Below are 72089 nucleotides of genomic sequence, written 5' to 3'. Positions count from 1 at the left end.
AAAAAAAAAAAAAAAAAAAAAAAAAGCACAAAGGCTGTTGGTTTTTGGCTCCAAAGTAGTGGAATGAGCTCCTTCTCTCTCAGAACTGCTGAAATCCTCTCAACATTCAAGAAGTACCTCAAAACACATATCTTTCAGACCGGCTTCTCTCTTGATTTATCTGTTCTACTGTATAAACTCACAGTACATTACCTGTCAAAAAACCCTTTTGTATTTCCCATAAGTTATACATGTAGAAACTGGTGTTCGCATGTCAGCGAAAATGGTGCTACTGGAAAAATTTACTTAAGTTTGCAAATTGTGTGTCTGCATCTGTCTCTATCTGTTGGTGAGACGCCTTTCTGTTTATTCTGAGATGTACGTTACTATCAAGTGCAGGATCTGCAAAATGAATAAATGTAAATGTATAGCTTTAGAAAAATTTTCCTGCCAGTTTTCCAGGCTAAATCCACATGTTTTTTTTTAATCTGCATGTTCTTCTAGTTGAACATTTAATTTCTGGAAAAACTACTTTAAAAAAATAGAACAAAACAAAAGCACTTTAAGGATAGCATCTATATGCCAGAATTCTTTCAACTGAAATGGAACGGTACGTAATCTTTATCAGTTCATTTAAGAACATGTCACAGCTGCCCTAAACAATAAATGGAAGCTTCCACTTTATTTTCAGAAGTCTATGTAAGAACATAAAAGAGCTGTCCTGGAATATAAATGAGAATTGCTTTAGTGACAGCTGCACCACACCTTCTAAATAATGTTCATACAGCAGCTTTTTTGTATAAAAACACTTGCATACAAATATCAATGTCTTGGTATAAAAATGAGAAGTGTCCCTCTTTAGAAAAGACAGAATGTGTAAGTAAGAAGAGTCTGATAATGTCAAATGAGGCCATAATCAACTCCAGAAGAAACATTTCATTCTGTCCTAAAATGTATTATCAGCAGTGATTAAATGTAAAAATATCCTGAGATATTCAGGCTTGTATACCAGGCCAGAAGTACAATCATCCATTTAGTCCTTCAGAGAATAGAATTACCCAGATAATGGAAAAGGGGAGCTTTTGTAATTAGATAAAGGTTAAAAACTGTTTTGTTGGTGTTCAGATATTGATCACAGAGGAACAAGCTGTCAGAAAAAACAGGGTTGCAGTGGGAAACAGCAATGATTGGTCTTACTTTCACAGTGTTCACAGTAACATCAGCGTATCATCAGACATCAGAGATACTACGTGTATTAAACGATGGGTGCAATGCAAATCAGCAAAGTTAATTTCTCAAGTGTTATGTTATATATTCACATTAAATACACACATACACACAGAGCCAGCCCAATAGGCCAAACCCAAATTCCTGCAAACAGGTTTCAGGGGATTGTAAAATTAATTTTAGTTATGATTGTAACATGCAAATTTAGCTGATAATGAGCTTCAGATTTCTGACTACATGTTGAACATGAGCAGTAAGGGGGTCAAGGCCTTTCCCGAGATGCACTCCATAAACAATTTCAGCACAATGTTCAGCAGATGTTACTTCTGGTCAGTTTGAAGATTCTAAATTGATCAGACTGGGAAAAGACACTAATGGAATACTGTCTTTGACCTACACCTTCCCATCATTGCCACTGGAAAATGTGTGACCCACATGACCAACCTAAAAAAAGCTTCCAGTTTTTGCACCTGTAGTCCCAGTTGCTAAGAGACCTAGGAAGAGAGCTTCACGGAAGGTGCATAGAGATTGCCAGCCTGTGATCATTTGATAATGCCTCCTGTGCTGCAGATGGGGTAGTTCAGCATCCCAGTTGAAATAAAGAAGCGTAGGACCATAATATTGCTCTCATTGGTGCCGAAGGAGAAATTTAAAAAAAAAAAAAAAATCATTACAATGAAACTGAACTAGATACAAAAGGAAAATGTAAAATCATCACTGTAATGCTCTACGTGCTTAAATTATACAATAAACCATGCCTGGATCTGAAAAACAATGTGGCTAAATAAAACACCTCTCTATAGCTTCGTGGGAATTATTAAACACAGAATGAAACATATCACAATTTGTTCTTTAAGTTCTGCAGTGAATGCAAGGCTGTGATAACATTTTATTATTTTTACAGTATATTTATTAGTTCATTGCCAAATCTTCTTCTCTAGGCTGGCAGCCTCTGTGAATGTGCACAAGAGTATTAAACAGAAATGCCACCTTTCAAACTGTGCATTTTTATGCTTACATTATTAGTTTTGTGGAATTTCTTTGATAAATAAGAAATAAAATTGAAGGTACCTGCACCGTACTGGTAGGGGGGCACGGTGGTGCAGTGGGTTAGATCAGGTCCTGCTCTCCAGTGGGTCTGGGGTTTGAGTCCCGCTTGGGGTGCCTTGCAATGGACTGGCGTCCCGTCCTGGGTGTGTCCCCTCCCCCCGAGCCTTTTGCACTGTGTTGCCAGGTTAGGGTCCAGCTCCCTGCGACCCTGTATGGGACCAGTGGTTCAGTGTGCACTGCACTGCACTGTATTGTACTACTGTTTTTACTGTGCAGAACCGCCATTTATTTTAAATGCATTTAACTGGCATTCAACCTTTCCCCAGCTATACCCTCCTCATTCCTGTACCTCAGGGTTTGCTCTAGTCTCTGAAGTCCTTGGAGACACAAGAAAATATTCCTTGAGTTAATGTCCCACACAATTTAGGATGCAATTTCATCTGAACAGTGGGGAAAGAGGAATTTGAGTGGTCCGAAAAGTTGCTGTTAACCGAAAGTAACTTTTAAAAAAATTTACGGAGCATCTTGTCAGTGATGTACACTGCGTGCTGCACAAACATGTGCTGTGTGTGAAAAGGGTCCTCTGCATGACTTTGCATAACTAATTATGTTTTATATTGATTGTAGTATTGACAGTATTATCATACTATGCAGTACAAATTGCTCAGAAGAGAAGTAAAAACCCAGAATACAACGGATCTTACGAAAGAATTACACAGAGAATTACAAAAAGCTATCAGAAGAGGCAAAGATCTTTAACAACATTTGCAAAGAGACTGGAGCTGGATGAGAAGGGGTGCGGTGGCGCAGTGGGTTGGACCACAGTCCTGCTCTCCAGTAGGTCTGGGGTTCGAGTCCCGCTTGGGGTGCCTTGCGACGGACTGGCGTCCCGTCCTGGGTGTGTCCCCTCCCCCTCCGGCCTTACGCCCTGAGTTGCTGGGTTAGGCTCCGGTTCCCCGTGACCCCGTATGGGACAAGCGGTTCTGAAAATGTGTGTGTGTGTGTGTGTGTGTGTGTGTGTGGAGATGGACGAATGAGGGGTGTCTTCCTGAAAATTTAAGAAATCAACAAGTAGGTCCAGCTGCTACTTTAAATGCTCAAAGATGAAAGCAGAGATAGAAAAGTGGTAAAAAGAGATGCAAAGAATGTACTGAAGATCTATCTATACAGCACAGATATCAACATCTTAGACACATTAGAAGGCGTTTCTTAAATAGAACCCTTAATAAGGGAATGCAATAAGATCAGCACTGAAGCCATTGCCAAGTAGAAAAGTCACAAGGTGCTTACAAATCTATGGATATTAGATCAAATCAGGCCCCGACTCTGATTAGAAGCACAAATCTCAGACCGAGAACATCTTATACTGGACAGATGATGCGCAGATCAAATTCTCTCAAAGACTCTAATGCCTGCGAAAGCTGAAGGAAAAAGAAGAAGAGGACAAACAGCAAGACAAACAACAACCAGCTGATGGACTCAATCACAGTGACAATGGACATATCCCATTCAACACCAGGGACACAAGCGGAGGGCAGAAGTTTCTGGAGGCACTGCATTTCTGTGGTCGCCAAGAGTCGATAACAATTGCGTTTATACTGTTTTTATTTTCAGGGATCACGTTAGACTGATGAGCTAGTATTCTCAGTATAGATTCAAATGAACTTGTCTGAGGGCTGCTATTATTTTTCTTATTATTATTACTGATTTGTTAATATTTTTATTATTTATTTATCGAACTGGGTGCTCTATGTAATTTTTGTGAAATACTCTCCAAAAGGGTACTACAGCAAGCCACTTCCTGGATTTAACACGGTCACTGTTACAGTATAGACAAGGCAAAACAGTAGAAGACACTTTTGCGGAAAAATACTGAAGATATTTTGGGCCAGTTTTCCCCCCTCCTAGCCGGAAGGGGAGTGATGCCAATTATCTTCCATTTATGCTTCAGCTCTACCCATCACTCAATCACCCACTATGGAGTAAGGCGTGGGACGTGAAAATGACTTTACCGTTTGAGCCACCGAGCCACTCTGCAGTCCTGTTTGGTGTTTGAACATGCGATATGGCACAAAAGTGATTCATTAGGGGAAGTGGAGGTTGTAGACCTGCAGCTGCGAGCTCTTGACACAATGGCCTGCATGATGCTGTCCTTGACACTCCTTAAATTAGCAAGGTCCTGAAGTAGAGGTATATGAACAGGGGCTACTATGTGAAGCCACCAAAGGGATTATAGCAGTCAAAGGAAAACACTGTTTTATCGCCAATTCTTTGTTGACACTTGAACAAATTCACTGAAAATAAGTGTGTATGTATGTGTACTGTACGCATATATATAATTTATTTTCAAATCAGCACATCTTGGGTTTTTTCAATCGCTTAAAACAGTAAATATTCAAATGTGACCCGCAGTGACAGAATTTTACAGCAAGACCCAACAGTACATGCCTGTCCTCAGTGATTCCTCACTCACTCATTTTCGCGAAATGATTGTTCTGGTCAGTGTCACCATGGTAGAGACTGTTCCAGAACCACTGAATATAAGGCTGGGGGTGCACCTTGGATGACAGGCTAGTTCATTGCAGGGTAGCCAACCACACCCATGCTCACTACAGGCAATTTATCACTGCTAGGTCATCTGGACTACATGCCTTTGGACTGTGGGAAGAAACCAGAGCTTCTGGAGGAAACCCACACAGATATAGGGAGAACATGGAAACTCCACACAGACTGAGGTGTAATTAAACCTACTCTCAGATAGCCCAGGCAATGTGAGGCAGCAGCACTACCTGCTGCACTACTGTGCTGCCCTTCCACATTTCATCTTAAAATAATCCTTAAAGTCACTCTGTAATGAAACAAATGTACTATGAATTCACTGTATTTTAAGGTAGAAACACAAATATCTTATTATAGCATTGATATTTTTCTGCAAGATGTACATCGCTTTGGAGAAAAGCGTCTACTAAATGAATAAATGTAAATGTAAATGTTATAGCAGACATTAGTTCATACAGATTTGTTGTAAATCAGTTTGTTACTTTTAATGTTTTTTTCTTTTTTTAATTTTGGATTTCAGTTGTTTCAATAAAAATTTTCTCCAAACATTTTAAGATTAACTGTTTCTATTTTGTGGAGGTGGGGTGGTGCAGTGGGTTGGACCGGGTCCTGCTCTCCGGTGGGTCTGGGGTTTGAGTCCCGCTTGGGGTGCCTTGTGACTGACGGGTGTCCTGTCCTGGGTGTGTCCCCTCCCCTCCAGCTTTATGCCCTGTGTTGCTGGGTTAGGCTCCAGCTCCCTGTGACCCCAAATGGGACAAGTGGTTCAGACTGTGTGTGTGTATTTATTTTATAACAACACTATTTTCAATAAGTGATTAAATTTATGCATTTAGACTGGTTGAATATAAAATCTAATGATTTTTGGAACTATGAAAAAAATTAATTCATTTGAAGTACAAGGTCATGATATCAGTTATTCCTACAACCCTATAATTTGCTGTATTGAATAATGCAGTATAGATTAAATATGCAAGAAGTCAAAGCGGCTATAATGAAGAACCATACAGGTAGTCTAAATGTCACAAATGTCACGTCATACTGCAGCCCATACTTACTTCCATAACTGTATCAAAAATTGCAGGTCCATCGTGCCTGTAAATTGCATTAGATGACATCAGGTAAATAAAGGATAACTTGCCCATAGCTTTTGAAATCAGTAACATCACCCATATAAACTTCAATATAGTTTAAATGCATATATATGTATGTATTGATATGCACAAAATATGTTTGTGCAATTTAACGTTCCTTCAATATTGCAGTTGATCCATCAAATATCGGTGAAAGCCAGCTCTGTTTGCATAGTCAAACAGGAATACACATCACAAATGGGTGAAACAAGCACTAGTAATGATCAGCTCAAAGGTGACTCAGTAACAGGGTTCTACTGCTGTCTGGTGTTGCTGTACTGTACTCACAGCTCTGCTCCCAGTCTTCTGACTGAAACAAATGTACTTATATCTAAAGACCAGGCTCAGCTATTTCCATCAATCACCTCCACAAAGGGATCGAGAGGCAGCTGAACCGTGCCTGACAAAATCCAGATTAAATTTAAAGAAATTGCCCTTCGAAACACAAAGAGTGCGATTTTTCAAAACTGCATTTGAAGGTGACATGTCGTAGTTAATCCTCGTCTGTTATTCTGCTCACAGAGTGCACATACATTTTGTTACCCAGCCAACAGCAACGACGACGAAATACGAAATATCAGAGGAAGAGGTCAGAGTTGTGTGAATTTCAGTGAAATGAAAGCAGCTTCACGGTGACGCGGTAGGATGCTTGGGGCGGCAGTAATACGACCGCAGCAGTGGCCTTGTTGAAAAGCCGTCTGTGGGTGTGGTACCACGGTGAGTACTCTCAGGGCCACGGGTACCCAGCTGCAGAGCTCACAGCACAGAACTGCAAACATCGCTGTCACCGAGCTCAGCTCCTGCCCCACTTTCTGCTTCACGCTGAAACCTCCTTCTGTCAAAGTTCTCCGTCCGTCTCCTTCTCTTTCAAAGGCCACGCTATTGTGTGAAATACAGTTTCCTCGCTTCACCCCGACTGCTGTTCTTCCAGTGAAGGTGTGTAACGTGCTTTAAGGGGATTGTCCAGAGCTGCAGCTATTGAAGCACAGAAGGATCCCTGTGGCATATTGCTGTACACATGCATCCCCCTGGGATTTCACACCGGATACCTTGTGTTCACTGTGTCAGCTGTGATCCTGATTCACTCCTGAGCTACCGGCACCAGAAATAATTCCCATGCCACTCCAGCCCCCCTCAATGTTCTCTAATCAGGGAAGGATGCATCATCCTTTAGACAGCTGCACATCATTATCCTAAATCTGCTACTTTTCTGATATTAAAATATCCATCAGTTAAAATAATGTGATTACCAGTCGGGAAAATGATTCCTCAGGAAACAGCCGAAGGATAATCCAAACAGTATTATGAACAGACGTTCATGGTGGTTTCTTTACAGTACCAAGACAAAGCTACTTTACAGGATTAATTTTAAACCCAGATACTTCAGAATACCAGCAGATGATTGAGTTGTATAACTTATTTCTTAAATGTTCCAGGAGTGCCAACAAGTCAACAGACGCTGTGCTAAGCAGCTGGAAGCAGCACATCATGTATTTCATTATACTTTGCCACCATCACTAGTAAAAAATATGACCGAAAGAAAAGGGACGTTAACGTTTCGCCATAGAAATGTAAGGTCCACCAATAAACTAGTCGATGGTGAATCTTTCACTGGTGCAGTAAAGTCAAATGGGCTGATTAAACATCTCAGCAATATTCCTTCTTCATTTAGCAGGTGCTTTTCTCCAATTTCTGCCACTCATGGGTAATTTTTATCTGGAACAATTAAGGTAAGATATATTTACCAAGGACAGAACTGCAGCAGACGGGATATGAACCCAGGACTTTCTGGTTGTAAGGCATAAAGCTCAAACCACTACATCACTTGTTGGTCTGTAATACAAACATAAAGTACAGCCTGAAGCCTTTGCTTCCAGGTTTCTGAAACATTCAGTGTCTAAAGCATTTATGTGACAAGATTTCCTAGGGCTCCATGGGAAGGCTTTCAATTCTTCAAATGTGTTTTGGTATTTAGTATAAACAGATTAACTGAATGACATATCCTTTCAGGCTATTTTTGCCCCATTCTCCAGAATTCACTTAAAGCCCTGATTCGGCTCATGAAAATAAATTCCCTGACAAAATCTGCTGTGCGCAGACGACCATTGATACTAATAGATTCCATTTGAAATAGTGCCCTATCAGATCTTTTCAAAGTTCCGATAAAAACATTTATTTACCCTCTTCATGCTTTTCTGGTATTAAAAAACAGGAGGATCAGGTGGTATGAAAACATAAAATTTTAGAAATCAGTGTTGTTCACATATCTAAATACATATTATATGCATGTATATTTCACTGAGGCTAAATCTTACATTTAGATACATTACATTTACATTAATCTGTGTTAATATCTAAGTATAGCAGGTTTTTAAAATAAACGTTTTTCACTTGCGAAAGTAATCCTGTATGAAAGTATTAAATCATATTCAACTGTCTATCAAGTTCTTCTCTATGCAACTATTCTCAGTTAAGGAACATATCATAACTTAGGAAAGCATACATACTTTTTCACACATTTATGAGACAATGTATTACACATTTCACAATGTAACTTCAATGTAACATAAATGCAACACAATGAATTAAATTCCTATGCCATCAAACACCTTGCGACAAATAGATGATGTATTAAGCATTTTCCCCACTGACATATGTATTAATAATCTAATTTTTTTCTGCACCATTTCATTTTCCCATGTTCCCATTTTTATGGAGACTATGATATTACAGGTTTTTACCACACATACATTTAGTTCTCATTAAAAACTCAAGTAGTATCAAGCTTGTAGTTCAGAATGAAGTAATTCAGAAAAAGAATTAGGAAATTTTCTCTTATAAGCTATGATTAATTAATTTTTAGCAGACTTTACTGATTATATGAATTAGCAACAAATTCACTTGTGTTTTGCGGAAATTCAGAAATGTCAAGACAGACTAATGAGTTTCTCATTACTTTAAAAAACACCAAGCAAATAGCAATTAAAGTTATAGCATTATCCTGTTTTGATAAAAGGTTAACATTTTACTGATTTACAAGATCACTGGGAGAAATTCCATAAAGTTCTTGAAGTTTTTTTCTGTTAAAGGAAAGCAGACTGGCTATTACAGCACTACACCTGCTACACTGCAGCTTGGAAGTATGTGAACCCAAATGAGATGGTCATTATTCACACACAAAGCATTAAAATAAACATATAAAATCTAAACGTTAAGTCTTAAAATTAACTAACGAAATGTACAAATGATTATGATTTACACCCCTGATTCCACTTACTTCTACACTACTTGATCGATGAACCTCGGTGCAGCAAGTGGTAGGTAACAAATTAGGTTTGCTTGAGACTTTCATGTCTGCAGCTATGTCTCCTTCTCTTAATGTAATGCAAAAATTGTACTTTTGCTGAGATGTACGTTGCTTTGGACAAAAGCATCTCCTAAATGAATAAATGTAAATGTACATTGGTTTACTTGGGATTCACTTATTTTTCACTTCCATTTTTCTACTACGCTCATAATTTCCTGTAAAGCAACATCTGGAATTGGTCATTACACACCTATCATGTCAGACAAGAAACACTAGTTCTCGTTAAATAACCATTTTGTGGTAAAACTAAGGGATGCAAGGATTTAGATAGTGTTTGGATTTGGCTTATATGTGGAAAAGTGCTGTTGCACTAATGAAGTATTTATTTTCTACTGTACCAATGAGGTATAGTATTTATTTTCTTAGTTAAAATTAATTTAGGCTGTTAAAGCTAACTTGTGAAAAAGCAATAAATAATAGTTATGGTAGCAAGAAAGGTCTCTGAGTGAATATTTATACCAAAAATATTACGGCTTTTAGCCTTTCGGGGCACATTCTTCTGAAACATGATGTGTAACATTTATGCTTCCACTCCAAGCTTCCCCTAAAGCTAAAGGTCTCTGTTTTCAAAACCAAACCTGATAACACAGCCTCCTGATGGTACTCTGGCATGATATACATTCTCTTTGGGCATCTGAGATCTATGCCCTAGGCTGAGGTGAGGACACAGTCTGGCCCGTGAAGCTGTGTAAAGCGGTTAAAGAACTTGTCCATTAAACTGAAAAAGGGCTGTGTGTGATTTACTGTGCACAGCCTGTCAGCAGTAATGCCCCCCTGGGGTGTAAGTGCCATGACTAAGAATAAGATTGCTTTAAAACGATGCTTTTGGCCTCCACATATCCCCATAATAGAGTTTTAATTGTATTCTATAGCTCTAGCCAGAAGACCAATTCATCTTCAAAAGAAATTACACAAACAGCAATGCCCCTTTGTTGTGCTGTGCTCTGCTGATCTAGCATACATAACAATGGGAAAATTATAATATAAAGTCAATACAGACCTAAAAACATAGCTTAATTGTCACTCCAAAGGCGAAATGCAGAAACTCTTGCTTTAGGAAGAAATTGAAGAAACACAAAAACAAACCATTATTTGAGTAACAGGCTGTGTCTATATTTAGTGTAGCCAATTGTTGTCTTTTTTCCCAGAGAAGCCTGGCTGGAGGAGACATCTGTGAAAGGACGGCAAAAAAGGCTTTCAGCAATTCTCACTTTCTTCACTGTCTTACAGGTACACTATGGTGGTGAGGCTCGGGGATCAGGTCCTCCAGTCAGGGTACCTTGGGGAGAGGTCTGCAGGTTGGCTTTATGAAAACCATGTCTGTTGGAAGATGACACTCCGGGGCTGAGAGATAACACTGGCATCATTCCTGCCAGCTGACAGGGTTCAGTGAAATAAAGCCAGTTTTTTAAAATGACGTCAGCTGAAAAAAAAGAACTGAACAACAGGCTGCTCCAATGGGAGCTGGGCCACTCGTTTTTCTCTGCACAAAGTATACATGGCACAAGCTCAATGCAAATTCAGTTTGAATGGGTTTAATTAAATGAATTTCATCTGTAATCAAATTAAATGGATTTCTGATAGTCCAAGTGTTTTTCCCCCAAAAACATTCAGTTTGTATGTGGGAAAATTTTAATAAATAAAAGGCTTAACCACAGTGACAAGAAACAGCACACTGGGTATCAATGCAGGCAAAATCCATTTAAATTATTTTGCTCAAAGGACATGACAGCGCCGTAATTTAAAATTAACTTATTTAATTCCCTGTCAAGCTCTTTTAGCGTCTCACCCTCCAATAGGCTTCATTTCTAGAGGGAATAATTCCAGAACTCCCTCAAAATAATATTGTGCAACATAACGGTTTTGCAACAAGACATCTCAGCTCTCTATATATCACCATTGTATTGTAGGGAGTAGATTGTGCATTTTTACCTTAGTTCTGATCAGGAAATATTCAGTTAAAGTATCACCTTTATGTCACTTCTTTGACACCTTTTGACCTTGTCTATCTTCTGTGACTTCTAACTGCTATGTATTTTCAGTTATACTGAAGAATATACCTGTTAGATATACATGCGTTTGCATTTTAAAAACATTCTTAAAAACTATCAAAGGACATTTTAGCAAAACCGTAAAATAACGGAACTGGTAACAACAGTATGTTCATTCACACTATTTAACAGTTATTATTTACAATACACATATTCAGTGACATGGAAAAGCCCCCTTTTCACTTATCTCTGATTTGCAGGTTTTTTTTTTTTACGTTAAAGTTCATTAGATCTTTTTATCAGTTCATTATAGAAATATGCCCATTTATTGCCTAATGGGGTTAATTTGTTCCATAAAATCAACTCGTTCTGTGAATTACCATCTTCGTTTTCTTTATTGTTCGCTATATGGTATTCATCATTATGTTTTTTATTGTATTACCCCCTTTATATATTACTTTTATACTTTGCCTTTTCTTTGGTGCATATATAGTATCTGCCTGTGATAAAGTCTGATGTAGAGAGTTCTTAAACACAAAGCTTATCTCTCACTTGGTAATCTTCCAAAGATCTATTGATAGGCGGTTAAAAGGATTTGACTAGCTTTTCTTTTAAAATGTGCTGATAAGCAAGCAATTTTCAGCTACTTAAATCCTTACCAGCAAAAGCTGCCAAACAGAGATTCATAGAGGAACATCATGACAAGCTTAAAGGAAATTTCCGAAGACCACCAGAGAAAAGTTCATGAAACGTATTAGTCTGGACATTTCTAAAAATCTGAGCTTCAGTCAAATCAGCCAGACCTTACCAGCAAAAGACAAGTTTGCAAAACACAAGCTTAAAGAGCTGAAAGGAAATTTATGAAGACCTATAGAGAAAGCTCCGAACCTTAATCAAACTATAGCCAGAGCCATACTCATTAAATTGCTTGGAAGACCGGAAAATCTACTCAGGAATGGCTGTTTTGCCAAAATCTGTCTACGAGTAAGGTATAATATTGTTAATGGTGTCAAAAAGAACCCCAGAACAACACCCAAGGAACTGCAGGTCTCTCCTTCCTCATCTGAAGTCAATCCTTATGACTCCAAAATAAGATTGGATACACAAGATAGTGGCAAGGCCGAAACCACTGTTTACTATAAAGAACATAAAAACTCATTTAGAATCTGCAAAAAAGTACCTGGATGTCTTGCAAGACTCCTGCAACAATGTTCCATGGAATGATCAATAAGAAGTAGAACATTTTAGATAGTCACAAAACAAAAACTTGACAAAAACCTAATACAACAGCTCATTCTACCAGCAGTGAAGCATGGTAGCGGCCATGAGATGGTCTGGGGATGTTTTGCTGCCACAGGACCTGTGTTTCTTGCCATCACTAAACGAACCATAAATTCTCCTTTGTTTCAGAAGAGTCTAAATGAAAATATCAGAATATGAATCTGTGAGTTGAAGTTGAACAGCTGGGTGTCACGACCACACTTGCACCTGAATCAGAAACACCTGGCCATAATCAGAGTGGCCAGGTATAAAAAGCCTTACTCCACCACTTTCCAGTTGCGGAATCTCACTTGCTTCGCTTCTCCCATGTCCTGTTCCTCATCGTCTCCTAGTCGTGATCCACATCTCCTTGGTTATGACCATTTGCCGCGTCCCTTGACCACGACATCAGATCTTTGTCTCCGATCCTTGTCATCAGATTCTTGTCACCGATCGACCGACCATTCACCCATCCCCAACCACAAGAACCAGCCTAGTCCTTCAGTTTTGAATAAACAATCCAGCAATTGGATCCATCCTCCTCCGTGTCCTTTGTTTGCTCTGACACTGAGTTATGCAACAAAAAATGATCACAAACATAAAAGCAAGTCAGCATCAGATGCTGGGGAAAAAAGCAAACTCATCAAATGATCTAGTTAAAGTCCTGACTTGAATCCAGTTGAGATGTTATGGCAAGACCTGAAAAGGCGTTTTCAGGCTCAAAAACCTGGATATGTTGCCGAGCTAATGCAGTTCTGAAGTTCCTGGTCAGCAGCTACAGGAAATATTTAGTTGCAGTCATTGTAACTAAAGTTAACATAACTAATTTTTGACTGAAGGGGTGCTTATGATTGTACCTTTCACACCAAGGAAATTACATAAAAACAACAATAGTGCCACTTTTTCCCACCATACATATAGTACTATAATAGATGAAAAAGCACTGTAGCATGCTTGAATGCCTCAGTTATGTTTTGTCCCAGTATTTCACCATATATTCGGGGGAAGTGTAGTCATTACATCTGTCACCTTCCAATAAAAGGACCTGGATTTGAATCCCCACTCCTGTTATAATACCCATTGGCAAAGTATTTAATGTGAATTGAAATGCTTTATAAAACCCCTACTTTGCATTAAATCACACAGGAAAAAAATCCTTTTCTAAAATTGCCAAATAAGACAGCAAAATAACCTAATAAATAAAACCTTGATGTAAGTTCAAATAGTATGCTAAGTGAAGTAATGGAGTAACCTTAGTTGTTTTCTGGTCTCTGTTTTCACGCAGTCCAAGTACAAATGAAAAAGCCACATTTACGTACAGAAGATTTTCAGAATGCTCGAGAATGTGGCGGATCACTGCGTGGTCTTGTAATTGTTAGTGTTTTCTTGTGAGGACTCTTCTATCTGACATTACGTGTAACACCTTTCACAAAGTGTCATGACCAAATCATGACATTTCTTGGCAGCTCCATGCCATCTAGTACAGGAAGTCATTGTTTCATAAGACCTGGCAGCCGTCAGTGTGACTGCAGGCATATATTATTCACTAAGCATTTTAGGCTCTGTGAAGGCATCATGAAATGAAATGAGAGATGCACTTGAAAGGCTTGAAACCATAATCCTCAATGCACAGCTATCACAAGCAACTGGCAAGGATAATAGGTATAGAATGAAACACGGACATGGGATAAGAGAAGAAAGCAAATAAGATCATCTCTTCTTATTTGATCTGATTGAAATTTCAATAAATACTGTATTCTCCATTTTCCATTAATGAATGAAATGGTACACCAGCTGATACAAAAACAGGAACCACTGATGATTGAATGTAAGAAGGAAATAGGTATTTTTTTAAGTTACATTCTGGAGTTGATAAACTCACAAGAAAACACTCAGTTTTACTTTTAGATTTTAACGCTTACTCCATAAATCATTTTTAGCAGTCATGATATAGGTCAGCAGCACATCTTTACATCAGGGAGAAAAATGCATTTAAAATACACTGCACAAAATAACCCTCATATATCACAATGATAACATTGATTCTTTTATGATTAGGTCTCTATATATTATTCAGGTACAATATATGTGATGGAAAATCCATGAAGTTTTAATAAACCAACAGAGGGCAATATAGATAGCCAAAGGAAAAATGGAATAAATGCACAGAGACTAAACTCTCCATACCTTTATGAGTCCACACCTTCCTTTCACACAATGAGATGATCTATGATATTTGTTTCCAAATCACTTTAATACCAAGGAAATTAACTATGCAGGGATGTACCAATAAAAGGAACTATGACCAGACAAGGTTACAGCTCTCAATTACAAGCAGCTTTGGTTACTTTTGCACATCATCACATACATTTAGGAATAAAGGAGCAATTCAGCTATAGCTAAAAACTAATTTTAGATAATGTGTATCTATATCGGAGGGGGTGTGGTGGCACAGTGGGTTGACCACAGTCCTGCTCCCCAGTGGGTCTGGGGTTCGAGTCCCGCTTGGGGTGCCTTGCGACGGACTGGCATCCCGTCCTGGGTGTGTCCCCTCCCCCTCTGGCCTTGCGCCCTGTGTTGCCAGGTAGGCTCCGGTTCCCCGCAACCCCGTATGGGACAAGCGGTTCTGAAAATGTGTGTGTGTGTATCTATATCAGTATCAGCACAACAGTAAATTATTAAAACCAAGAACATTAGTATTATATGTATATACTATGACCTATTTTTATTCAGTATATATAGAGAGAGAGGAGGGGTGCGGTGGCGCAGTGGGTTGGACCAAGTCCTGCTCTCCGGTGGGTCTGGGGTTTGAGTCCAGCTTGAGGTGCCTTGTGACAGCCTGGTGTCCCATCCTGGGTGTGTGCCTTCCCCTCCAGCCTTACGTCCTGTGTTGCTGGGTTAGGCTCCAGCTCCCCGCGACCCCGTATGGGACGAGCGGTTTCAGATGGTGTGTGTATGTTTAGAGAGAAAGTGTCTGGTGTATTCTTTTTGCTTAGATGGACACACTGGGATTCTTTATTTGGAATTGCAGTTTTTTCCTTTGCCTTTCATAAGGAGATAAAAGGGCTTTATCCAATTTAAGCAGCCAAAAATTCTGCAAAATGATTATTAGGGAAACCTGGTAGTCATTCTGATTTATTTATTTATTTATTTATTGTTCTTGTCATCAGATACTGTTAAGCTTAATGGTGTGGGCTGTCTTGTTTGACCAAATTGTTCAAATAATTGAAGGCAAAGTGCTGTACGCTGCCCCACTTAAGTCACTTTCATTTTCAAGCATTCAAAAAAATGAAAGCCTACTGATTATAAGATGATGTAATGGCTAAATGGCTTAAATGCAGTACAGGTTACATCTTAAAAAACGGAAAAGTTAGTCATTAAAAAAGCCAGAACCATGACAAAATGAACTGCTAAACCTCTTGCACTGTGACATTTGAGTGTGTGCTGTGTTTTGTTGAGTCTATACACTTAATTAATCCAAAATCAGATTTGCTGAAATTTTTTGGTATTTATGGTTCTATTTCATAGAAGGTCACCTGAAGAGCAAACATCTCCTACTCCTCCCCACAGAAAAATATGTGAAATTAAAGTCGAAATGGAGCAATCATAGGTAAAATATTTTCTTAATTATTTTCAAAGAGACGATATATTATACATTTTTACCCCTCAACCAGCAACCTTCCCTCCAGGAATTTAACCATATCTCGTTCACTCACACTGCTTCCCTTTTCCAGATTATATTGCAATTCCTTGGTGTCAAAGTACAATGCCCACTGATATTCTACCCAGCAAGACACTAATTGATCCAAGACTGGTTCCCTTGAGCTATTTCTCTGAAATTAATCTCCTCCATTAATCCATGCAACACTATCTGAATGTACACATTTAGCAGCAATTCCTGTGTCAGCAATTCTAAATCCTTATTGTACCCATTGGAAAGAGCTTACAATGAAATTATCCTTTAGAAGACTATCTAAAAATGAATATGCACTTTTCATGCTTTGCAGCAACGCCAGAGTGACTTCTCTTGGAAGCCTGAAAGATGAATATAGAGGTCCTAGGCTACTCAGACATCAGACCTGTCATGCCCATGCCTGTGAGTACAACGACAACACCTGGTACCAACAAGCCCAGCCAGGTATAAAGAAAGTGCCATTCTGGTACCGGTTGCGAAATCTTGCAAACGCCTTCCTATGCGGCCTTGTGACATTCAGCATTCTTCTCCCTGTCCCAAGTTTCCTGTTTCGTGTTTTTGATTATCCTGGTTTCTGACGCCTGTTTGCTCTTCCGGTTACTGAGTTTTGCTTCGCCCTGGAAACGACGTCCGCGCTTCAAAGACCCATGCTTGTCCACGACCTTTGTTTTTGCCTGTTCCTACAAACGCACGCACACTTGGGTCCAATCCTTTACTTCTCCTGGCCCCAGTGCTGACAAAGACCCCCCTCTTGGCCTTTCTGGTGTGGTCCCAAGGAACGCAAAGCAGTACATTTGGACCAAAGATGGATGGGTTACCCTACTTTATAAGGGAATGATATGACAAGCCGTTCTCACCAGATGTGCTATCCACTGAACAGCCCATGCACCCTGCACTTTTTCATAAGTTGAAGTTTTCTTATCAATGGAGTCCTTTAAGTTTATATATTACATTTACATTTATTCATTTAGCAGATGCTTTCCTCCAAAGTAACATCCAAAGATTATTGTCACCAGATGAAACACATCTATGGACCTTGGGAGGCAGCCTGAGCCCCCAGAGCATTCAGACTTCCTGAGGATTAAGCCACATTTGCAACTCACATTTGAACCCACAACCCAGCCGGTGCAAGATACCAGTACTAGCTGCTGTACCACTGATCTACCATTTTTACTTGCTGTGTCACGCTATTTGACTGTGAAAAACAATTCTTGGCATGATCACATAGACCAGATTGCTCAGAGGGTACGTATACCATGGTGCTGTGATATTTTATTTTGCCTGTCAAGCGAGGAGCAGTATTCCGTAGACAGAGAGACTGAATTTCTTGCAGGCTGCCTGAGTTACCAAATTCAAGCACATTTCTTGTGTCTGGATCCCAGGGTCACTTTAGGTAAACAAAACCACAAACAACCACATTTTCGTCCTTGGGCATAAAAAGAGAAAACGGTTTCAAACTTAAAATCACAAATTTAACTGCTTAGAGGATGTCATTTTCCTTCCTATCATGAAGTGCTAATAACAGTAATAAATGGAACATTTGCCAAAAGCAACAAAAAAAAAAATCATAAACTGGAATTGCTTATAAATGAGATTTAGAATTTATTTTACTTGTGTTTTATATTTTAGAAGTGAATTTATAAAAGCAAAACATTAATAGTCATACTTGATTTGATCACAGTGTGTGTAGGAATATCTACAAAGCCACTGCCTGTAAAAATCATCATTCAAAACATTCAATGTATAAAATAACCTTCAAATCAGGCATACTCTACACCTTCTTCAGACATAGGGACATGCAGCATGACTTGGATGCAAGTGAGACCTCTAAATGTATGTTATAGTTATAGATTAATATAACTGGAATAAGTACACAGCATCAGTATTTATTTAATTTACAAAGAATCACAGTAATTCAGATAGTCTGAGTTCTTTAATGTATTCAGTTCTTTATATGTTTTATTTTCATGAGTTCCAGCATACCTTTCCTCTCTGGATTCATAAATAAATTTGTACTTTATGTCCATCCCAGAAGCAAATTTTCTGTTAAGTTTTTACTTCCATGCAAACAAAATATTCTTTGCTACCATTAAATAATCCTACCTAGCTGGCAGCTGTGTATACAATATATTAAATTAAATCTCTATAAAACACAACTGAAAGAGTATACATAATGCAGAATAATGAATGTAATGACAGTTCAAAGATTCATAATTACAACAAACCAATGAGTTAAAAACCGCCACACTTTTAAATTTGCATTCTAAATAAAACTCATGTACTGAATTATTATCATTGTTTCATATTCTGAAATCTATCAGTATTGTAATAGTTGCCTCTTTAGAATTGGCCTATTTATTATTTTCAATCAATTTATCAATAAATGCTTCCAACACAGGATTGCAGTCGTCCAGAGTCTATCTCAGTAGTATGGGGTGTGAAATAGGGCAACCCCTGAACAGGGTGGCAGTCACATGCACTCATTTACTCCGAAATACAGACACATCGAGCATTTTAAAGTTAAGAGTTCATCTGAACACCAGCTTGATCTGTGAAAGCAAGCCAAAGCTTGGGAAGGAAAAGCAAGGAAAACCTTGCGAACACAGGGAAAGACTATTCAAACTTTACACAGAATGGTCTGGATTTATTAGCCCAGCAGCCATGAGACGTCAGTGCAACCCACAAAACTATTATTTATTATACATTATATAGCTGACAGGGGTTCATGGGAGTGTGGTGGGTTGGGCCTGTGCCTGCTCTCTGGTGGGTCTGAGGTTCGAGTCCCGCTCGGGGTGCTTTGTGACGGACTGGCGTCCCGTCCTGGGTGTGTCCCCTCCCCCCCTCCAGCCTTGCGCCCTGTGTTGCCTGGTTAGGCTCCGGTTTGCCACGACCCTGCTTGGGACAAGCGTTTCAAACTGTGTGTGTGTCTATATAACTGACATCTTTCTCTAGGTTACATTGTTCAATGAACAATGATTTATCCATTTATGCAACATTCTTACTGCGTTTTATTGCTTTACTAACCCAACTCTCACAACCTATTTTAGAACAAGCCAAAATGTTATTACACAGGGAAAAACACATGCACAGCAGGCGAGTCCCTTCAATGATAGTTAAACATTAAACACAGAACGACAACAACAAACCATCCCTGAAATGGGATAATAAACAGGAGAGGACCACATCAGTGAGACAAATATTTTGAAGGGTTGTGCCTTGAGGTTGTGAAACTGCGTGGAATTACAGTGTGAAATTAGAGGGGATGAAACTACAGAGCACAGCAACCCACATATCCGTCTAGTTAGTGAACGGTGTGTGTGTGTGTGTGTGTGTGTGTGTGTGTGTGTGTGTGTGTGTGTGTGTGGCCAGCAGCTCTGAATAACAGACTTTTATCTGAAAAATCTATTTAGGAGCCTCATTCAGTACAGCCATGATGGCTTCATAGGCTTAACTAATTTTGGCAGGTGTAATGTCCAAGTTTTCTTTTCTATTTCTTAGGTGAGTTTTTTTATTCATTAAGTATCACATTCATACATATGTCTGGCTGATCAGGAACTGTTGATGTAATTTTGCCCATTTCATCCAATTTTCACTCAGCTTTTAGAAATCTCACTTTCTATTCTATTGCCCATCTCTGTATCTGAGAAAATCATGGTTGAATAGGTCTCCTCCAGCTGGAATCAGAATCATTTCTCCCATATGTCCTTCTTCTCCCTTTGTCCCAGGAGATGATTATTGCTCCAGGAGGGTGTGCTGAAATCCTTCGAAAAACAGCTGTCTTAAAATCATGGCCAAGTAGGACTTAGGAAGCCAAAGAGATTGGCAGTAGCAGTGAAGCAAGAGTCTTGCGGCTTTCATATTTGCACAGTGTGAAGATATTTACAGCATGTATATATCCATTTCCCATGTTTTCAAATGCTCTGTAAATAGCATAATTAAAAGGTTAACAACCATGGTTTTAAGTTTGGACCGGGGCCTTCTTTGTTGAGCATCCACATGGGCGTGCGTGCATGTGGGTGGACATCCTTGCTGGCAAAAACAAATGAAAAACAAAGAGCCTCTTCCTAGTACAGAGAGCATGGCATAATTAAAAGAGCTGGATGTGTTACTGTTAAAAACAACAACAGCGAGATGTCTGCCCGCTCTCTCTCTCTTTCTCCTCCATGTGTTTTCCCTCTCTGTCTCTGCCACATATTCTTGAAAGAAATAGAATGTGACCATGAAACACCTTTGTTTTTAATTAGCTTGCACCTTTTTAATATTCAAAACGTGTCTAATGTACATGATATTGGTTATATATAACATGAAACAAATTAAATTGGAAGTAATTATTAAGATATCATAACCTAGTACTTTGTTCCATGGTACAGTCACAATTTTTTGGGAACCGTGGAATTTTGAACACTGGTGATGCCTCTGAAGATGACTATATTGCCTGTGGTTAGATGTTGTATTTTATTTTCGTACCATGATCCATGAGATTTTTGTCATACTCTACATATCAGTGACAAATATTGAAGTGCTGATCAGTTCTTATTGTCAATGATCTTGTTTGCCTGTAATATCCAAGTTTTAATGCTTTACTATTCTCAAGTGGTGCTGAAGCAAACACACACATTTTTATTTTCCTTTTAAAGTTCTTCAACAGTTTACATAGTGTGAGAAAACACAGCAGAAAAAAAATCTGAAAAGGTAACACTGCTCACTGGTATTGCGTGGTGGAAATGGTTGGTGCGGGATATTACTTGATGGAGAGGCTTTGTGTTAAAAACTGTGAGAATTGATGATGTGTTTTTATTTGGAATGTGATTTTTCTGGTATGATATGAATGTGCTGCAAAAAGCAAGGATCTCAAATGCCTCTCTTTGAATTCTTGTTTTTGGTTTGAGCAGTGATCATTTATGCTGGGAGAAATGTCCACATTTAATTGGGCCCTTGACTTCAGAAAAAAAATTTTTGTGGCACTTCATTCAGCTTTGACAATGTTAAGATGGGAAACTGCCTGAATCATTCATGCAAATCAGCTCCAACGATTCAACTGCGGCAAAAAAAATTGAACACGTCAATATTCTCCTGACTTCATGTTCACAAAATGTTCAAAACCCAACACAAAGCTGAGCAAAGTGATCTGAGAAACTGATACAAGAAACCATATGGCTTCATCCTGACCTACTAGCACACCCACACACACAAAAACAATAAGAAGGCATCAAAAAGACACAAGAAAAACTAGTTTCCATAAACCCCGTTTCGAATCCTAGTCTATTCCTTTTTACTCAGAGGAGCGACTGGAGCATGTCAAGCTATGGCAGGTATCTTCAAGTGATCCACTACACTCATGTGTGACAATAATCCAGCTGAGACACAGAATAAACCACGGAGGCTCAGGGCCAATTCAAAAGACTTGAGATGATCCCTTAAATTCCATGCAGAATACCTTTCGTAATTTTTCACTTGTGTTTGCAGGCAAGCACAAGTGGAGTGCCTCTTTGGCAGCAGATGGATGGAAGGGAAAGGATAGAGAAACCCGGCTAAGACGTACTGTAAAGCTGAGGTTGCCTTGCCAGCAGTGTTAATCATGCAGCCAGATGGGCACCCCCGTAATTGTTCATTTCACTCTGATGTGCCCCTGGGCAGAGAGTGGCCTGTCAAAGACATTTGGCAGAGGGCCTTCAAGTATAGGCACAGCCACTGAGACACACAGTACAAAGAGGTAATCGGACAGCCTTGCCCTTCGTGGTCATAAATAGATTGCGTGCATTAATGTATCACCGATTTTTTTTTAGGACATAAAGTTCTTTTTGTCCGCTGTATTTTGAAATGTACACATTCTCTGTTGTTGTTACGTGACCTAACAGCTATAGACATTTAGAAACAGCTGCCATCCTTAGAGTTAGACAAACTATGATGCATTAAGTGAAAGAATCAGGAGGTTATTGACAATAATAGAGTGTGCCTTCATATTTCCATCAGCTGGCAGATAACCTGCCCTGGTGCAGCTCCTTGGAGAGAAGATAAGCTAAACGGTAGCTCTTTCAACTCACAAATCCCATTTCAAATCTCTGACACCTTATTTGGGGCACTCTTAGTGACATGGCTTGTGTCGACTACCTTCTGTTCCTTTGTTTATCCTATCAAAACACCGCCTCTTGCACCAGGGCAAATTCCCCACTCTACCAAAAAACAAATGCTGCCCACATTGCCACTGACTCCATCTGGCTTTGTACCAAGTGTCTGGTGGTCACTGCATCCTGTGTCACAGTGTAGCTCACAGCTTGGCCCACATGCAACTTGTCAGGGAAGTGCTGCATTTGTCAGACTGACTGTTCATGCGCAAAATTAATTTTTGGCCACTTCCGCATAAGTGCAGAATTACACTTTGCTGCAATGATTACAATTTCCCACACTCTGCTGCTGCATATAAAAAAAGTACAGTGTAATTCCTTTCTCTGTTTTATCCACTTTGCCAGTATTTGCAGATCACATAAATGTAAATGTAAGAAACAGTCATACTTAATCTGCATTTTGAAACTGAAGAAAACATTCAGAATATCATCACGCACTATCTAAATATCTGTCCAAAAAGTAACAAAATAGTCTCAGCATTCTCCCCCTGCTGTTTTCATGGTTGTGTTGTTGTGTTCTGGACTGAGATTATCAATAAATCACTTCCCTGGTGCCTCCGAGTGGGGAAAATGAGACGGGAAAGAGATAAATGGACAGTCATACATCTTAGAGACAGAAATGTTACCAGGGTGTAGCTTGCAAAAGCTTCTCAGGGAGCAGTGAGGACTACAGATTTGCAACACACCACTTCACTGGCGGAATGTAACTGAAGACGGGGAAAGAGACGCACATAATCAGTTCTTAGTGCAACGCTTGAATGAATGAATGAATGAATGAGGTCAGCTCCTCATATGACCAAGAATACTTTCCTTGCCATAGAAAAAGACATCAAACTTGCCAGATAGCTATCTTTAAAGATAGCCATCACATCCGCTAGATCACAGCAACACATCATAGCCATTACATGCGATGTGGCAAACATCCCCATTGTTGTGGCAGGGGGATTTGAAATTTATATTAAATTTATTCATTCAGCTGACCCTTTTCTCCAAAACGACTTACGGCGTTAAGCTACCTACAGTTATTTAGCCATTTCTACTGCTGAGTAATTTGTACTTTAGGCACAAGCATAGGTACTTTACTCAAGGGTACTACAGGCAAAGGTGGAATTTTAACCTGTGATCTTCAGGTCCAAAGGCAGCAACTCTAACAATAATTGACCTTGCTGCCCTCAAAACTAAGTTCTACTTTAACTTTTAGTCAAGTTACAATTATTTACGTGTTTTAACAGCTGAACAATTTTAAAATAAATGTTTGTTTCTGCATTGGATTTTTCAGCTCAGCAGGAGTCCCAGCAGCTGCATGTTGAAGGTAGCACATCTGTTGCCCGAATTCTGTATAATTGACTCTTTTTTCTTTCCATGGTTAGAGCGCACCAAGGGTAAAATTCATTCAACAGTGTGGATTGCATACTGCCATTCACATTTCTCAAGTTTCTGGTCAAAAGTGTTTTCTGAGTAAACAATCTGCAGACTTGAGTTTTGCAATACCACTGCTGTGGTATAAATTCAAGTAACTTGATGTCCTTTGGCACAAGTTAGAATAAGGAATATTTCTGTATGTGAAGAATCAAGTCAAAATGAACATTTGCTTCCAATAACTTTTAATAGATGTTTGTGTGGATTCCTATATTCAGCACAAAAGACTGTGTACACATTCATATTGTTTACATAATAATCACATTTTCAGTGTGATAATCTGTGCACAGATTTTCAGATATATGTTTCTCTGTAGTCTGAAAACTGAAAACAAAAGAAAATAATTGAAATTTAGAACAAATCCACTTTGAAAAAGGACATCTGTGCTTCCTAACTGGATAAGTGGAGCTATGGGTCAGAATGAATTCTCAAATACTCGATACTCTCAAATTTCATCATACAGGAAATGTATATAAATTGAATTCTGAACTAAATGTAATTTACTGTATTGGAAACACCTTTACTTTAGACTAGCGAAGCTCTCATTGCTCTTTCAGTCTTTTGTTGTTGACATTTTAAATCGATTAACAAAACTGAACAGGTTATTTCCTGAGGTACTACAATGCACTGGTATCTTGGGTGATATAAAGTCAGTTGAAAAAGTACGTTTTACCTTAAGGGGACATTATGTCACAGACACTTTTTAAAGAACAGTAATAAAATTGAGTTAATCCCTAGCCGCCACTTACACACAATCTTAATTGCTTATATTCTGTTTGTTGTGAAATCAGTATACAGGCTTCCTTTGGATAAAAAGACAAATCAGTTACAGAAAATTTACCGCAAACTCATGAAACAAGCTCTTAATTAAATTAAATTAATTTAAATTGAGAAAAAAAATAGTCTTCCTGAGCCACAAAAGTTTCACTCTTTTTTTTACAGCAAATATAAATGGTGGTTTGAAACTATGATAAAAAAGGCACAAGGTTTCTGAGAGGCTTGTGAGTCTGCAAATGACTGTAAGGCGATTGAGATGCGCATAAGTTGTCCACTATGAATCCGGGTGCTGCTCGTCTTGTGCAGTGCTCAGCATCTCCAGGGTCCTTAATTTTATTCTAAAATTTCTGTTCTCATACAGTGTTTTTGGTAAGGGTGCCTTTATGACTCATTACACAAATCTCAACATGCAAATTCCACGTGCTTGTAAGCACAAATTTTCATAACAATTGTACAAGTGAAGCCTGTATTTCTACAAATTCACCCATCCTAGTAAAAGAAATTACACACTTCTGTACTGTGAAGTGATTCGCTATTTTATTATGTATGGGAACCAGCATATTTCAGTAACATAAAATATTGCATGAATAAAATTTTGTCTTGATATCATCTCAGGGGTTTTAAAACAGAGGTCATTTACATTGTGCCATCACCTCTATTGAGGAATTAGTCCTGTGTAATCCGGTTCGGATACATGGACTCAAACTGTCCAATTTCACACCGAATGAGCAGCATTCAGTTTGGTGAGTCAAGCAGACACACACGAGACTGATGATTCCTCCTCATTGATCAGGATAGCTGAACTCCTGGTGTGTCCTTGGGTCTCCTTTACATCAAGGAGAGCAGACTGCCAGTGCCCTGCATGGAGGCACACATATTACTGCTCTTGTGTCTCCTATTTGGAGCAGTCACACTCTTACAATCACACTGGTTCAAAAAGTATTCTGCAACACCTGTTATTAATAACATGCACTAAATGTGACCCCATGAACTTGGAGTGAGGATTTCTGCCAGCTTTTTATTATCAATCAACCTGTCTTGCTGCACATCCTTCTTAAAACATAAATCCGAGAAGGAAGCTGTCATGAAGACGTGATTGATGTACGGCACATCATCGGCACCAGACGACAGAACTACCTCTTTAGGATGATGTAAATTTCCCTGAGGATGACAGCTGTGACTGGAAACAAAGGAATATAGAGTGGTCAAAGAGCCGTGCTAATGAGCGCTCACCAGAAAAGCTTTTACCATAGCTCAGAGAGGGGGTATGGAGCACTCTGCAGGACTTCCTGAAATGTCCGGCCTAACTGGGAGACAGGCGCACTCCTCCCTAAACCCAGCTGAGGAGAGTACTGGTGTGAATGCTTGGGTATGACTGTGAGGCAACAGGGCCTGCAGCAAGAACATTGTGGTCAAGGGCATAGCCTTACAACTTGAAGGCTGACACTTCAGAGTCCAGTACTGCTTTGTTCTTTAAAGTGGTACTTAATCTGAACAGCTGCAGTGAAATATTCTGTTCGAAAATTTTAAGATGCTTAGCACTGGCATCCAAAAGTAAGAAAAACATATATGCTGTACATTTTATGAAGACTGAATTCCTTCAGGGTCCCACCATCAGTCCCTTTTCAGGGACATAGCTGTTAGTAAACCGAAACTGAATGGTAAGTGGAGGAGCCTCTGTTTGCATCCATACACAATGTATAGTGATGCAGCAAACGGGGAAGTTTTACCATGCAAAGCACACATATCACACTGTAGCAATGAAAGCTGCACGCACCATGCCTCTAAAACACACCACTGACCTATGAACCCAGTTGAGCCATTTTTCAAACCAGCTATGATTTTCAGTGACTGCTTCTTTTGAACTTTGGCCAAACCAGAGATTTTGACCATTTCTTACTCGAGCAACTGCTGCCCTTCATTTCCAGGTGAAATGAACCAGGAACATTTCACTTAAGTACATAGATGAGAAAATCCCCTTGGGAGAAAAAGCAAGAGAGAGTTTAAACCAGTACATTGATTGTAAAAAAAAAAAAAAAAAAAAAAAAGACTTTTTCAAGGAATAGAAGTGGCTGTTTTGATTTAATACATTATTTAACGCTGTTTATTTACTGCGGCATTTGGAAATGTTCGAAGTGACCATTTAATGGGTAACTCATGTTCTAGCTTAAGTGAAACCGAGTCTTATTTCCAAATTTTACTTTTAAATTATACTGTGCAACACAGTAAGGTTCTATTACATGCCATTACATCACTCATGTAACTCAGAAGAATTCAGAGATCAATTTAATAAGTCGCTGAGTGGAGCTTTCACTGTGCATAGGTGACTTGCTGATCTCACACACATCGATGTAGCCTTCAATTACAAAATACCCCAAAACCCTAGAGAATCTGTCTTCCTAATACCCCCTACATGGGCAGATAAAGCATCCAGACTTACCACATACAGAACAGCACTGAACCATCTCGCTTCCCCTTTCCTTGTTTAAAAAGCTAGGCAAAATTCAAGCACTCGTGCAGTTTTTGTTAATGTTTTTAGTGCATCTAGGTCAAGATTCATTTACTATTTTTAAGTTAGATTGATTAAGTTGATATAGTAGGTGAACTGAACTGAATTTGTTCATTAAAAAAGGTTTTCTTATCTTTCCTTAGTGAACTGCACGATTTCAAATTGAAGGGCTTATTATCACTTTAAACACAAGGGACAGCTGGTAGCATAGTGGTTAGAGCTCCTCCCTTTGGACCCAAAGGTCACAGGTTCAATCGCCCCATGTGGCCGCAATACCCTTGAGTAAAGTATTTAATTGCTCCAGTAACGTTACCCAGCTCTATAAATGGGTAAATAATTGTAGGTAGACTAACAGTGTAAGTCACTTTAGGGAAAAGCGTCAGCTAAATGAATAAATGTAAAAAAAACAGTAGTATGACACTTCTATTGCAGGTGAAGAACATCAGAAAACCACCATGGATCAGTCAAAATGAAAAAAAGGATATTTCAAAGGCATAGAGTTTTTTTGACTCAGTATAATATTCAGAATAAATAGTTAAACTTTTCAGAAAAAGTGCATTCATTATGATGAAAGTAACCTCTTAACTTCTGAAGACTTATTCAGAACTTTGCTGAACACACAATTAAAACAGCTGAACAGTTTCCGCTACAGAAAGGAAGTTTCATGCTGTTGCATATAGCAATAAATTTACTTTTACCAGTGGCTTAAAAAAATTAATGGTTTCATTTGCATCAAATATCAAATAATCCTGCTCAGTTCATGTGATCCAGTAGTTTAGTTTTGCACTATAAAAAGTTGTATGAGGGGAGAATGTAATAATAAGCACATCCTATCAGCTGGCAATAGGATGTGAACCACATACTTAAACATGAATTTTGAGTTCAAAATGCAGCGCATTTGGCTATCTTGTTCCTGGCATCATATAAATAGATATACAATGGCCTGAAAATGAATATTGCGAAACATCAACAGAGCTGAATGCAACTCTATTTTCATACCATTGAGTGAAAACCTACTGGCTTTAAAACAAATATCAGTGTATTCCAACTCACTGTTTAAAGCATATCTTAGTCTATAATAGTTGGTATCAGAAATTAAAATCAGAAAGACAAATATCAGTATGGTGAGCAAACAAAATGAAGAATAAATAACAGGATAATTAATTAATAATAAAACTGAAATGCTTTTTTCATATATACTGAATAATGTATTTTTCTAGCAGGTGATTTATCCAAAACCTGATAAACAGATGACATCTGAGTGTATTTGCTTAAACGATTTAAACAAGCTGTCTACTGTGAGGATTCTGTTCAACTGCACTTCAGAACCAGCTGTTCCATAGAGGAAAGAACTGAAGATGAGGACTTGCATTAAATTACAAAACCATATAGTGTGGATACTTTTACCTTAAACACTGGTTTTGTAATATAAAAAAATAAGAATGCTATACTGGCATTCAGAAGAAGCAAAAATTACATATGTCTTTTAATGTACAAAATTTAATATTTTAATCACAAATAAATTGGAAGAAATGTTTATGATTAATTTCTACTCCTCTGAAAATATAGATTTTTTTTTAAGACCTGTACTCTGCACTTCATTTTTTAATTTAGTTTTACAGTACATATGCATAAAATATAACTGGACAGGTGTCAATTTCTTTCTGCAAGATTAGTTTGGATATATATTAAATAGATGCTGTGAGTGGATCTGAATGACTATTCCGCCTCTAACAAGTTGGATTTTCTTGGCAGTGCAGAGGTGTGGAGGCCTGTGCTCCACAGACAGGCTGGCAGAGATATTTCTCTAAAGTCTGCCGTGGTTTTAATCATGGGCCAAAATCCCTCCTGCCTTGTTAAATCACATCCCAGAATTACTTTCTGTTTTTTGTGATGTGACCTTAGTTTATTGTTCTTAATGAAAGGTTATAGTACTGTAGTAGAAGAAGTTAAAAATTGTTTAATTGGAAGCTTCATGTCCCATTAGAAGGCTTTGACTAATCACAAAATTATTACTATTATTAGTATTATTATTATTATTATTATTATTCATTAATACAGTCCTTTTGGCTTCTGCCTATTCTGTTTAAATGTCTGTATCTAAAGAGAAGGAGGCATAATAACCATTTTGAAAGTACATCTCTTGATGCTAAATGTTGAGGGCTGAGTTTCAAGAAATTGCAAAAAAGTTTCTAACTTTCCATTTCAAGTCACGCTCAGCTTTGCCTACACACACAGACACATGATTTCCAAATACAGTATCCAGCTGGCAGATTACCTAAACATGTGAAAAATAAATAAGGACCACAGCTCAATGGATAAGATGGCCTAGGGTTAGTTTGCTGCATATTGATTGTGGTTTCTGTAATAGTTTATTAGCAAGTTAATGTAATTAAATTGATTCTTGTGCAAAGACATGGCTCTATAATTTCTCAACCCACAGTACACTAAACGATGAATCTATTAGTGTCAAGCATGACTGGCCAAAGGTCAGATACTGCTGTTCAAAGAGAGGATGAATCAGCTGTTACAGGGTCATTAAAAATAAGAAATTGGATCTGAAGGAGAGGGAGTGCGGTGGCGCAGTGGGTTGGACCACAGTCCTGCTTTCCGGTGGGTCTGGGGTTCGAGTCCCGCTTGGGGTGCCTTGTGACGGACTGGCGTCCCGTCCTGGGTGTGTCCCCTCCCTCCCCGGCCTTACGCCCTGTGTCACCAGGTAGGCTCCGGTTCCCCGTGACCCTGTATGGGACAAGCGGTTCTGAAAATGTGTGTGTGTGTGTGTGGATCTGAAGGATTTCAAAAATGTCAGCTACATGAACAAAAACATATTTTTTTTCCATACTGAGCACTATGTCCAAATGGAGTATCATGGCTCTGTTGGTATATTTGATCATTTGATTATGACCAGAAATTTATGGTTGCTACATTAACAAAATGTACTGTAGTAGCAACCTCCTCCCAACTCTGCCCTTTTAAAATAACTCCTGAATTTCAAAATTAAGGGTACCATAGCATATCAACTACATCAGCCTGCCAAAGTAAATAAGGACCCCCTGATAAGATTTTAAAAAAGACAACTAATCTTCCAAAGTTGATAAAATAGTAATAATTAATTTTCACTGTTGTCCGCCAAGTTCCTCAGAATTTTCAAAACTTAATCAAAGCAACGGGACTGAATGCAGCTCCAAAACAATTTTATGTTATTTTGTTGCTTAGCAACCCAAACAAGTAGGTTTTGTCCAATTCAACATTTTCCATTTTTTCTTCATTTATTCTTTGGGGAGTTTTATAGAAGCAATTCATTTAAGTGCCTAGCTTGTGTGTAACTTGACAGTCTCTGGCAAGCCTATTTAGTTTGTCTTTTTTTTTTTAAGATATTCACTATGATGCCCCACAGTCTAAGATTGCATTATGTTAAGTAAGAAATGCAAGACATATCAAAGACGTTTAGCACAACAGTGAAGAGCGATGTTTATATTCAGCCAGCTGGATGAGGAATTGTCCATTCAAGAATACCAACACTTAGATGAATCTCAGGTTATAAATGAAAAATGAAGATAAGAAATAATGGATGACAACAATAAAAGTGACCCAGAAAGGAAGAAATCTGTGCATTGCTGGCGGGAGATGATCAAAACTTGTTCTGGTTTTAGAATCCAGAGCACGTGTAAACGCTCTGCGCTGGGAAGGGAATGAAGTCAAAAGGGTATTTTACACATATGAAGGGATAAAGTCTGTGCCTCCAATGGAATGACCTTATAGGGAAACAATTGTACTTTAGCCCTGTGAAGCATCTCAACAGCAGGAGCAATACTTGCCATAGAGACACCTCTGTAAATCCAATGCAAAAAGTGGCTGACAAAAAACACACAGAACAACTTCACAACCATGCACTACCAAACATTCCCAACTCAGGCTGCCAACATACAGTGCTACTATGTGAACCCTATAGAGATGGTCACTATTCTTAATGACAATATAAAGTACCAAAACTAATAAGATCTAAATCTTAAATCCTAAAATAAACTTATTAAATGAATAAATGGTTATGATTTACACACTGATTCTACTAACGAACTTGGGAACTCACTTATGTGTGCATCTGCACTACTTTTGTTTTTGTACTACACGCATGATTTCCTTTAAAATGGTTTCGTCAGATAAAAAACACAGCTTCTTCTTATATAATTTTGTAGTAAAATTAAGGGACACAAGGGGTTCACATACTTTCCAGCAGTACTGTACACCTGATCATTTTATGATTTACTGGTCCAAGACTAAGAGTAATTGGACTAAGTGTAATTCTTAAGAGCTAAATGTAGTTTGATTTTTTTAGTTAAATAATTATATCGTATATTCTACAAAAATTTTCAGGGACATTACTAGTTGTATGAATTAAGGTTTTGATTCTGGGCACCCATAACTGAAGAGCACCCAGAAAAATGCAAATAGTAATTATTTTATTTGGTGGGGAGCAATAGTCTTTCACGGAGCTCGGAATTCTGAGCTGCACCACAATATTCTGTCAACACGTTTGTTGAAAAAAACCAGGCAAATGTGTCCTCAGCTCCCTCTGCAGCAGTTTCCAGAGACACTTGTGGGTCACTGCATTTAAACTCTGCTCTCCAATTCACCCCAAACATGGATTGTCCGGGTGTACTCAAACTTTTGACGGGCACTGTACACAAAACAGTAAAACTTGAACTAATACAGTAGTTAAAATTACCGAAAAATTTGAACAACGGAACTAAAACTGTAGACTCGCGTTTGAGAAAGGCATAAATGAGAAAACAAATCTGTTGCGTTCTATAAATGGTGCAATAAGAAGTTAGTGGTACATTTAATCAGGAATAATCGGTATCATGATTTGGGCCTCAAGTTTAATGAAAGGCAAGAGAAAAAAATAAAATAAAATAAAATAAAAAAAGCCTGCGAGTGAGAACAGCTCATGCTAGTAGTTACATGGAAAAAAGAAAGGGGGAAAAAGAGGTTGCCACTGGAGCCATTGTCCCCCGTGTCGCTTTTTTCCCCACGTGCCCCGTCGCTGGCGGAGCCACAGCAGTTGCTGTCCCTCAGTCGGTGCTGAACGAGCGGCGGAGGGAGCACTGCGCCCGAGCGCGCGGGAGAGGCAGAGAGCGCGCGCGCCAGTGTCGCGCGAACCGAGTCCGCGTGCGCCCTAGCCGAGCCGAGACGAGCGCGGCTTCGCGCGGCGACCAACGGAAAACGGTTACGGAGGTGAAAATGCTGAGGAAAAAAAAAATAAATATGTTCAAGAGTTACTTCTTACGAGCTTGTTTTTAATTTGTTCATTCGCGCCTTCGACTAACCTGATGTCGACAAGGCGGTAAAAGAGCAAGTTGGGAACGGAGAACACGGACAACTTAGTTGGGGTTTAAAGCGACGACCTGGGGATTTAAACAAAGACAACTTGGAGGACATCACATTCGATTGTGTCTTATGGCCTGATGGTGAGTCCTTTGCTTTTTCCAATCTTTAACTAAATGCACGTATGTGAGGAATCGGAGTTAGTATTTACACCGACTAAAACGTTGCGTTTGTCATATGCGTTTGGATGTGTTTGTGAGTTTTTGCTCAGGTCTAAATAGGGTGTGAGTTCGGTGAAGCAGAACATTTAAAAAGAAAACTGAGTTTTGGAAATGGTGTTTCACTGTCCGGTGTGAATCAGACAGAAGTCAGCGTCCTGCAGCGGACTTACCATTCAGTCTCAAGGTTACCGGGTCGAGTCCCTCTCCTACTGTAGTACTCATGATCGAGGCTCTTACAAAGTGACCTGCTGGATCAGTGGATAAATCAGTGTAAAGTGTATTATCTAAACCCGGACAAAAGTGTCGCGTAAATAAAGAAGAATGAAGTGGGGGTGAGACGGAGCTTCTCACCTGCTCCCCGACGAAGAGGACCTGGGGGAAAGCAGTTCTTTCCCACCTTATTATACTACCGCCGCCGTGGCGCTCTTTTCCGTGCCTTACAGAGTTTCTGGGGCGCGTTTTATGTGACAACTTTATCAAAGTGAGACTTTAATCTGATTTAACATTTTAGGTGTAACTCGGTGGAAAAGTAAGTCTGCGCAGGGGTATTCTTTTCGAAATGTATCGTGTGTTGGGTAAGATTATATTATATATTATAAATAAAGAAATTTACTAAAGGTGAAGCCGTACTTTTTTTACCCAAATCAGTTTGATGTTGATATACGGAATGTGCTCCACTGGACTTCCAGAACCTCCGAAGTTTTCGGAGCTCGTCCCGGGGTTCCTCCCCCTCTCTCTCTCTCTCTCTCTCTCTCTCTCACACACACACACACACACACACACACACACACACACACACACACACACACACACACACACACACACACGCGCGCGCGCGTTGCTATAATTCAAGATCATTCCTCTTGCACGTGTCATTCCTCCTTGGAGGCGTCCTCTCCTTTCTCCCTCGTGTCTTCCCCACCGTCCACGGACTACATCCTCCTCCGATAGCCGCCTTGGCTTTGACACTTCAAGAACAGACGGCTGTGTATTTGTGTGTTCCTGGGGACAGATCAGTTGGACGTCAGGAAAGTGTCGCCGTGGACACTGTCACCATCGGGACAGGACGAGCGGCCCCCCCAGAGTCTCCAATGAGAGGCGCACGGCACATTCACACTTCTGCCACCGCAACGACTTCAACACCATTTATTTCACGCCTCTTTAATCTCCTTAAAAGGAACTCACGATTTCAGCAGCGCTTCACCTCGGAGTGGATTGGGGTCTAAAACTATTAGTCTTTTGTTAGGTAATGCCTTTGTAGGCGGCTTAAAATGTTATATCTTCCGCTTCACAGTGAGGGTGAGCTACCCGTTTATACAGCATTGCATTTTATTGTATCAGTTCAAGGTAAGTACCTTGCTAAATGCGATTTTACATGTTGCTAAAGTGCACAGCAGGAGTGGGATTCAAACCAAACACCTTCAGATTGCAAGACCACAGCGCAAACGGGGCAGCATCTGTTGTTTCCTTGCGCATCTTTGTACTGATTAAGCAGAAAACATTGGAAAGGAGGATTATACATGCATTATATATATCTCAGCTAACAAAAAAAAAAACAATGTATGTTCGTGGCCGAGAAATGACTGGTTTGGTGTATTTTTCAGCCCTTCCCGGCGGGCGAGGATTCATACAAAAATATGTTAAATAATTTCCCAAATCATTGAAACCAAAGAACAAGATACAAGCGAAGAAGTGTGCTGATCTGACACGATGTTTACACAGAGAATACTTACGTCTTAAGCATTTTCTATTGAGAAAAATAATATATTTTTATAAAGTTTCATTTTAATGCGGTCGCCACTCTCTCTCTCTCTGTTGTTTTTGTAAAGTTCAGGGATTTTCATTCCATATGAGAGCAGCTGAGTTAATTGCGCCTTTTCAATGGTATCTTACAAGTGAGAAAGAAGAGTCTATTCAGATCCATCCATTTTCATATACATTCTCAGCTATAATTACAGGAATACACTTTCACTTTACACGTTAAAGTACTGCGTTAGTAAACTGCATCCCATATCCCAAAAAGCGCTTTTTTTTACCGAGAAAATGCGTTTTGAGCTCACAATGGATACGCAGAGGAAATCTGCTGGACTTTGTGCTTATTCTCCATGTTCACACTGTAAATCCTTGCTGCTCTTTGAGATTCACAACACAAAATCAATTACAGATACATCAGCAGGAAGGAATGCTGTTCAGTGCAGTAGTCTGATGCCAGCATAAAACAATGCAACTGGGTGAAATCAAACAATTAAAGGCACAGCATGTACTGTAGGGTCAACACTGTTTCTGAAGGCACTGTTTCATTGCACACCTTTAAGTTTCATTGAGTGAATCTACTCCAGTCGTGAAGTCAGGGGTCACTCACTGTGGCAATTTCAGCACCAGTGCACATTAGGACATACTTTCAGGGTCAGAACATGCTTTTTTTGGTGCAACAGTGTCACTACTGTGAGCCTGTGTTTGCAGAAGACAAAAAGAAATACTGATTGCAGAAGGGCTTAAGAAAGCCCAAATGGTCTTGCTGAAAAATTTAGAGCTATATGATACTGACATGAGATTGACTCAAGAAAATAGTGTGGACAAAAAGCTTACATTTAAACATTTCATTTGAAAAAGATGCTGCTTGGGAGATGGCTGGGCTTATTTGCATGTACATTTATACATTTAGTAGATCCTTTTCACCAAAGCATTCTACACCTCAGAGAAAATAAGTATTTCTCCAACAGATGGAGAGATATAGATGCAGACATGCAGTTCTTGAAGTTCAGTCTCTCTGATGCCACTGTTTAAATCAGCATACAGTACACTGGTAGCTGCATACCCAGCTCTTCCTCTACTTTCCACCTGGTGCATCAGACATCTCCATACGCATTGCTACCTGCCTGTCAGACATCTCTTCATGGATGTCTGATCACCACCTTCAACTCAGCCTCTCCAAAACAGAGATTCTTTACCTCCCAACTGGTCCGTCCTCCTGTCACGATCTATCGGTCAAACTGGACAACTCACTCATCTCACCTACCTCCTTGGCCAAGAGTCTGGGAATAACAACTGACACGAGTCTGTCTTTCTCTCAGCACATCAAAGCCACAGCCCAGTCCTGCAGATACATCCTGCATAATATTTGTAGGATCCATCCCTACCTCACAACTGACTCTGCTCAACTACATGTCCAGGCCATGGTGACTTCCCGTCTGGACTACTGCAACTCTCTCCTGTTTGGCCTTCCCACTACTGCCGTCAGATTTCTACAGTTTATACAAAATGCTGCTGCACGAGTTGTGTTTGATTTGCCAAAGCTTTCCCACGTATCTCCTCTACTCATTTCTCTGCACTGGCTTCCTATAGCTGCTCAAATCAAATTCAAGACCCTGGTTATTGTTTACAAATGCATCAATAGAACCGGTCCCAGCTATTTACAGGACTTGGTCAACCGCAACACCCCAGCCAGGCCCCTTCGCTCGTCTACTTCTGCTCGCTTGGTGTCCCGCGCACGAAAGGTAAAGCGCGGAGGTTCTCGGTTCTGGCTCCGTTGTGATGGAACGACCTTCCCCTCTCACTCAGAACTGTGGAAACTCTGTCTACATTCAAGAAGGGTCTGAAAGCTCACCTTTTCCAGACCTATTTCGCCCAAGATCCCTCCAGTTCATGGACGGTGTAAATGTTCACGCACCATAACTTCATGAGCTTCCTGAGATATAGCCTTTATTCAGCCACTACTCTGGCATTGTATTTGCTTGTTTGTGTATCTAAGGAGAAAAAAAAAATGGTAGGAGGGTATCAGGATTTGTCTATCCTGTGTTTTATGCACCTACTTGAACGATGAACCTCGGTGCAGCAAGTGGTAGGTAAACTAGGTTTACTTGAGACTTACATGTCTGCAGCTATGTCTCTTTCTCTTAATGTAATGCATAAATTGTACTTTTGCTGAGGTGTACGTCACTTTGGACGAAAGCATCTGCTAAATGAATAAATGTAAATGCATATATAATATATAAGAAGTGCAAAGGTAATTGTGACAGATGTAATGTAAATTTTTGGAGATCCGGAGAGAAGTGAGTCTGAAAGATATATTTTGAGACCCTTCTTGAAATTTAAAAGGGGTTCATCAGTTCTGAGTAAGAGAAGGAGATCATTCCACCACATTGGACACAGAATCAAGAACCTTTTGGATTTTGATTTTGGACTTGTGTATGGGAACACCAGCTGGGGATTTAGGAATCGTCTACTGTCGTTCCTATCTGTTATTGCATGAGTGGTGTTTTGCAGACCTGCAGATTTCTTTTACTGTATGTGGATAACTTCAAGGTACATGGTTCTTTAATTTCACTTGTAACTGTCAGCAAAAGTGCCAAACACATGTGGAATATTTCCTGTAACTGAAATTATAAAAAGCATGTACCATTTTAAAGCCTTTCTAGAAACTCTTACAGCAAAAACTAAAATGAAACAGAGGTGCTTTGTTGTTTGAATAATTGTGAGTATAGCAGGATCAATTATTACTTTGCTTCACACTGGTGACCCAGAAAGCCTTGAAGTATGGAGTTTAATTTTAACATATTGACATATGTTACATGTGGACTTCTGCCTAAAAGACTGAACATCTGATCTGAGAATTATTCTATGCAGAACATGAGACTATGAATGTAACAAACTATAAAATGTCAACATAAACATATCACAAAAATGCGTAACAGAACAAGCTCAGTGGTGCTTCAACAGCTCAAGGCAATGTCTAAAAAAAAAAAAAAAAAAACTCTCCAACAGTAATCTGACCTGCTAACACAGAGTGTGCTCAGCAGCCATAAAGCCTTGGCCTGCATCTGTTTCTCCTCACACAACAGACCCCAGTGCGACTCCATCTCACCTCCCCGTGTACCAGGTAATTACAGTGCCACAGACCATGATTCAATCTGTAGATTATCATCAGGACCAAATCTAAATAAACCATGGCCTCCAAAATTCCCTGCTTTACTGCCTCAAGAGCAAAACTGTAGAAATCCAGAAAGAGCTGTTTGACTCAGCTGCCCAGACAAAAATGTTTCATATATGGGGGTACATGTTAAATGTATGATCATTTCACACTAATTTATGTAGTTATGTACTTTTTATGTTTGCATGCTGTATGTCTAGAGTAACAAAAAGAGTTCATGAATACAGCATCCAGCAAAGACTTGGCAAACAGATCAATTCTGAAATAACATTAACAGAATTTGTCACTGGCTAAATTGCTTGTACCATACACTTGCAGTCAATGGAAAGGAAATATGTCTGAGTGTGTACAGAAAAATGGAAGGAAGATCAAGAGAAAAGATAAGTGGTAAAGGGCAGAACAGTAAGCTGGTCAGAATAACATTGTCAGAGAGGATGTAGCATGTAAAAAATACGATCGTACTGATTATAAACAGCAAGTCCTTGTGTCTTTGCTCACGTAACTCACCCTGGTGACAGCTGCTCATATGGTGTCTAGTGGTACAACTCCAATTTCAATTTTTGTTCATAGTATGGAATTTTTAAGAAGCATTTTAAAAAGTAGTTAATTTACAGTCAGGACCAAAATGAAGATATTAGATGTTGTATTAGAAAAAAATACAACTAGTGTAATGTCTTCCATTTTAGAAACCTAATATGTCCTAACACAACATTTTAATGTAGGGAGCTATCAGTCCTTTGCTGTTTTAGCTTGTCTATCCTGTATTATTTTGTAGTTGTTCCCTGCGATAGACAACCCTGGATTATAATTAGAGAAGAAAAAATGTGTAGTGGTGCACAAGGAAAAATTAATACAATATTTTAGAGGGGATAATTAATTAGAAAACAGCAATTTCTCACTGTTACAATATGGTAGTTATCTGAGAACTTGTTAGTGATCATCATAAGCTTTTTTACTGTGAAACTGAAAAAAAAATGCTGTGCATATGCACAGTTGTATCGGTATACAAGTCTATTTCAAAGATTTCACTGACTTGTGGAAGAAAAACTCAAAAACAACTGCTCTAATTAAAAGTTTAATTATTTAATTCAGCCAATCAGCATTATTGCATGCAATAAGGAAGTTCAAATAACTTAAGAAAAATGGGTAAATGTCTGAAGCTTATATTCTTTAGCAGAAGCATGATTTTCGTGCCTGCAGATGGACAATAAAACTGTTCTGGCATGATTTAGTACAGTTTCAGCTGGGCCTTAAGTAACTTTCGCTGGGATGTAAGATTGGACATTATTCTATTCACTCACTATGAACCACCCATATAGATGCAGGGTTGCAGTGGTCCAGAGCCTATCCCAAAAGCACAAAGTGTGCCTTTCAGGGGCACTTACCCTAGTTCATCGCAGGGCAGTTAAAGGTTTCAGGTATCGTTAAGCACACTGTAACTCTCATAGGGGACTTTGTTAAATTCACCTCCACACTCTTGGCTTTTGTGATTATATGATTTACAGCATGGAAGTTCTGAAGAGCTGATGATAAACCTAATCATATTACCTTTTTCATTTTCTCATAGTTACTGGAGCTAAAGAAACCATGTGAAAGTATTAGAAAAAAGTGTTATAATGGAACATTTTATAGATGAACACAAACAACATTAGACAACTGTACTCAGGCTTGAAAATAGATTAACAGCTGTAACTAGAACAGAAATATAATTGAAAGAATAGTGGAGAGTACACATAGCACCGCTGCAGGCATTTTTATTTAGACCAAGAAAAATCACAGTTTCAACCTGGATGAAAAATTACCCTGTACTCTGAAGTATATTTATTGTTCAGTGTGATCTTTTTTAACCTAACCATCAAGAGCGACCTTTTTCAGAGGAAGTGGACGTAGGCCACAGGAGATGTTTCTGGTTGTTATGGAAGGCATTGGCAGCAAGTCCTAATTAGCTCATTGGAGGCTTGTTATAGGTCGGGCTCTGCGGAAAAGGAAACTGCTTTTGTTGGCTCCCCAATGGCTTGAGTAAAATGATTGACAGCCAAGGAAGGGAGAACTAGAACGGGGGATATATTATGATGCCCATGTCACAATCCTTCTTGGTACTTATTGTTTTCCCCATGGTTTATAAATTAAGCACCGTAGACACTCCTGTATCTACCTACATTACAACCTGGGCCCCTGTATATCTGGTGGAATGAAGAGGTTGTCTTTAACATTGTCTCCATCAAAAAAAATGTAAAATACAAAAGAAAGGGAGATACATTGCTTCATAAATTGGGTCATTCCTATATCTGTAACCACTGACTAATTGGGGCCCAGAAGTTGTGCCAGTACACACACACACACACACACACACACACACACACACACATTTTCTGAACCGCTTGTCCCATACGGGGTCGCGGGGAGCCGGAGCCTAACCCGGCAATGCAGGGCGTAAGGCCGGAGGCGGAGGGAATACACCCAGGACGGGACGCCAGTCCGTCACAAGGCACCCCAAGCGGGACTCGAACCCCAGACCCACCAGAGAGCAGGACCCGGTCCAACCCACCGCGCCACCACACCCCCCTATGCCAGTACAGACCAATCCAATCCACAACAGAAATATTTGTTGATTAAACTCCATTCTGGCAGACGGGCAACACAGAACATGCTTTGTATGGATGTAAAACAGAACTAGAGGAAAGGGGTACCCTGAACTGAGAATAAAGCAGAGAGGGTGAAAGAATGAGTGCACTCAAGTACCCTCAGAATGACAGAATCAATTATTCCTGAGCATGAAGCAAATGGCCAACAAGAAGGTGAACAGCTTCCATGGCAAATGCCAATTAGATGCAAAGTACGCACACTGCATCAGTCTGATCACACTGCACACAAGTATGTTTCAAGAACATGAATTGTTTTTTAAATAAAATTATGCACCAATATGTTTTTTTGTTTAACAAATAAATACTTTCAGTGATGCATGCTGGTCCCAGTCATTATTATTATACTGCCTAGCCAAAGTTTTGAACCATAGTCACTTACAAACCTACAATTTAACTTCTGCAGGTAGCCAGATCTTTTCAGCATAGCATTTAAGGGTGCTGACAGATACAACAGAAATCTCTTCGTGGAATTCAAACCGGCATGTACGCAGTTACAAGTCCACGTGTTTAACCCTTATGCTACTCATTAAGCCTAATTATTAATGAAGAGTCAGGTAGATTAGAGCAGAATGGTTGATTGTGACCACGTCATTGCAGGAACCTCAACAATTTGTGTCACTGTTACATATACATTTAAAAGAAACAGATTCTGATAATAGCATTATAGGAACACTGATTGTGTCTTACTGCTGCATGTTAGCTCGAGAAAGAAAGACAGCAGAGCCACATGCTCCCGGCAACTCAGGAAATCTTTCATGGCCATGTCAAGTCCTCCTCTGTTTAGTTCCTGTGATATTCTAAATTACCATCGCTATAGAAACTGTAGCCCCCTCTCCTGCAGCTCCGAAGGTCCATTCAGCCTTATCTTTTCTGTGACTGCGAGCTATTGCTGTGGAGGGAGAGCACATTCAGGGCCTTTCCATTTCTCTTGCTTTTGTTATCTTTACACTTTAATTTTGTTTTTGTATTAATTTCATATACAAACTTGCTTAGCAGTACAATGTCCTCTTACCATATACAGTAGTACCTGGATAATAGCTGTAATCTTATCAATGCACACAATGCACTAGCACAGATATTTTGGTTCAACACCTTACAAGGTTTCTACAAATAATGAAAACCTCTAATCCCTCTTGTACAAAGGATCCTTCTGTTTATCATACCATATTAACAAAGGCCTAAATAAAACTCACCGAAAGCTGTGGAAAGCATGGTGAGAAAAAAAAAAAAACTCAACACTCTTAATTTAGTTTGTTGACTGTTCTCTTAATTTTTTGGTACTAACGCAGTCATATTTTTATTGTTGACATTTTGTTGCCATGTGTGAACATTAAGTTGAACTGCTCCTCACATGTTTTCTTGCGCATACTTAAATTTTTGTGTTCTCATCATGAGCAGATTGACCAGTGTTAAATATCAAGTGCCAGGACTGCTTTTTATCATTAGCCTCTTGTCATGAAAACGGAAAGCCACAGTAATCTTAATGAAGTGACAAAGGTGCTTTAGGTTAAAACTGGATGACAGCCATGCCATTTATCTGAGGGCAGCTGGGGTGGAATCTTCTAATACAAGGAGACGTTCTTTTGGCACCATTTAAACACATTGACCATAAAATTGAAACTGAAAGACAAAAGTTGTTGGCTTCAATGCAGATTGGCTTTATCTGAACCTATTTGGATGCCCTGTGGCTGGGCATTACTTAGCTGTTTGGAGAACCCAGGCGAAACATTTAGTTTGGGTCCATCTACATCATAGTCCGTAATGACTATAAACAACAAACTGAGTGAATATGGCTTGCTGAGTACTAACACACCTTGTTCACCTATTCATCTAATCAACAGGACTAGTTGATATCAGTGTGTTGAAGCTCAATTACAACAAAATTGTGCAGTTCCATGGCTGAGGGATGAAACTGATGAATACAGGTTTCTGGACCCCAAACCATCAGTTACATAACCCTTTGAAAACACTGGCACAAGATGCTTTTGAAAGTAAATCCACAAGGGTGATGATGCTTTAGGTTTACGCCTTTAGTAACAGTAATCTGGTATGCAGAATAATGATCAAGTAACAAAAGTAAAATACAACTAGACAGTGAAGAAACCACAAAAACTTTTTTTTTTTTTTTTTTAAAAATTGATTGCAGTCTGCAAGCAAAGAGCATATTAACCAACACTTCATAAATTAGCTACACTTTACAAATTCAGCATCACACAATGATGGTTCCTGTGGGGGTCTCATAGTCCTAGGCAGTTATTTATTTTATCTATTTCTAGGGGCTCTGCTGCCCTGGAGCCACTTATTGCTTTGCTATTCCCACTGAATCAGTTGCAAATTTGCCACCTATCCCCTACCCTTTGAGAACTTTGCCCTATACAGCTACTGGCAGCATTTGTGCTTGATACCAGAGAGACACATTGTGAAATCTGCAGAATTCACTTGGGCTGCTTCAGAAGAATGGCTAAATATTATGGTAAAACTCTGTTAAGATTAAATTGAAGGCCCTACCTGGGTGGTCAGTGCTCAGTGGCAAGACATATTTGAAATATCAGTAGGTTGTTTGACACTTTCCAAGTAAAATAATGGGGTTTATTTCTCATGCTGTTGACAGATAACCAAAATGCATCTTTGTTAGTAAAAACTATGCTGACATTCTCCAGTATCTTTGCAGTCTGCTTTCAATAAAAACATCTACATATTTCAAGTACATTTCTGTGCCTTATCCTGCAATGTGTCTGGCCAGAAGAACCATTCCAGCATGTGTAGTCAGATCTGTGAGGAAATGAATTGTATCTTTTGTATACAGTTTACAAATCCTCTGAGCCATAATATGCTTGTTCATTCATGTTTGCCTATGATGAATTGCAGCAAGTGTGTCCATCATCAGGTAGTAACATTAAATCCTATTCCTGTTCAGCCTTCTCTTCATCAGTGCTTGATGCCAAACTTATTGTTTAAAAAAATACTTTCCAGTAGTTCTGACATTGTGGAATAACCCATATGCTGTCAATGTGTAAAAAAAAAACAGCCTTTTCAAATCTATGGAAGTATGAATGGGGAAAAAAAGGAGATAGTTTGTTTGCTGTAATGGAACAGTAAATGAGATTAACTCAAACGTTATAAACATACAGACTTCTTACTAATGAATGTAAGTGAACATGAAATAGAGGGAAAAAGTTACATATTTCATTCCAAAATGTCCTTTGTTCAAAAAGTCTGTTCACCTGCAGAACTTAGTCTCAGTTTCCTGCTTTCAGTTCTAATGTTGTAAGTGCAAAAAATAATTCTGCTCATGGCTCCTATTAAATGAAATAATGATTTACAGAAAGTGAAAAACAGTATAGATTGTATGACAGCCTTTCTTACAACAATGATCCAAAGGTGTTTAGAACATGAACAAGTTCTCCATCATTCTTACAGCAGGTTATACTAATTTTTATAGTTACACCTAGTGTGTGTTTTTCAAGGTAGAGGCCAAAGAAAATGCAACAAGGAGTGTCTGTCTGAAATTTGTCCTTATGAAGGAAAAGCATTAACTTCAGGTAACTGAAAACAAGGCAACATTATGTTTAAACCTTTTTTTTTTAACTTTCACTAGTACAAAAAACATTGCACATTCTCATTCATCGCACATTCTCATTTAAAATTTCCATCTTGTTAGGAATCTGTCTTTTCAACTTGATCCCCACTCTTTCATAATTTCATAGTGTATTGACTTATTGCCTGATATTTCACAGTTATTGATCACCTTAATGTGACCTCAGGCCAATTTCATAATTTTATGAATGATCAAAAAATAGAAACACTTATGTGTCAGTGATGTTTGGAAAACACAACCACCACCACCTGAAACACACTTTTAACCCTAAAGTTAAAAGTAGAGGACAGAACATTCTGAAGGCACAATATTTCGGAGGCACTATATTTTTTGTCTGTCATTTAAGAATGCGAAAGAGTTTCAGTAAGCTTCATCTGAATGACAAAAATGCAATGGGACACATTGTATCCTGAGTCATGAACCATAATCCAGCCCTGTATGTCCACCTAATCATCCCCTTGGCTCTTTTTCTATAGGAGTTACACTGTTTTTCATGCCATGCCAAGTCTAGCTCCTATACAAATAAGATTTACATATAAATCTGTAAATTAAAATAAGAATGCTTATTGGATTCGATGGGAAGCGTTGTTGTCGCTGGACACAGTGACGTCATTTACAGGAGCAGTACATGCCGATTAGGCTGGACAATAGTCTGTCTCCATAACAGAATGGATGAGCCTTTCATCACGCACTCCACTTCATAAGTCCTAAACTTAATCTATTTAAAAAAAAAAAAGATTTTGTAATATCTGATACTACCTAAATTTTGTATTAATAATTAACACTGGCATCTGATTTCACCTGATTAACCTACTAAAAAAGGAAAGTGTAGCTGTAACAGGTGGACAGAGGCGTAAAGTGTAATAACACCACGTGCAGAGTATATTTATAAGTGCGTAGTGCCTACTGCAATATACACTATAGATGTAATATAATAAACGTAGAACAAAGATACAGATATGATAATTGTGCAAGTTAATAAATGAAAATGAAATATGTGACGAGAACGTAGAAGCGTCACGAAAGACAGCAGTGGAACGTGGGAACCGGACAGAGGTACAGAATGGTTCAGACAGGACGGAACTGGGGACTTGAACACAAACACCCACGGGACAGGACTTGGGAAACCAGTGAGTAAACAAGAAAGGTGGTAGAGTATGTTATGTTCTTTGTTACTTTTCTAGCTGTTGGTTGTTGATCATCAGAATGTGAACAGGTGTGTGGGTTTGTGTTCTGCCTCCTGTTGTCATAGGGGGTTATCACTTGTCACCAGAGTACAATGCCCAGGAGTAGTGAGCAGCCACTGGTACTTGGACCCCAAGAGCTTTAATTTTATCCCTTTGGCTGCACTTTTGGGTTTTTCTGTTTTCATCTCCATTGTTGCCAGTTGGAATTCTCTATTGTTAATTATATTTGTTATATATATGCTTTTAAAATATTTTTAGTAACCTTGTTTAACATTGCAAACATGTTCAGCATTCTGTCCCTCTGGTGAGGTTATGAAAAACTTGGGTGAATTTAGTTGAAATTCTGCACTGCTATGGACTGGGATCCTGTTAAGGGTATACTCTGCCTCATACCCTGTGAATAGATGGATGGATGGAGAGGCTGATCTATTTTACATTTAAATTTATTTATTTAGCAGACACTTTTCTCCAATGTGACTTCCAACAGACACTATGTAGTGTTATCAGCCCACACACCTTATTCACCGTGGTGACTTACACTGCTAGATACACTACTTACAATGGGTCACTCATCCATAAATCAGTGAAACACACACTCTCTGTCACTCACACACTATGGGGGAACCTGAACGGCATGTCTTTGGATTGTGGTAGGAAATCAGAGCACCCAGAGGAAATCCACGCAGACACAGGGAGGATATGCAAACTTCACACAGACTGAGTGGGGATCGAACACACATCCTGTCACAATACCGAGGCGCTGTGAGACAGCAGTGCTACACCCACAGAGACTAAACCAAAAAAAGTAGAGAGGATCTCCTGAGGGAAAACCAGATCAGTCTGGTCCTAGGGTGATGAGAAATGCTCTTCGGTGACCATTGACCAGTGCTGCTGGAGAAGTGAGGAGGAGGGAGTCAGTCTCACACAGCATAGGAAACTGAGGCTGTGGGACACATCTGGAGGAAAACAGTATGTTGTAGGGTCTCAACATCTGAATGTTGAATTCTGTGTTTTTTTGAGTTTGTTCATATGTAAGTGTAAGTACCACTGTCATGAAATTACTTGTGGTGAATAAGTGACTACTGTGTTAATGGATTGTTGGAGGCTATAGGTTGCCACCACAGAAACAAAAAAAATTGTTAAACAGGGGTGTAAGACAGAAGTTTCAATACTCTTCAACTTTCTTGACTTTTAAAAATAGCTTTTGTTATTTCTTCACTTCGATAAAATTTGTTCAGAGCAGTTTTTCGGTATTCAAGGGATGACCGTTGTATTACGTGGTTCAATACCAGGTTACAGTTGGACATGCAACAATGCATTTTAGTAACAATAAACTGCTTATAAACTAAAAATTAGCAGCAGTGTCAGTTGTTAAATTTACTTCCTAAAACACTTGGTCCATAATGAAGGCATAAAAAAACTTTTAACTCAGCATATTGAGGCTATTTGTTATCTGCAATACATCCAGTTTAATGAAGTGCAAAACAATTTAGAATTATAATCAAGCGCATAACTAGTTTTGGTTCTGGGAAATAATAAATGATGTATTTTTTGCCTGATGTCTAAATAATTGGTATCTGAACTGAGTTATAGATTGCTTTGGAGAAAAGTAAATGTAAATTTAAATACTGCTTATGTGATAGCTAAGAACTTTTCTGGTTTTTACAGATAACCGTTAAACAGGCTTTTAAACTGGACTTAAATGTGCTTTTGAGATTTCTTATTGGAGACTTGGGAAACTGATTTCCAGAGGATTTGAAATCCTGAAACAGGTCAAAGAAGTTGGTCAACATTTCAATCAGTTGAACTATTAGGCCATGATGAGCTCTCACATGATATGTTGTCTGCTACTCATGGGAAACAAGCTCCAATATTTAGGTGCCAATACTTCCCATTGGCACCCAAACCAAAGTACCAGTGGTTGGTGAATTCCAGCAGTGTTCAGGTGTATTCTGTGTATTCATTGTCACACCATGTGTCATCATTGACAAGAGTAAATAAGGCTGAAGAGAAGAACCACCAAAGAAAACACTACCCAGCTGTCCCACTCTGAACAAAACCAACAGGATATTCAACGCATTTTCAGATTTAAGAGTCGCCCTCACATACAGAATAAAAAGTACATATTTTCAGCTTTAATTCCAATGTTGAATTTTGAACCCTCAAAGCTGATGTTTGATTATATTTGTGAAAATGTGTATTTGTGTTTTTAAAATGCCATACAGAAGTTTAATAAGAGGAAATAATCAGGTTCCTGATGCTCCTGAAGTCATCCTTTAGTTAATATAATTGTTTGTCACAAGGTTTCTTTCAGATTTTTAGCCTGAAACATTACTTCATAATGTTGTAATGTTTTCTCTAAACATCATTACTTTGTAATGTTCAGAAAATCAGATATTCCATTGTAACAACAGACAAGCAATTCAGAAAGCAAAGGATATACAGAATGAAAAGCAAAATTCCTTTAGTCAACACCATTGATCTACACAACCTAAAATGTTCGGCACTTTACAATGATTCACCATTTATAAACCAGGGTATTCTTATGGGCCAAGGCATTTAAATCAGAGACAGACTGCAAAATGACAGCTGGGCTACACAAATACCTTCATCCCAGTTTACAAGACCTCACTTTGATGAGCATGTGAAATTAAACAGCCTTAAATTCAGAGTACAAACTATAGTAGTATAGTCATAGTTGCAAGAACCACCTTACATAAACTAAATGAGGAACAGATGAATAACTACTTTACATAAGTGTACTCCAGATCTTCAGTTAGATAAAACTGATAAAACTGGAATTTTATAACAAGGATAAATTAAAAATTTACATTGCTTATAATTAACTTCTTTAAAAATATCTTTATTGGTTTATTTATTATGTGTTCAATAATCCTGGAGTTTTATGTAAAATATTTACTGACCTCATTATACACTGTGTGATCATTTTTCATAAATATTCTGTCACTCACTCTTAAGGCCTTTTTTGTTTTGTTTTTCCAGAAACACAAATTCAGATTATAGATATTCAGTAACGACCTGTCAACAAGTGAGCGCTCACAAATTAAGAATACAAAGAATCCAGGGCAATATTCATCAGAATGTCAATGTAAATAAAACTAGATGCTATTCATCATGCTGGTAACACATTTGCAATTAATAATCATTAAACTGATTCATCTGAAAATGAACTATGACACACTATATTAACTTGCTTGTTTATTAGCATATTAACTTGCTTTCTTTGCAATGATTCTTTTATTTATACTGAAATATATGTCAAAATGTATTTCAGGACTTCAGAAAAAACTGAACATGTGATGAACATTTAAATATGGTGAAAAACATCATACTGATGGTGGTTTAAAAATAAGCATTCCCATTATTATAATAAAGGGATCTCCAAATTTAAATCCCCCAGTGACTCCGGACTCATTTTGTAAGAAATATTCTTTCCTTGCTTCCATCTCTTGACAGCAAAGGAAACTACTGTTATGATGAGTTAAAGTGGTACAGAAAATTATAGGAGTTCACTTCCTGTCGCAGCTCCATTTCCCTCCCTCAATTTCTTGTGTGGACCAAAGCAATAATTTCAAACAGAATTCAGTGATGAATCAATACTGTTCCTAATTGGTTTCCTGTCACTCTGCACAGGAGCTATAACTCTGAAGATGAATTCAGAGGTTTCCTGCTCCTTTAAAACACAGGCAAGCAATTTATTCCAAATCACTTACTAATTCAAAATTGTGTCCAGAAAGAAACGATAAACACTGTCTTTCAAATGGACATGACAAAGAATGTGGTTTCTGGCCCAATTAAGCCTAATTGCATTTCTTACCAGTAGTTTGTATATCCTAATTTGTTTCAAAGCATATAAATTTTATCAGTTACAACCTGTATCCCTAAAGGACATCAAGGTTCAGATGAGTTATTAATTTGGCTGCGTTGCCGGCAGTCCCTTTTTCCGGAAATTAAGTCTCAACAGAGAAGCAGCTGGGCTCTGTCCAACTAATTGGCTCTCAGGAATATCTAACAACAGGGTCCATGGCTTCTGCTGCTGTCAAGACCTTGGGTCCTTTTAAGATTCAAAATCTTCATAACCAATATTTAGAAATTTTGAGGGGACCTTTTCTAGTTAAGGTTATTCGCCAAAATCATTTCTACGTTCAAAGTTAGTCATCAAAAAGCTGGAGAATGGGACAAAGCAACCAGCTGTTTGGTCACTCAAAATCAGTAATAATGACCTTTCCTGTGGTTCTTCATGACTATAGGCATCCCATATGGGGAAATAATCATATGTTGTTTGTTTTGTCGTAACCCACTGAGTGCTGTTCTTGTATTGTTCTCAGCAGATAGTCTGCAATCAGGAAAGTATGTTAAAGAAATGAATGCAGTCTGATTGGCATTAAGTAATAATTAGCCTGATATATTAATTTCCGTAATGAATGATGGGAGAGGGGCAGGCATAAGCTTACAGACAAAACAAGTCCTGAGGAAGAAAATTAAAAATTAGAAGGACAGATTTGGAAGGAAACCCATCTGGGATGAAACCGTGATTTTACAGAACGAACCTTCATTTATTGTACTTCACTCAGGGATTTTCATTAATATGACATTTTCCAAGGTTCCAGAAAACTTTACAAAAAAAAACTGGTAAAATCAAAGGAGTGTAAGTTCATTTGAAACCCATAGACAGAAAAATAGGAAAGATGAATGAGCAAGGCAATAGTTCATCTTTACTTTAAAAAAAAAAAAAAAAAAAGATCTAAACTAAGTGAAAATGGAAGCTACTGGAATTTATCAAACCCAACTGTTTTAAGGAAGCAAATTTCTGCACCACACACTTGTTTTTGTTCAAGTTATGAATGAAGTTTTTTTTAGTTACTTGATTTAGCCACCCCCCCATTGTACGAAAATCTAAGCATTTCATGTTAAAAAATTAAAATTGTCCACAATCTTTACCTTGAGAAGATACTGCTTAAGTACATTGGAAATAGGTCAGTTTCAAAGTCAGTCACTTCCTCTCGGTTTGTTATTCTGCAAAATAAACCTTTAAATGTAAATGTCATTGGTGTGGTGGTTTTGAGCATTATATATATATCATTATTTAGATTCTGAGCAGCATAAAATTTCATAGCACAAAATTGTTTGTACACTAGGTCCAGCTGGAACCATGAAGTTATAGTAACCTCTAAAATATTTAGATACGAATGATAAAGTTTACACCGTATTCTAGATTTAGCTGAAATTGATCAATTATATGCATCATAAATCTACATCATCACTAAATATGTTGTGGCCACTAGTTTACATATAAAAATTAGTTTTTCATTATGCAATCATCTTAGATTGGATTAAAATACATGTAGAAAATTGGTGCTCACTCTTTAACAATAGTCAATCATCCACTGCAGGTTTTCATCAGATCAGCATAGGCCACTTCCGAAGTCACACATATACACACCTTACAGACAAGAGTTACCAGTTCACCTGAAACACCTCTTTGTACAGTGGAAGGAAACCCAAGGATCTGGAGGAAACCCACAGAACATGCAAAGTCAACACAGGGTGAATAGGGATCAAACCTATTCCTCCTTGACCTGTCTGCAGCATTCGACACTGTCATTCACCAGATTCTACGCTCTCTTAGTCAGCTTGGGATGAAAGGAACAGCACTAAGATGGTTTGAGTCCTACCTATCTGACAGATCCTATTAAGTGGTCTGACGGGGGCTCCCGTTCTTATCCTCTGCCTCTCTCAACTGGTGTCTTGCAGGGCTTGGTACTGGGTCGTCTTCTCGATCTACACCTCCTCCCTCGGCCCTGTTATTTCCTCCCATGGATTGAAATACCACTGCTACACTGATGATATCCAGCTCTTCCTCTCCTTTCCACCTAGAGCATCAGACATTTCTGCGTGCATCACTGCCTGCCTGTCGGACATCTCTGCATGGATGTCTGATCACCACCTACAACTCAACTTCTCCAAAACAGAGATCCTACACCTCCCAGCTGGCTTGTCTTCCTGTCATGATCTCTTCATCAAACTGGACAACTTACTTATTTTGCCTACCTCCTCGGCTAAGAGTCTGGGAGCGATGATTGAGTCAAGTGTATCTTCCTCTCAGGACACTGAAGCCAAAACCCAGACCTGTAGATACATCCTGCATAACATCCGCAGGAGCCGTCCTTAACTCACAACTGACTGCGCAACTACTTGTCCAGCTCATTGTAACATCCTTTCGGGACTACTGCAACTCTCTCCCGTCTGGCCTTCATGCTACTGCTATTAAACCTCTACAGCTGATACTGAACGCTGCTGCCCGAGTTGCATTTGACTTGCCAAAGCATTCCCATGTATCTCCTCTACTCGTTTCTCGGCACTGGCTTCCTATAACTGCCCAGATCAAATTTAAGACCCTGGTTATGGTCTACAAACGCATCAATGGAACTGCTCCGAGCTATCTAAAGGACTTGATCTGTTGCTAAACGCTAGCCAGACTGCTACGCTCTTCCGCATCTGCCTGCTAGGTGGTCTCACGCACAAAAGGTAAAGCACGGAGGTTCTCGGTTCTGGCTCCATTGTGGTGGAACGGCCTCCCCCTCTCACTCAGAACTGCTGAATCTTTGTCCACATTTGAAAAAGGGTCTTAAAACTCACCTCTCCCGGACTCATTTCGCCCATGATCTCTTAGTTTATGTAAGGTATAAATGTTCATGCCCGTAAGGTATGCATGTTCATGATCATGCTCGGATCAGTCCTTTATAGAGCCACTTCTGCAATGTAACGTAAACGTTTATTTGTATCTCAAAAAAACACTACTATGAAGGTGATTAGGAATCAGAGATATTCTGGTAAAGTTTTGTCCAGCTACTTGTGACGTCAGTGCATATGGTGAAGGAAGGAAGCTAACTGAACTTAAGGATCATACATCTGCAGCTATGTTTCTTTCACCTAAGGTAATGCACACATTGTATTTTCTGTGAGATGTACATCACTTTGAAGAAAAGGGTCTGCTAAATGAACAAATGTAAACCTACATTCCATCTTATAGCCAAGGCACTGTGAGGTGACATTACCCTCTGCGCCACCATGCTGCTCAAAAAATTGACAATTGAATAGAATCCTTGTTTCTTTAACTCCAAGTCTCTGTAATTTTTATTCTTTATATATACAGTATTTATAAATATGTATCTTTTATAACTGCATAGAAAAAAATCTTAGAATTTTTTCTCCTGTTTTTTGTTTGCCAAGCAAAGCATTTGTTTTAAAAAATGATAAATTTAGTACCACTACTACTTAAAAGTAACACTGCCTCTTTCCCAGTCATTAGCAGGGTATCGATGTTGTGCGTGGGCTGGGGGGGGCAACCAGACATCTTAATCTAACAATGGGCAGGAATTAAGGTGATAAGGTGTTAGCCAGAGGCAGGAAAGATTCTGCAGAAGTCCAATTTGCCTACAGATATTGAAAACAAATTTACTATTGACCCAAACGCTTTGTCGGACATTTAAGCTGATGTTAAACAGTCTTACATTTCTCATTTTAAGTGGTAAGATTAGGAAGATAAAAATCACACCAATTTGCCTTGTAAATCTCAGCTCAATAGGACAGCAGCTCCCTGTCGCAATGGCTGAGAATTCAATATTCTCTCAGCAAAAGGAAAGGAGAGGAGAGTGGTGTGCAGTTACAGTGAAACCAATGGACTCTAAAACAGGCTCGGGGCAGAACAGAGCCACACATTTCAGAACAACTTCTACACACTGGTGCCATCATGATGAAAATGTGAAGATTTAATATAAGGACTTATTCCAGTATATTGTATAACATGTGAACATGCACTTGTTTGTTCTGTGGTGTTTGTATGGAGTTTAACACAGTGTGACAGACAATAAAAGCTTACCAACTCCTGTTCAGTGTTAGCATTTACCTTTCTTCCTTTAACCTACTGATTTGCTGTGATTTGAAATGAGGGCATGTTCTCTTTGACCTACGGAGTTAATGTTTTTGCATATTCATGTTTTTGCTTAAATTCAGCCCTCGTCCATATTCAGCTAATACAGTGTATTATCTATAAGTATAAATGTTAGAATTTTCAGTCCTACTATTAGTAAGAGCATGTATCCATTTTTTCTTGATATAGCCACCGTGCGCAAATGTAGGAAGATCAATAATAATTTCTCATATTTAATCGGGATGTATAACATATCCAGTAGAACTGAAGTAAAAATAATTAGCTTCACTGTCAAGAAATCGGTAAACAAATCCATCAGCTTTGCCCAAACCAAACCATAAGCTGTCCCAGACAGAAATTATCCTCTTATGTGATATCTTGGCTAACAAAGAAAATCCTATTTATTTGACAGTATGAGGACAGAGTATGAAATGTAAGAAGAATGTTATTTTGAAATATATAAAAACCTGAGTACCATGTCATGGAATTTTAACACTTGCAACTGGAGTTGAGTCATTTGGAGGTGGACAGAAGTAGAATGGCTCATTTGTGACATGTTGTCTTTTTCCATTTGTCAGGTATCAGGCTCCTTCTCTGGCTTCAGCCTAAGACTCACTGCTCATGGATTTCCTCACAGAGTACACCTACAATGACTCCTACTATGGCAACAGGACAAATGGGCTCAACAACACAGAATGTGAGCCAAGGCATCCGTACAACTACTACGCTATGCTACTCACGCTGCTCATCTTTGTTATCGTCTTTGGAAACGTGTTGGTTTGCATGGCTGTATCCAGGGAAAAGGCCCTGCAGACCACCACCAACTACCTTATTGTGAGCTTGGCTGTGGCAGATCTGCTGGTGGCCACACTTGTCATGCCCTGGGTGGTCTATCTGGAGGTGAGCTACTGCAAAGAATACATGATAACACACTAAGCACACATGGTCAAGGTTCATTAGCTGTTTCATAATCTTCACCCATTAGTTACTTATGCAAGATTTATTTGATGAAAAATAAGTGGCTTCTGTGCTACCTTGACAAGTATAAAACTTAATACATATGAGAAAATATTTTTAACTTCCCTTAATCTGATTGTTAAAAGAAATGTCATAACCATTTGTTATTGAATTTTTTAATTTTCCTATAACAAGTGCCTTAAGATATATGTGCAGTGATTCGAGTAAAGAGATTCTTGAAAGATTATTACTTTCACACTGAAACTGTGCAACCAGTGCTGTATATGTATTGCCCTGATATTAGATTGAAACCCAGAGTAGAATAAGGCATCCCAATTGCTTCTCAACATTATACATTTCTACAGCCAAGGAAAATTCAGAGCTATTACCTTATGCTTTTAAAATTTATTCTTAAAATTTATAGGGTCTTTTGTCTTTATACTTCTTTGAATTCACTTGAAATGAATTGAGGAAAGAAAACCTTAGTTCTGTTAGTGTAAAGGTCTGTGCCGCAAGCAAGATCAGGAATTAGAACCAACAAAGTAAGCTATTTGTCAAGGTAAGCTGAAGAACAATACAACAATGGGCATGTTCCTGTGTAATCAAAATGCTCAGGCTTCATACTACAGGGCAAAGAGAGACTGGGACCCTGCATGTGAGACTGATCCGTTCCCAGTTGTTTATTTGGGCTTTGGCACAGTGGAGTTTTGGCTAATGGTCCCTAACCATTTCAACTCAGGGTTAAGCAGAGTGATGGTAACGTGCCCACTTCTGTTTGCATCTACCACTTGTGTTTACGCTTTCATTCATTCAACTAAACACACACACCTTGCGCAAAAATATATCATATTTCGGGTTCTCATTTTCTCACAGCATAATATTGTGACCCAGTGATATAAATAAAACACAATCCAGCAGCAGTGCAGTTGATGCTATTTCAGAAGCACAGTTCCCAGATTCCGAAGACGGTGATTTGCGTGTAATTTTTTTTAAATCACACCTGTGTTTATGTGTGTAACCCATTGGGTTGGATTACAAAAGTTTATTTTCTGAGGACGCTTAAAATAAGAACTTGTCTGAAGATGTTAAGTTGAATTCAATTAACTGTATTAAAGCTGTGAAATAAAAACAGAGTTTTTGTAACGGACAAATATTGAATAAGATTGGTGTCTTGGGGGTTGAAATCATGGTGTCACCTGCTAAAATAAACCATCTGAAAATAATAATCTGCTTTTGACAGGAATAAAAAAAGTGGTCATCTGCCTCAAACAGAAACAACAATGCATGCAAGAAGCGTTTCGTTGCACGTATGAAGAAAATACAGATAGGAAGTTGTAGCCTGCTGAATGTCAGTAGCTCTGCTGTCAGATGTAATAAGGAGGAACTACAGAAGCATTGCACAGTGCACTGTCATTTGTCCCCTTACTTCATTTTTATGTAAATGCAGAGATTAACCACAGAATTTTTAAGCACTTATTCCAAGCACCTTTGATCATGCCTCTTTGTTAAAGAAACCATGAAACTGTACACAGTGCTAGTGGTCTTCTTTCTGTAGTTAATTTCAAACATCTAAAAAAAAAAGTCCTCCATCTAACATTGGGGTCACATTTAGGTTGCAGTAAGGTTTAACTGAAATGTGTGAATTACAAAGGTGGTAACTTTATAAGGTGAAAATGCTTTGAAAAGCGTTTCACACAGACTGACTGCAGAGCATCCCCAGAGTACCAAAACAGCTCACAGAGCCTATAGGGCCTTTCAAGGCAGGGAGTATAATTCATGCCTATGGATTACAATATAATCTCCAAATTGAAAGCCTTGCAACTTCTCCTGACAGGGTGTAATCTCTGTTATGTCCTGTGGTAATATGGGAACAAATGCACCTGATTAAGAAGCGATCAAGAAGCATCAGTCACTGTTTCACTGTGCTATACTCAGCACGGAAATCCGTTAATCAAGCACAGCTGATGTCTAAGTATCTAGAAGTGGCGGCTGTTAATTAAACCAAAGATTAATGCAGTGCTGCATTTAAGGGATTAAGACCCACAATACACAAATCACTTAACCCTTCAACCTGTTTGTGTATCATTGCTTTCATTTATTTAAAATGTATTATTATCTATAGGCTTAGCAAATGTTTTCAAAGAGACTTAAAGGCTACATATGTAATGAAGCAATTCAAATAATTAAATATTTAATTCCTAATTTAAATGACAGCTCATAAAAAAACTCAGTTTTTAGTATAGAAATGTACAGTACATAATTTATGAAAAGATATTAAATTCTGAAGTCTGAGTAACCAACTACAAAAATCTGAATCCACAGGTAAAGTCCAAGATATCCAGACTATAAAGAAATGTATGGGTCAAGCACAATTTCCACAGTATCAGTGCTGAGAGTGTTCTGCGCTGAGAGTGATGTGACTTGAAGACTGTGATTAAACTGTAGGATGAGGGACAATAATTTTGTTTTCTGAAAGCCCCGTGTCTCTTGCCTCATTAGAACAATTGCATCATTAAAATTTTCCTGCCTAAGCACCAGGCTACCTGTTATGAAAAATAACATATGACAAAATTCATATTCATACAGTACTGTAGCAAGCAATACCAACATAATGTTCAAAACTGTCACATCGAAGCATACACCTAATAAATTTTAATTTCAGATAATTCAATACAAACACATGCACGCTGGTTCCACATGTTACACATTTTTGAAGATGCAAACATTTTTCAGTCTACACATTTAGTGCATCTTCTTCACCAATCTATTTTCTAAATTTTCTGTCCATTGCGGCGCAAAAAGGAACTGTTTCCATGAGCTGTCATTAGTTGGCAGCAAAATCCACTTATAACAGAAGCAGAATATGAGTGTGGGCTGTTTTCATTTCCTGTGCTTCTACAATGTTTATGGTGTTTACAGCTCAAGACTGGTGCTCCAGTGATCAGCAACAACATGAGGAACTATGATTTGTTGTGTAATCATGTTGAAACAACAAACTATCGCTTAAGTGGAGGGACGTCTGCATTATTTAAACTTTTACCAATTGCGATTTTGGCATTACGGACGAATCGGGACTTCTAGTCCCAATTTTGCTTGTGAGCTGAAGACACACTTTGTCATACTGAGATGGATGTTCTAATCACAGCAAAACCTGTCACATGTCTGTCAGCTTTAGAGATGTTCTGTAGGTGTGATGTAAAATGATGGCTTGTCCACATTATTAGGTGATAAAAACTGCATCCCTTAAACAAAGGCCGTGAAAATGAAATTCTATGCAGCTTCCTGTTATTATATCATATGTACATTATTGAAGTCCGTAACTCCATTACTGTAAAAGGCAGCATCATACAGTTTAAAAACCCAAATATAAGGTATAATTTTGAGGGTACATATGAATTCATTAGACATTATCAAATTTGCAAAGCTTTAAGATTAAGACTTAAAAATATTTTATTCCTCTTCAATACATTTGGTTTTATATTTATTGTAAAATCTTTTCAAGTTTGCTTATATAATGAGCAAGTAGCTGTAATCTAGATCAAATGTTTGTATGTTTCATTAAACTTTAAATAGAAGTTCATATGTTTCAGGTCCTTTCTTGCCTAAGTCTCTCTCAGCTGCTCTGTTTTCCCCGGATTTAATCTTCCTCCATCCCTTGGGTGCCAGTCAGTTTTACTTTTAAATCCTCAATTTATTCATTTATGGGCAAGTAACATTGCCTCTGACTTACATGCTTCATTTAGGTCAGTTTATATTTAGATTTACACACATACAACATTATCTTTGATTGACAGAATTTGGTCGGGCATTAGCTGTATAGACATTATAGCTTCAGCTGGGAGAAAAAAAAGTTTTGTTTATTGGCCTTAAAGTTTTAAGGATGAAATTTTATACATCTTTGTGACTTGATTTTACGAGGGAACTGCATACAAATTTCACATGTACAAGATACTGATCATTCTCCAAATCCCCCCTTAACATAAATACCTCAAATCACAAAGAAACCAAAAATTGCGTTTTTGTTTTGTTTTCTTTTCTCAGCCCATTCTTTCAAACAGCTATAAATCACTACTAAGCCTGCCACTTTCCATCAATCATTGCTTAATACTACATAATTATGTCTGCCTTTCCTAGGTGGTCGGGGAGTGGCGCTTCAGCAAAATACACTGTGACATATTTGTCACCCTGGATGTCATGATGTGTACTGCAAGCATCCTTAATCTGTGTGCCATTAGTATTGACAGGTAGGTCCCCCTACCATGCTCCACAATCTGAGACAGCATGCAATATAAAAAGTTTTGTATTAGGTACTGCACACTTGAGAGATGCTAGAGAACTTTGCATCAACCATGTCAGTCCCAATCAAAGGCACTTCTGATCAATAGCAACACATCAGAACCGCATTATTTCTGCAGTGAGTCTTTCCTGTGTGCTAGAGAGGGCTGATTCAAATGACTCTCAGATGTTCTGGATAAAAAAAACTGAGTCTGTGATAATGAGCATGGTTAATGTGCCGTACTTTAAATCCACATTACTTGCAAGTGAAGCCACACTTTGTCAATTGATCATACTTGAAGTACATGATTGTTTTACAAGCTTATTTTATTGTAAGACACCTACTATACTTTTACATGATAAATTACACTCAGAATGTGTTACACCCTAAGATTTTGTCCGACAGACAATTTAGCATAATTTAGCATTAGACAGAACGACAGCAGTAGAAGGCACCCAACACCTTTCTGAAGCATTATGAAAGTTTTACAAGATATAACCTTCTTTATTGAGGGCAATTAAATAGCTAGTATTCTTACACTTCAGCATTTTCCAGAACTAGCAATTTGCTAAATTGACTTCAGGCAAAGAGTTTTTCTTAAAGAGCTGAATAACAGAAATGTCAATCATTTCCCCTGCGTCCCATCTACTTTCCTCTACTCCACATTACCTCTTTATTAAGTTACAATCATATGACACACAAAAAAAATCATATTCACACTCATTTGTAGCAACTAAAGATGCAGAGTGCCACTGTGACTAATACAAGAGTTAAAGTCACTATTCAGTCTGCCCTTTGAATAACCCATACATTAGCACAAGAAAAAAATCAATTAAAACATAATACGCTTCTGAAAATGGTCTGCAAAAAAGAAAAAAAAATTGTATTTTCAAAAAAATGTTAGCAGTTTTAGCCATTGGTATTTTCTAACACTCCAGTCTCTCTCCACTTCTTGCTCTTAAAATAATGTTTTTCCCTAATAATTGCTCCCTGTATTATTCTCTTGTCCCCTTCAATCTCTCACACAGGTATACAGCTGTCGCCATGCCTATATTGTATAACACCCGCTACAGCTCCAAGAGACGGGTCACAGTAATGATCTCTGTGGTCTGGGTTCTCTCCTTTGCAATATCCTGCCCCCTGTTGTTTGGCCTGAACAACACAGGTAACAGCATCCCTCTGCTGGCTTTCAGGGATGCTCTGAAGACTTTACCCCTTACTGCACATTCACTTTGGTGCTTCAAGAAACCGCATGATCAGCAGTGGAGAAGAGGCATTTACTTACTTTAATGCCCACTTTAATTCTGCTCTTTATGGTCTTCCCCATTTTAATTGCATGCTGACATCCATCATAGAGCTACACCCAAATGTGACCTCTGGAAAGCATTTACCTATAACTTCTTTTAAATCACAATTCTGTACTTAGAGTTGCAGTCATTCACTCATGACATAATGCATGGCTTTATATGACACTTTCAGCAGTATAACACATGCTCATTTCCCTATACTTCCTATTATGCAATTATACAGTTATTGAAGCTGCGTATAAACGTATGAATCTATATGAACAGAATCAGAAATCTGAAGGCAAACTATGTGTGTTTTGTAAGAAAATGTTCTTTCCCTACTGCCTGGCAGCCACTCGCGACGAGGCCCAGTGTGTGATTGCGAACCCTGCCTTCGTTGTGTACTCCTCCATCGTGTCCTTCTACGTTCCCTTCATTATCACACTGCTGGTATACGTGCAGATCTACGTGGTGCTCCGGAAACGGCGCAAACGCGTCAACACCAAGCGCAGCTCCCATGCGGCCGATGCAGAAGCCAGCGCTGCCGTGAAGGTCGGAGAGCACGCGGCTCAGCTCACCCATTTGGAACAGCAAATTATCTATGGTCTCTGCTTGTAGTGCCACAGTGTAGATTGATGAGTATAGCCAAAGAGCTCCTCCTGAAAGAGTGCTTTTTGTGGATACCAAGTAAGCGATAGGAAAAGGAAAATTTAGTATTTCATTACAGAGGAAGAACTGAGAAGCAGAAGTGCATTAATCATGTATGGTAACTAGTCGACATTCCAAGACTGAATAGAATAAAATCCTTTTCTGCCTGGGTCTTTAAGTACCTGAGAGAATCTAATTTGTGAGGGATAAAATATGCTTTCACACAAGACCAGAACCAAGGCAAGTCTCCAGTTAAGTTCCGCACTTAGCAAAAGTAAGACACAGTTTTTAAAGGCTAATGAAAACCTCAGCATTTTGCTGTCATCATTAGCATTTTAAAGTAGTGGTCTTCATTTCAGAGTACGATCCACTGATGGGAAAAATTATCATGTTTTTGCAATTAAATATCAGCAGCAGTACTGTAATTTATGGTACCAACATTTATATCTTTTTACTTTGTAAAGTCATTGAATCCAGCAAAATTTAAGTAATGAACAGTAACACATATCTCATAGAGTTTCAGAACAGAAAATGTTTTTTTTTTTCTCCTACCGGCTTTCTACAGAATACTAACACTGAAATGCATTGAAGGTTAAATCCTGAAATTGAGTGTCTCCTCTGTGTCCTGTTTCTGGTTTTCAGCTCCAGGAAAAGTGCACCCACCCTGAGGATGTGAAGCTCTGTACCATGATTGTCAAGTCCAATGGAGGCCTTTCTATTAAGAAAAAGAAAGTGGTAATTCGAATTCCATTGTTTTTTCCTCAGTGGATGCTTTTTCTTTATTTTTTGCTACTCACCCAAAGCAACTTAGTTTTACTCATATAAACTTTCAACTTCAAAGACCGTTTCCATTTCCTTATGTACAATAGTACAGCACCTGCTGACCCATTATTGACCTCCTGTAAAATTTTAACATTATAGTTGCAGGACAATTATTGCTAAGTCTTTCAGTCCTTCAACACTTTGTTACCCAGTTGCTGAATGCAGTATATTAACATTGTGTTGGGTGCAGAGAAAAATCATGACAGCTTGTAAGGAAAACATATAAAGACTTCATGAAGATTGACTCAAGGATCATGCTGGTTTTGTAAGAAGATCTTAGCCTCCTATGCAGTTATGAGCCCTGAGAAAATTTACATAAAGCAAAGTAGAAACTCATATTAGCATGCAATCTAACTACATCAAGTGGGTATAAGAATTAAAAAGACTTGTATGTTAAACTGCAATACTTTTCCACTTTGTGATGTCAATAAACTAAGGCTTCAGAAACTATTAAAACTTCCTTTAATGGCAGTCAAAGTGTATTCTTTTTAACCATAGATATATCTATGCACCCCAACCTGAAGTCACATTGATGAAATCTGTAATAGTGAAAAATTATTCAATTAATCATTAGTTTTGGGTCACAGAGTTAGTTGTGAATGAGTGGGGTAAAAAAAGAAGTGTCATACTTTAGAAAAAACTTGTATAAATCTTATATTCAAGTGGAAATCTATACATCACTTTTATTGTGAGGCTAATCGTACAATGGACAAACTTATGAAAGTGCTATGACAACTCAAAATGAACTGATGGTCTCAGGACCGTTCTCATGGATGTCTCACATCTTCAGATTCTAATCCAGGAGGCTGCCCAGCCTGCAGCTGACATGGAAATGGACCCGATGACAAGCACCAGCCCCCCAGAGAAGAAGCAGGCACCCACCGGTGGTAGCCAACAGCTTTGTATGCCCACCCCTTCCAACCAGTGCCAGAGCTCCCCACCCCCTTCCCCAGCTGAGAGTCGGCTCAACGGTGAGAAGAATGGCCACGCTAAGGATGTTCTCGTTCCCAGAGCCACTAAGGCCTTTGAGACCCAGGCACTTCCTAGTGGGAAGACCCGTACCACTGTCAAGGCCCTGAGCAAGAGGAAGATCTCACAGCAGAAGGAAAAGAAAGCCACTCAAATGTTGGCTATTGTCTTAGGTAAGCCTCAAGAATTTGATGTCACTTTTGTCAGAAAATAAACAAGATTCCAGGCTTGAATAATAGTGTCTTGCGTATAAAGCACTCCGTTTATGCAGGCATAACTTTCTCACTGAAAAGGCATGCTGATGTATCTTATATGTACATCTGCATACACACAGGCATCCAGGACAATGAAGTGCAGTTATCAATTTAAGTGCAATTCTTTGTTTTCCTACAGTGTATCAGAAATGTCTTTCTGTTTCAGGGGTTTTTATCATCTGCTGGTTACCCTTCTTCATTACTCACATTTTGAACACACACTGCACTAACTGCCGCGTCCCAGCAGAGATGTACAACGCCTTCACATGGCTGGGCTACGTCAACAGCGCCGTGAACCCAATTATATACACCACTTTCAATATCGAGTTCAGGAAGGCTTTCATTAAAATATTACACTGCTGAAGGCATTACAACATGGACGGCAGCAAGGGAGGAGGCCAGCGCTCCACACAAGGGAAGTCCAGTTGCTTCTCAGTTTGTTCTTTGGGACTTCAATGGAGAAAATGCAGTAGAGAGAAGTGTAGGATGACTTCTGATCTACCAACACTTTTGAATAAAAAAAACTACTGCTCTGGATTTATAATAACCCAAAACTGTACTGTATTTCACTCAATGACAAAGACCATAAAGGTTTGTGAATATAGTGTATAGGGTCCCGGTTTCAAGGGCCAAATTGAATAATAATGTTGTTAAAAGCACAACTGTCAGGGGTCAATGAGCTTGGAGAAGTATACTGTAGAGTGGCTCTGGACAGGACGTTCTTTTATGAAATGAGATCTGTTTATGTAGGTCATTACTTATAGTATTAAATGAATGCATACATGTATTGATAAAAAGAAAAAATCAATGGGTTCAATAGGAAGCACAAGCACAAAAAGAAGGATGTGTACACTGGGAATCCAGCAGTGCTACACTGAAATATGTGTCCCTTACAAAAGTAGATCTCACTTTTTTCCGTCTTAAATTTTTTTTACTGTGAACGGCAATGAAACATTAAATGTAAATATCGCAAAATAAGCCCATGACAAAAATTTGAAATGCATGCATTTGTATTTTGGATAAATCCTAAGCATATACTGTACATGTGCTATGATTTCACCATTGCTTGTTCTGCAAACCATATTCTATACATTTAATGAAGTCATGAGTATGTACACTTCAGCAGAATGTTTCATCTTGCATACTGTAATGTGAGAATGTGATCATTTCTACTGCACTGTAGATGATGCCAATTATAAAATATCAAAGTTGTTTTTCGCAAATTCAAAAGGAGAAATCATCATTAATTGCTTAAAGATGCAGTAAACCAATTCTAGAAATTTTAACAAGATTCTGATCCAGTAAAAAAAGCATTTATCCCTGAAACTAATAGGAAGTACATTTGTTTAAACGTAAAATGAATTCCACATATCCAGGAATATCTCATAGTAAAACAACAAACTTTGTAGCTCCAGATAAGAAATTAGGAATATTATAAATAAGAGGAGACCATTTACACAGCTTTGCATTTAACTTACACAATACATAAACTCTACAGAAGCATGTAACTGAATATGTAATTTAAAAACTTTACGGACAAAAATTCATTGATCAGGTAGTAAAAAAAGTATTTGATTCAAAAGGATGTAATGTGCATCACTTTTACAATATACAACTGTACGCTAGACATTTTAACGGTGTACATATTTCAAAATGAGGGTTGTCAGGAATCATGCACAGTTCAGGCCAGATGTGACTTGATTTTTATGATAGAAAAAGTAAAACTTCAGGTTTTGTTTGTTAAAACAGCTAACGTTTTCTGGTTACACCAGTCCTGGTTCTGGTAGACCCCATTGTGTGCTGGTTTTTGTTGAAACTGACTTAATTACCCTGAACTAATCTGTTCACTGAATTCAGTGAACCAGTATATGCACTCACAAAATACACAGTATTACTTTGGTTAATTATGGTCAAGGATGCTACATAACTCATCAGCCTTAGCCTTTGATTACCTGAATAATTTGATCAAATTGAAAATTAATTCAGTAGAAATTTAATCTACTGTATTTTGGGTTTCAGGAATGGTCAAAAAAACATGCTAAAAATAAATGGCAGCATGCAAAGCCATACTGTAGATGACACTGGTACCTCCCTACTCCAGAGGGCAGGAATTGAATGCAGCTCTGTCTACATGGAGTTTGAAGGTTCTTCTAGTGTTCACATGTGCTCTGATTTCCTCCTACATTCCAAAGACTCAAAATTTACCATAATGTGCATATATTAATGTATGAATACTTGTGTGTGTGATATACCAGTGATCTGCTTGGTGTTTCATTTAAGGGTGGACTTCTCCTTATATTCAATGCTTCCCAGGATAGACTCTGGATGGGAAGAGGGGAAAAAAAAATGGAGTAGTTGCATAAAATGGATGAATGCTAAATTGAAAATATGTTACTGGAAAATAGCACCTTCTGGTTGATCATAATTGTTATGTGAAAAAAACAATAGAAACTGTCAGTGAGTTATCTTGTTAAAGTAGCAGCTCAATGAAGGATAAATTATGGGCTTATTTGAAACACCAGTACACACAGTGATCTGTGAAGACCAGGACTGAACACTGTCTTAGCTAGTCACAAAAGATAAAAAAGTAGGAATTTTCAATAAGTACAATCCAGTTAGTTCAGCTGATCTTAGTTTTCATGAAAGAGCCACAAACCTCACATTAAGCTGGAACCTTGACAAAATTTTCCACTGCGCTCCTTTGTCACTGTCATTAATGATAAACTACACCGATGCTTTTCTCCAAAGCAGCTAACAATGTTAAGCTACTTATTAATGACTTACCTATTTATACAGCTGAGTAATTTTACTGGAGTTCGGGTATTTAGGTACTTTTTAAGTACCTTGTTCAAGTGTACTGCAGCTGTACGTAGGATCTGAACCTGTGACCTTTTAGGTTCAAAGTCAACAGCTCTAATAACTACTCTACCAGCTGCCCATTGTAAAAGTACTCCTACTCAAACTGAAAAAACTAAGTATCATGCTTAGAAGAAGACTTGAGTTGTACATTTAAGCAGAAGCTATGTTCTTGGGCAGAAAAACCACAGTGTGCCTATGCTGAACTGTTGAAGTATGAAGTACTGTGGAGAGAAGTGCAATTCTATTACTGTCAATGTTTCTTGAGAAGGGTTGTTGTTAAAGTTCGCTAAACTGATTGACTGACCAGTTAACTGACTGCATGTTTCGCAGAACAAAAAAATATGTAGAGGCCAAAAAAAATTGTTAGTCTCCCATCACAATCGGAGTTGAAGTATGAGACTCACTTTGTCGTCATCAATTTACATGTGACAAGTAACACAACGGCCTAGGTTTAGGTCCTGTTGCGACCACAGCTCCTTTTAACTTGTAAGTAACCTCAGAATTTGATTGTATGAAAGTCATATGCTTTTTTGTATATCTAAATACTATGCTCTCTTTGTGAAGTTAAAATGTATGTAGCTGTATACTGCATATGTGAAACAAGGGGATGTATACTGCTAAATTAAGATTATACTCCTAAATGTCAGTGTTTACACCACAGTGTTGTCAACATTTATACATCCATTTGTGAATAACACTATATGTGATCAGCCCACCTCATGTAAAGATTTCTATTTCCAAAACTGTAAGTGAATGTACTTCGACTGTACTATATACATATATTTTATAATACTGTTGTAAATATTGAAAGAATAAATCTCATCATGTGTTACGTTGATCGAAAAGTCATTACACTAAAGCTATTGCATAAAAAGTTTCTCTAAGAAACATACAAATTAAGCCATTCATCTATAGTATCTTTAACAATATATAGATTACATCAGTTACGAGGTTTCCGAGCAAAGTGCAGAAGTTAGGCAGCTTCCACTCTTTACCCAATGTGATAAATTACATAGTTATGAAAGGTCAACCATTTGGGGAACTGTTGCCGTTTGTTCACCTTTTTAAAAAGCTGTGAGGGAAGAAATGCGTTGTCTTTACTCCGCGTATATCAGAGTGTGCCTAAATGTGTGTGTGTTACATTACATGTTCATTTATTCATTTAGCTGATGCTTTTTTCCAAAGCAACTTACAATCTTAAGGGTATTACAATTATTTACCCATTTATACAGCTGGGTAATTTTACTGAAGCAATTTAGGGTAACATCAGGAACGCATATACGTATGGGACAGGCGGTTCAGAAATTTAGGGTAAGTACCTTGCTCAAGGGTACTACAGCTGTAGGTGGGAACTGAATCTGTGACCTAAAGGCAGTAGTGCAAACCAATACACTACCAGCTGCCCCGGTAGTGGGGAGGCTCACTGGGAGGAAGTCTGGAAAGTCAGGATAAAGTCTTGAAGCTGTCTTCATCCAGTGTAATCAGACAGGATTGCAATGCTTAATGAGAAGAAAATTTCATTTTACATATTCCTAAAAATTTAATTTCTCAAATCTCAGATTAACTAATTTGCCAAAGTGTAAAATGCATCTTGCATCTTTAAAAAGCTCTAAATGTGTCATATGTAGAACCTGCAAAAAGTATAAAAACAATATTACCTTTCATTTTGTAATAATATCCTTCCATACAGTTGCCAGAGGAGATACAAATTGAAGTCTGAAATATATTAAACCTAATATTGCATTACTACCTGTTTATTTCTGGAAATGCTGATATTGTTGAGGAGTTGAAATTGGATTTGCTTCTACAGATTTGAAACTACCTTCTACTTCCTTATTTAAAACTAGTTTTCAAATCATATGAGGAAAGTCATACACAGCAATCTTGTATTTCAAATAGCCTTTAAGACCACAGAAAAATTGTTCCTTTTTAAACACAAACACTCCAGTTAACCGTTTTTATTTCTAAGCTCTTTTTACCAAGTCTTTACCATAGAGAAGTTGACAAGTGTGTTTAAAAAAAAAAAAAAAAAAAAAAAAAAAAAAACTGATGTACATCTCAGAAAAATACTATGAGTTCATTACATGAACAGGAGAGATTTTGATCCAGACACATGATTCTAGAGTGCAGTTAATTTGTCACAATACACCATATAAAGCAGCGTACATCACACGAGTAACTGCATGAAGGTTTGTTCATTATCCAACACTGCCTAATCAGAAAATTATTTAAAAAAAACATTTACAAGTTTAACTCAGGGGATCCTGCAGCCTTCAGGGATTCAAACCCAGGTCCTTTAATTGTATTCTGTACCACCTTAAAATGACAGAACTGTAAAAAAAACTGTAATTGACTGCAGATGTCTGTATCAGAGCTTTTTGTTCCAAATCAAACATTGCCATTAATAACAAAATTATAAAGTCATGCTGTAATTATTAGCACTCAAAGGAACATTTAAGAGTTTTTTGAAACGTTAAAATGTGCAGATAGGCGATGACAGAAAGAAGGTCAGTGTTTTCCCACACAATTAGCCAAAACAGCTGCAGTTATTTCACATGTCTCTCATATTTTTTGTAGTACAATGTCTTAATAGATTGATGGACTCAATCACAAGGTTTAAAAAAAAAAACGTGCTCGTCTAAGGACAGAAGTTAAGAGAACATTCTCAAACCACTGCTTATGCAGTTGCCAAAAATCAGTGCAGACATGATAGAACTTCACAATTATTTGTTTTGTGAAATATGAGAATTAACTACAGTTTCAAACACTACATACAAAAAATGAATTAGAGGACTTCAAGTTATTCAATTTTAGATTCCAGGGGACTTTTATATGCACAGGTTTTTGTTGACATTCTCAGGAAACCTTACATCTCCAGATGTGGGGCCTGAAATTACTGGCACAGGGGCAGCACAGCAACTCAGGGGAAAAAGCAGTTCCCATTGTGTCATGTCCAGTCACTTCATTTTATTACCACAAACTTATTTGCTCAAAAGAAGCCTTTAGCCAAAGAGACGTATGGTACACAGACTGATGTTCTTATTACTCTCCCTAAATCCAGGCCATGTGTCAGGCTCAAGGGCACAAGGGTATCCTCTTTCCATGAAATCAGTATTCATCTGGTCACAGTTTCCAAAGTTCATTACACAACTGCACCTGCTGCCTCCATGCCCATGAGAGCTGCTTCTTTCTGAACAGTTATAAGTCATGTTAGATCATGTCTTCATAATTCTGTGCTTCAGCGTAGTACAAACCAAAAGAATACGATAATTTTTCAGCATATGCCCAAATTACCACAGATGTACCGTTTCTTTATCTAAAAATACTTTACACTGCAGTTTGATCATCAGTGCAAAGTGCTTTTTGTTCCTGGATTTACCAAGGATAATCAGGCAAAACAAAGACAGGCAGGCAGCAGGCACAAACTCAGAAATCTGGTCTGGTCTGGTCGACATCTGTCTCTCTTCATCTCCTAGTGAAGGTGCTGAAGGTGTCAGGGTTTAAACAGGTAAATGGGAGTCATAGTAACAAGAATCCCAGAGGCATGCAAAAGGGATGTCAAAGGTTGTGCACATTAGTTGTAATGAGTTCAAGAACTGTGGTAACTAAAAGCACATGCTGGTGTGTTCACTGCCCCTCATGTGTCACGCACTTCTCTCTAGCAGTGCAGAATGGTTACACCTGCCACAGGTTTCCCAGCAGCACAGTGAACAGTCTGCAAATCTTTTACCAGTGTTTGTTGAGCTGTCAGCTTTATTTTGTGTCCCTTCCAGAGAGGCCACACAGCGCTTGTAGCATGTAGCTATCCCGTGTGCATATCACATGCATCTTTGAGGGAGCACCTGTCCATGTTTGTGGTAGGAGGACTGGTGAGGCCCGATGGAATAACAGTCTGACACCATAGTCAATGAACCCTCTGCTTTGTTGCAAGGCTCACTGATGAGAGGATGACATGCCCAATTCTATCCCCCATCTGCCAGTCATGATAGAGCTGGTCATATATCACCATCAGTTTCTTCATAAAAATGTCACTTTTTAGTTCTGAGTCCCCTCAGAGCCTGAAAAAGATTGCTGTCACAAAAGGCTCAAAGTTCATATCATGACTGGCTTCAAGCCATGGAAGACTCATCAACAGGGCAGGTTTGATCCAGTTAAGAAGATTTACTGGTGTATTGCCTGTCATGTACGTTTGTTCTTGCTAGGTTGTGTATTGCTTTGGAGAAAATCATCTACTAAATTGATATATGAAAATGTAAACTGCAAGTGTTAAGGACTGTCTGCTATCCCACATAAGATTTTTAGTATTAATATTACTTGCTTAACGGAATATCAAAACAACGGATTCATGAGGGGAAAAATACAATCAGTGTATTGTGCTGTGAAACTACACCTTAAGTCATTATTTGAGCAAGACTAAGGAGGTAAACAGATCTAATTTCTCCAAAGCTATAAGCACAGCATCCCAGAAGATAACGCCAAACATTTTTAAATATGTTGAAATGACCACACAAACTTATAGAAAAACCTGTCACTGAACATGTGGTGCCATCGTTTCCAAGAGGTTCTTTCACCCATCAGTCAACCAAGACAGCTACTGTGACCCTGAGGGGACGTGGAGTCTGGCACAAGACTTCCTTCTGTCAAGCTACTGGAATAACTCTTGGGATACCAAGCGACCCAGGCTGAAGGGGTCTTTGCAAACCAGTCAGACTTCAGACATGGGGAAGGTGGGAGGGCATCCTGACTGAGATCTGGGTTTCATAAGAGCCCCAGGTAAGAAAGGTCTTCTCATTAGTTTCCACACCCTGTGCACAGTGACAGATGAGTTGCTGGAAACTTGTGTTAACAAGGCTCTTACCGGGAGAAGTTACATTTTATGCTGGTCTTTGACTGGTGTCACCCATACATGTATTGAAAATCGTGCCAATAGTCTCACACTTTACTCTAAAGAATGCTACAGTTGTAAGCTACCTAAAATTAGTTATCCATACCTAAAATTAGTTACCCATTTATACAGTTGTTTTTTGTCTTTTTTTTTTTTTCAGGAGCAATGTGGGGTCAATACCTTTCTCAAGGGTACCACAGCAGAAAATGGGATTTGAGCCTACAACCTCTGAGCAGAGAGGGAGCAGTTCCAACCACTTTACTACCTGCTGCCCTCTAAAACCCATTGGTATGTGTGTCTTAGGCATCAAGAATAGTCATATGCATTTGTCTCCTTATAGAAATTGCATAGATTTTTCTCTTGGGACCTCATGACAGCCAAGTACTTTATCAGTGTGTTCAAAGCAGTACTCAAAAGGATTAAATGTTGTGGTATCAATAAGCCGTCTCAGATATTGCACTGGAAATGAAGAGCAGCACAGAGTGTTGAGTAGACTACAAATGGGCTACTCTACCTTTCAGTTTCATACCACAGTGTATAGCAATATAATGGAGTTAAATGATAATGAGCAAGCAGTATTTGTCTTATTTCCTACTAGTCCCCATATCTGACTAGCTGTGCCTTTCTGTGATATACCTTCACAGGAGAGTTGAGACACCAGGGCTCTGCACTACAGATTTCAACAGGTAACAGGAGCTCAATGAAATCCATTTGTGCCCAGGAGTGTGAATGCGCTGGGAAATTAAGGAGACGCACTACAATGGTTCTATTTAATACCTCCCAGCTGAATTGCTTCAGGAAAAAGACATCACAAAACAAGGCCTGGTTGTCTTTATCATAAAGATTGAGAATTTCCCCCTTTGATCTACCTTCTGTGTGTTTTTGCAATAACGTTTTTTATAAATATTGTAGAAACAACTGAAAGGAGTGTCGCCATAATGTTCTCAAGTTTCATCAAGTGTACAAAACTGTTATTTTAAATCTTTTACTTTAAATATCACCAGGTTCTTTCAGGTGCAGCACTGACAACTGACAGTGGTTGAGAATGACCTGTGCATGTTGTTGGTGATATTTTACAGAACACATAAAGTGGGGGAGAGACAAAGTAGGGTCAGACTGGTTTCTTTCCCATGCTTTTCTCCACTACTGTCTCCATTACCATTCGTAGAGTCATGAAGGATTAAAAATACAATTAAAGGGAACGTGGTGCACAGGTGTGTGCAACTCAGCCTTTCTGACCCCTCAGGCTGGGTGACTAAATATTTCCACCCCAGATGATTTGTTTCATTGATTCTGCAGACATTTTTTTTCCCTTTCACAATGTCTTGTTGATACTGATAAAGTCTAATAAAGTATTTAGAGCTGAGAAGTTTACATCCGTAACGATTTAGATTCGAGTCTTTTTCATTTCTTCTTTTGTATCGTTCTGAATAGAACTAAAGTTGCAGAAAACTTTCATTTTTTTTAGAAACAGCCAAGGAAATATGCATAATGAAATAAGCAAAATGACACCCATATTTTTCCCTTCTGAATTTTAAGACTATGTTCCTGTTGACTTTGATGTCCATGTTACGATATTCCTTATTTCATGCTTGATTTGACACAAAAACTAAAGCAAGGCTGAAAAATTTTAAGCTTTGTAAAACCCTGAAACAAACATGCTGACTATGAATTAAGGATTGAAATTTGGATTCTGCATGCTATGAAAATGTCACAGTATAATCAAATTGTTGTATTTCTTAACTAAACAGCTCCTTATTTATAATGCTGCTTAGAATTGACTTGGACGTGGTGCATCTGCTTGCTTTCCTTAAATACCCCATCTCAGTACTTCAAAAAAGTACTCAAACTTTTTTTTACAAAACTATTCTGCATTAAAAGTAAATAAGCTATTCAAGCATTTTAAAGCAACTGCAAAGTAAGCCATGACTTTATGGAAGTTTGAAAACCACACAAATTATTTTCCAAGACTTAAATCTGAAGAATTGAATAATTTCTTTGGTTCTAAATATTAATCCTGGAAAAAGGATTAATATTTAAAAGAAAAAGAAAAAATGAGAAAAAATCCTTTTCTCTTCCCAACATGGCGGTGCGGTAGCATGCACCAGCCACTTCGGGTCCTGAGATAAGGTGCATGTTACGTGTAGTCTACACCAGTTGGAAAACTTTTACCAGAGATGTGCATC

The 72089-nt window shown here is 38.5% G+C and overlaps 1 protein-coding gene across 1 annotated transcript; it reads left to right on the top strand.

Annotated features, from left to right (window-relative positions):
- Window positions 1-32457: 32457 nt before the first annotated feature.
- On the top strand, window positions 32458-62522 carry drd2b (dopamine receptor D2b). Its single transcript, XM_018755166.2, has 8 exons — window positions 32458-32555; window positions 53526-53847; window positions 58039-58148; window positions 59209-59345; window positions 59819-60018; window positions 60757-60849; window positions 61727-62078; window positions 62326-62522. The coding sequence occupies exons 2-8, from the start codon at window positions 53569-53571 to the stop codon at window positions 62520-62522; spliced, it is 1368 nt and encodes a 455-aa protein (XP_018610682.2). The 5' UTR covers window positions 32458-32555; window positions 53526-53568.
- Window positions 62523-72089: the final 9567 nt, after the last annotated feature.

Source organism: Scleropages formosus, chromosome 4 (assembly GCF_900964775.1).
Source record: "Scleropages formosus chromosome 4, fSclFor1.1, whole genome shotgun sequence".
NCBI classification, from domain to species: Eukaryota; Metazoa; Chordata; class Actinopteri; order Osteoglossiformes; family Osteoglossidae; genus Scleropages; species Scleropages formosus.
This window is presented reverse-complemented; position numbering and strand designations above follow the sequence as displayed.

Excerpts from the sequence above, each read along its gene's own strand:
- drd2b (XM_018755166.2), top strand. The coding sequence starts at position 53,569 with ATGGATTTCCTCACAGAGTACACCTACAATGACTCCTACTATGGCAAC. Across the intron at positions 60,019-60,756 it reads AAGCCAGCGCTGCCGTGAAG|CTCCAGGAAAAGTGCACCCA; the intron begins GTCGGAGAGCAC and ends TCTGGTTTTCAG. Across the intron at positions 60,850-61,726 it reads CTATTAAGAAAAAGAAAGTG|ATTCTAATCCAGGAGGCTGC; the intron begins GTAATTCGAATT and ends TCACATCTTCAG.